Source organism: Malus domestica, chromosome 17, assembly GCF_042453785.1.
Source record: "Malus domestica chromosome 17, GDT2T_hap1".
Taxonomy (NCBI): domain Eukaryota; kingdom Viridiplantae; phylum Streptophyta; class Magnoliopsida; order Rosales; family Rosaceae; genus Malus; species Malus domestica.
The window spans coordinates 11,829,516-11,901,604 of record NC_091677.1 but is presented as its reverse complement, the minus strand read 5'-3'; the positions used below and the strand labels follow the sequence as shown (position 1 = coordinate 11,901,604).

Genomic DNA, 72,089 nt, shown 5'->3' with positions numbered 1-72,089 from the left:
GAACCTATTTCTTGGGATCTCCAGTCTATAAGTTGGGTATCACAAATGACTCAATTTTCTAAAGGCTTTAGTCCCATCCCTTTCGAGGTTTTCCAAACCTTTTCTCGTGCTAGTCTTTTTCGTCAAAGGATCAACCAAGTTTTCCTCTGACCGTATATGATCCACTCTTATAGCTCCATTAGAGAGATAATCTCTTACAGTGCTATGCTTACGACGTATTTGTTGCATTTTCCCATTATAATAACGGTTTTGCACTTTAGCTATTGCCGCTATGCTATCACAATGGATCAAAACTGCTGGAATCGGTTTCTCCCATAAAGGGGTATCTGACAGTAGGTTTCTCAACCATCCTGTTTCTTCTCCCATAAAGGGGTATCTGACAGTAGGTTCATAAATTTTAGAAGAATTAGAACCCCCACTATTTTGAAGATTAAAAAGAAATTTATTCTCATAAAAATCAGCATCAAATGACTCAATTATGACATGGTTTTTCAAATCATAAAATCTATATGCTTTGCTATTACATGGATAACCAATAAAAACACATTCATATGCTCTACTAGCCAATTTCGATGTTTTTGGATCAGGTTTACGAACATAAGCTAAACAACCCCAAGTTCTGAAATACAACACATTTGGTTTCTTATTTTTTCAAATTTCATAAGGACAAATATTCGTTTTGAGTTAGGAATTCTATTTAACACATTACATACAGTCAACACAATTTCATGGCAGATTGATGTGTCTTAAAATTGTTGAAAACTGAAATAGAAATGAACGAAGTTACCTGAAAATGTAGAAGTCTTGAGTGGTGAATGATTCTTGGGATGAGTCGCAGACTAAGTCGCTCTCTTTAAGACGTTTTGCGGCTCTGCCCAAAGTGTGCAAGCAGTTCATAAACACCACGTCGTCCCCAGGATAAAACAGCCCAAAACCTTCTTCTGATAAGGTTCTTCCTTGCACAACGGAAAAACCTTCGAACTCACACCCTTTCGATATGTTGCTATTAACTCAATATTTGTAAAACTTATCTTTTTTTTCTTGTTCTCCTTTTTTTGATCCTACGGACTTATATATATATATATACATCTATAATAAAAGAGACGTTGGGAGATGTAAATGATTTAAGGGAAAGAAAACTGCAAGTAATCAATGCAGAAGAAAACAAAACGGACTAAATCAAAACCTCCAAATCACAACGGAATAAAAAATTATGTAAAAATAGATTTGATCTTTTTTTCTATTCAGAGAAAGAATCCCATCTTTAAGGTGAGAAGTTTTCACACTGAACACTGAGAGCCAGAGAATTCTTAACAGCCAACTCATCAGACCGTTTGGAAAGTAGTCTGTTATCTTTGGGAGTAAGAATGTTCAATGTTCCTGGCCACCACCTCAGCGATCATATCATTTTTCATCACAGAGTCCCCAACAGTAAGAGGACCAGTATGAGATAAGAAGGATGGGCGCCATATGTTGTCTTGAGGAGGCATGGCTGCCTCTTCACCAAAGTTCAAGTCAAAACGACGGTCGGATGGGCTAGACATTTTTAGAAATGATGAAGGAGAAATGAGGTCCAATAAATCTCTGAAGTACGAAAATAAGGGGAAAATTCTTACAAGCAATAACTTTCTGAATGTACTTCTTGCACACAATTGGTGCCCCTATAAAAGAAAAGGCAGCATGGCCGTTTGTTCAAAAATTGAAGAGGCACCACTCTCCGGATTTCGAGAAGCAGATTTTCCTAAGTAAAATATGTCGATAATCCCCACACGCAACATCAGCTCCTCGGGTACCACGGATAAATTTTGAAGGTCCAGCTACCTTACTATTACCCACAAGGGTAAAGGAACAACACCACTGCTTGATAACTGGAAAGTCCATATTTGTGTCAACCTCTGTGCTTCGTGGCAAGGCAAACTAGCAAAAATGCCCAACCTTTACTCACCTTCGAGAAAACACTCCCAACAAGATTGCTTGCTCAAAAATCGAAGAGGCACCGCTCTTCGAATCTCGAGAGCCAGACTCCCAACATGATTACTTGCTCAAAAATCGAAAAGGCACCGCCCTTCGAATCTCGAGAGCCAGACTCCCAACAGGATTAGTTCCTCAAAAATTGAAGAGGCACCACTCTCCGAATCTTAAGAGCCAGACTCCCACCAGGATTGTTTTCTCAAAAATCGAAGAGGCACCGTTATCTGAATCTCGAGAGCCAGATCCCTGACAGGATTGCTTGTTTGAAAACTGAAAAGGCACCGCTCTCTGAACTTCGAGAGCCAGATTTCCTTGGATAAATCTTGTCTGCAAGCTTCACACACAACATTAGCTTTCCAGATACCACAGACCACTTTTTCAAAGTGCTCTGACAAAGTTAAAACACGTGAATCTTGCAGCTCCCATTACATTTCTATGACCGAGAAGGGTAAAGGAACAGCGTTACCACTCGCTGTTGGGACAATTCCTATATATGTCGACATTCAATCTCTACAGCCAGGCAGACCTACAAATAAAAAAAATGCTAAACTTTTCTTCACATCCGAGAGGGCACTCTCAGCAAAGTCTCTCAAAATACTCAGCTTCTTTTCCCCCCGATAATACCTCTGCAAACAAGCCACACCAGAACAAGAGTATCTCATATCATCAGGGTTAAAAGCAAAAGTATCCTATATCATGTTTTTTCCCTGTCTTTTCCTTTGACCTTGTTCTTACCTGCAAGACAATGAGAAAGAGAGCAATCAATCAGCACTTGGAATCAAGCTTCCAGTCCGGAACTGACTGCCTGAAACTCCTTGCCTGATTACTTACTTAGCATTGCTCTCGAGTACTCATCTTCAACATCTTATGCTTCCAGAAAAGATATCACATCTGCCTGGGGAACATATAGGGCAAGTGAGAAGGATACAAGGAAGCATGTGGAGACAAGCGCAACAGAACATGTGTCGATTCATCTATTACTTTGTCAACATCAAAAGTATCCCATATCATCAAGGTCGAGTGCACTCTTGATTTGATAGACTTGTTTTGACCTTCAAATTCTTGAGTCGGCTTTATACTCTGGAGGAAACCAGAAAACCCTCTAGCCTAGTTCAAGAATAAGCCTGTGGAAAGTTACTTTTTCAAAAGCAAAAGTATCTCATATCATATCTTCTCATTTTTCTTCTCGTTATCATTCCTGCTGCCTGCAATATAGGAAGAATGAGAACAATCAGCCGGAACTCGAAATCAAACTTCTGATCTGGGACTGATTGCTAGGAGCTCTGATTGCTTACCTTGTATGTCACCTCTTTTGGCAGATCTCTTAGCTCGGCAACTTAGGGGACTCCTACTACATGGTTTGTATCGCGCTTGACCAAGCCTGAAACTACAAGTAAGCTTCAAGTGAAATTGATACATTACCTTGTGCATCTCCACTGGTTAAAGATACCACCCTTGGATGGAGGAAAAGTGTTTTCAGAGAAGATGCCACATCTACCTATGAGACAAATAAGGCAAGTGAAAACGATACAACACTTCAGTACTTAGAATTTTCGTGATTACTCAGCGGCTTGGATCTTGCAAGTCCCTAACCGAGGAGGTTCCCTCACTCGGGAACTTAGGGGAGCACTGTTTGTACCATACTTGACCAATCCCGAAACTACTGAGCACCGGTCAACGTTATACCGTCAAGGACCCAGAAGAGTTTCCTTCTAACCAGGAGGCCAATCACAGCGCAACACGTGTTGACATCAGAAGCCAATCATAGCGCGACACATGTCAACATCAGAAGCCAATCACAACACGACACGTGTCAATGTCAGAACAAAGCTAGAAACTCTCTTCTATAAAAGGAGATCATTCTCCCACAATATTTCCTAATGTCATTTATACTAAATCATTCACTTGTACTCACTAAAGGAGAGCTTGAACTTATATACTTGTGTAAACCCTTCACAATTAATGAGAACTTCTCTACTCCGTGGACGTAGCCAATTTGGGTGAACCACGTACATCTTGTGTTTGCTTCCTTGTTTCTATCCATTTACATGCTTATCCACACTAGTGACTGGAGGAATCTAGCGAAGGTCACAAACTTAACACTTTCTGTTGTACCAAAGTCCTCACTGATTTTTTGCATCAACAAAAAATATGAATAAAGATGAATAAATCAAGAAATCTAATTTAAAAAAATTAATTAAGGTAGAAAAATTGGACACTGGACTAAATCCAATAACAACTTAAATTTTTTAGACCTAAATAAAAGTACCCCTGAAATTAAAGTCTCCTTTTACATGCACAACATAAAGACTAAGTCACATAAAAATATGCATGACCCAGTTTTTTTAACAAACGGTATTATCTACACCAATGATGAGGGGGATGACTTAGCCTTCTAATGGGATAACATTAAGGTGGTTCAAGTTCGCCTTTGGCGACAATCGAACCTAAGACCTCTCACTTACAAGTAAAGAGAAATACCACTAGACCATTGTACTAAGTGGCCATGACTCAGGTTTTTAGAAGAAGAAAAAACATCAATTAACCAACACTAACACCTGGTTTCATTATCCACAACAACGAAACTGGGCCGCTTCTTTTATACTTTCAATTATTCCAAAAAAAAAATCTATATGCACGACAAACTTATTTGAGTGAGTGTCTCTGAGATGCTTGATAGTTTTTGTGACCGTGAGACAATAAGAGACAAACTTAAACTAAAATAATGCAACCAAAAATATGTACTATTCTAAGACATACTTAAACGTTTTGTTAAAAATTTCCAATTTTACTCTAACACATATTTGTGGATGCAAATTTCCGCCGTCTTGAGTCTTGATGAAAATGCACCTGCAAGACAATCAAGACCCTTGCTGCACCTCCTGTAGCCCGTGGCCTCCCTGCCACGCCATTCATGCATCCTTGGCATCTTCCAAGCCAATCTTTCAAGCCCCCAAGGCTCCCAAAAATTCAAGAAGAAAAAATTCAAATTTTTCTTACCTTGGTGCAGCATGGAGAAGAAGGACAACGAGAAACGACTCTTCGCAAGGGCAAGAAAAGAAGAACGCTAGGGGAGGGGGAAGAAAAAATATCCTCCGGCTTCTCTTTCTTGTTGGAATAATGATTGTTCTCGAAATTTATTTAATCCCCTGCTTAAGGCATAATTAAATAGGTATTGGGGGCAATTATTTTCCTTTTCCTAGAAGAAGTCTATCTCCCAATCAAGGAAGAAGATCAAGTTCAAATTGGGCAACAACTCTACAAACCCAAGCAGCTTGAGATTTCTACACCTACTTCCCTATCCATGCGTGCAACACAATAGGTGTGGGGGCATTTGTGGAGCAAAAAATAATCCCAAAAAATTCTAGTGGCAACACGTGAACTTTTATTCAAGAAGGACAAGATTGCCCTTAATAAATGGGCAGACTTCTTAGATTCTCCCACGCGCAACTCACATCCCTGGAGGACTCAGTAGCTGAACACAACTGCCCACAGCTCACCTGCCCATGGCAAGGAATTAAAGATAAGGATTAATTACCCAAATCCTATCTTTAATACATTCCAAATTGAAGATTGACTCCAATCAAGTAAGTAATCCTAATTTAAACCAATTAAGGATTATTACCCTATTATCACAAGATATTATCTCCTATTAAATATCTTGGGAATATTTAGAGAATATTTTCTCCATTAAAACCCTAAATGGCCGGCCCTAGCCCTATAAATGCTCCATATTCTACCAATTTCTTAGAGCTTTTGACAACCCTAAAAAACCTCAAAACACTTTACTCTCTGAGAGAAACTAACTTAGGCATCAGAGATCCGTTGACCTAACCCCCCCCCTTCGCACCTCGTGGGCGCGAGGCTTAGGTCTTTGATCAAAAGCGTTAATTGTTTTGTAGATGCATTTTCGTCAAGACTGAAGACGACGGAAATTTGCATCCACAATATTCTTCAAACTATCCTTAGTCCTTGGAGGCTACGTAAAACTTTATCATTAAGGTTTTTTTTTTCTCCCATTTTTTTTTTTTTATAAAGGGGGATAACTGGTGGCAAGCCACGGTTATCCACTCCTTTCAGGGCCCGAGAAGACTAACAGAGGCATTTCAGCCTCCTCCTGGCAACAAGTCTGGCTTCCACACTAGCAACGGGTTTCAAATTCGAGACCTCCAGTTTTTAGTTTGAAGGAAGTCTCGCTATCCGCCCTTACCATTGGACCACCTGCTCGTGATTTATCATTAAGGTTTCTAGTAGCAATCCTTTTTTATTTTTGTGGACACACCAATACTAAAAATAAAAACTATATATTACTCAAATTCTAGCAGCCATATTTGACAAATTAAAAATATTTCAGTGACTTGGTAATGAAAGGCTGAGTTATTGTTAGGATGATTTTATAAGGTAGCAATCAATCATGTTATAGTAAAAAATTGAAATAAAGTGCTACAACATAAATCAATAAATGACTCACAAAAAGAAATTTCATCAGGACTTGCAGAAGGGAGCAAGCTAGCTAGGTGAGAGGTGAATGTCTTTCCGTTTTAGAAGCATTTTGTAGTTTTATTTAGGAAACCTGAAAAAAAAATGGACTGGAATGACTTCTCCATTGTCATAACAAAAGAAATGATTTCCACACAACCTAATTCTCCTTTTCTACACGGCAATTTTATTTGTTTCAATCGATTTGAAGGTCAGAAGTGTTCATGAGAAGTAAAATGCATGGTATGCAGAAATCATTTTCCTAATGAAAAAAATTGTCAAACTTAGACACCATATTTCGTCATCCTCTGCTATGACTTCTCAATTTTGTCGATGAATATGCCAAAAAACACTGCTCTTCGCTATTTGATTACATCATGAAGAATAGGCAGCTTTAGAGGGGAATCAAAAGATGCAATTGCACAATACCCTTGATATATTAAAAAATTGCTTTATTAGCACTTTAAAATCACAATCTGCAATTCTTATAAGTGTTTTTGTTTTTTGTTTTTTTTTTTTCTAAATATAAAAATTTGGAGTACACAATAATATATTTGGAGTGCCAATATATAATAATGCTATATATTCAAGTGCAAAATTAAAATTAGAGTTTGAAGTTTTTTTTTTCTTGTTTGGTTGTTTAAGATTGAATTTGTTTTGATTATTTATGTTTGTAACTCTTTTACTTATTTAATGACATTTGTAAACTTAGAATTAGTGAGTCCTAAACTTTGTTTTGATTTAAGTTATTGAAACTTTGTTTTGATTTAAGTTATTGCTTTATAGCATTAATACATTGTCCTACTTTTTTTTGGAAAACTATTTAAGTTATTGCTTTTGAGCATTAATACATTGTCCTACTTTATTTGGAAAACTATCTTGAGAAGGGGCCCATTTATATATTTTGCACAGGACGTCCAAAATCTAAGAGACGGCCCTGTCATGAAGGTTGAGAATATTTGTAAGACCTTGATCATACAGGTGAGTTTGGATAAAGCTGTAGTTTTAAAATAAAATCAAACTCGGGAAATCCAATGCGAAAATGATTGTCTGTGCATTTTAACCCAATTTGAAGGATATCAGGCCTTCATTAATGCCTTATGCTATTAGTGGAATGACGAGACTTCATCACAGTTGTTTAATGTGAACCAATGAGCCACCTCCAAGTCGCCTTCTTTGAACGATTCAGACGAAGGTCCTTCACCGGATGGGCATGCAGGTTGAGCAAGGACATATAGTTTTCCACCCATGGGGTGATATGCATGAGATGGGATAAGAACAGAAAACCATTTTAGGATTAAATTTAGGGAACTTTAACGAAAAGCACCCGGTACTGTTCACTTTAACGAAAAACCACATTTTTACACTAAAAAGTCAATCCTGATACTATTCACTTTACCCTTTATTTTGTCCTTATCATTAAAACTCAAAGTTTTCAAACCCTTTTCATTAGTTTTCCTTTAAATTTAAGAATTAAATGTTGTTTCTCCTGCTCCCAATCTATATTCCAATTATTTCTTCTGCCTCCATCACAAGTTAATTGTGTTAACTAATCTATGTTGCAGTTATTACACACACACACTAATATGAATTTTTAAATTATGAAGATTAAATTTCTTTGAATTATTTTCATAGATGATAGGTAGATTAAGCTTTATTTATTTTCTTATATTCTACATCCTCTGTCACAGGTTGAAAGTTGTTTGTACCATACTTGACCAATCCCGAAACTACCGAGCACCGGCCAACGCTATACTGTCAAGGACCCAGAAGAGTTCCCCTCCGACCAGGAGGCCAATCACTACTCGACACGTGTCAAGATTAGAAGCCAATCAGAGCGCAGCACGTGTCAACATCAAGAACCAATCATAACATGACACATGTCAATGTGACAAAGCTACAAGTTTTTCTATAAATAGGGGTCATCCCCCCACAATATTGCCTAATGCCATTTGTGTTAAATCATTCACAAGAACTCACTAAATTGAGAGCTTGATCCTTTGTACTTGTGTAAGCCCTTCACTACTAATAAGAACTCCTCTACTCCGTGGACGTAGCCAATCTGGGTGAACCACGTACATCCTGTGTTTGCTTCTCTGTCTCTATTCATTTACGTACTTATCCTCACTAGTGACCGAAGCAACCAAGCGAAGGTCACAAAACCTGACACTTTCTGTTGTACCAAAGTCTTCGCTGATTTTGTGCATCAACATTTGGCGCCGTCTGTGGGAAACGACACTTATTCCTACTCTCTTCAGCTGTGTCAAGCTGGTTTCTATCATTCGTACACTTTCTTTTGACCAGGCATCCCTCTCCAACATGGGAAGCGAAGGAAGCCATAGCACACAGAATGACACCCCCCTTGCACATAGTGCGAAACAACGAAAGAAGGAAGGAAAACGAGTTCTTCTTCAAGCTAAAGTCGATGAGTTGGAAGCTCAGAACAACAAGATAGCAATGAGGAATGAGGTCCTCCAGGAGCAATATGAGAAGCTCTTCGAGACACTCCACGAAGCTAGGCAAGCTCAGACACGCGAGCTTGTTGCCCCCGTGGAAGTCAACCATCAACTGGGTGCCCTCCAACATGGAGGGTCACATGCATTCGACATAGATATCCCTGATAGGGAACAGATTACCCCTCGACTTGATAATCAACATGAGGCTTCTCTTAACCTAGTTGCTTCGACCCGAACCATGAGAAGTGGAGGGAGACACCTCTTTGCTGAAGGGGCAGAAGGATCGAAAGCCGTCTTTCGCGATTGTCGGGATTTCCTGAAGCAACGTCGAGAGAATTCCATCCATATAAGCTCAAAGATTAATGACCCAAGGATTTCTGAGAGACTCGGTCCCCTACCACGGCCCAAACCGGCCACCAATTTGGGGAAGGGGCAACAAGTCCTAGAGAGACATGAGGGTACAGGGGACTCAGAGGTGTTCCGACAGACATACCCTGGAAGCCAGTACAGCGAGTCCAGGGAAAAATCACATGCCCTTGATCAAACCTTCCTAATTCCAAGAGGAGATGGAGATTTACGAAAGAAAGCTCCAGTGACACATAACTCCGCTCAGGACCCCCTTGTCCTACAACTTCTTGAGGAAGTAAACAAGTTGAAGGCTGAACGTCAGGCTGAAATACCTGACTGGAACCAACCCAGGCCTGGCCCTCTTACAAGGAGGATCCTCAACACCCCCCTTCAAGCAAAGACAAAGCAAAAGCTTGGCTTGCAACTTTATACTGGAAAAGAGGACCCGATTGAGCACCTTAACCTCTTTGAGTCCACCATGGCATACCGGATGCACACCGACGAAGAGCGATGTCTTCTCTTCCCCTCCACCCTCTCTGGTGGAGCTCTAAATTGGTATTGTCGTCTTACACCTGAGACGGTAGACTCATTTGAGGAATTGAGGAAACTATTTGTTTCCCAACACATTTTCCAAACCGATCGCTTGCACTCTGCAGATGACTTGTACACTATCCGCCAGAAGCCAGACGAGTCATTACGTATGTATGCTGGCCGCTTCAGCCATGAATACTCCCGGTGTGCCGAGGCAGACGACAAGACTGCCCTCAAAGCCTTCACGGCAGGCCTACGTGATTGTTTCTTTAAATACATGATCAATGCCAATACTTGGAAGACTTACTCTGAGGTGATGGCACAGGCTTATAACCATGCCTCCGCCGAGGCAAAGACATATCAGGAGAAACCCCCTACAACCATCCTTTATCAACAAGTGGGAGGTGGAAGCCAGACTCACCTAAATGAGAAGACCTCGACTTTCCAAACAGCAGTGGCACCTCCCCATGCCTTGCATAATGCTTCACCGAATCAACAGACATATCAATTTCAAGGCAAGAGGAAGGATTTCCATCCTCACCACTCTCCTTTCAGTAAAAAGAGTAAGGGACACTATCCCGATAACCAAGGGTATCGCCACAATAACGCTCGCCCCCAGGCAGTCAATGCAGTGGGTCAAACCAGCGTCAAGATACCCCCTACCCCAAGGTATAAGACATACACGCCCTTGAATGCCACATGCGCGGCCATTTACCCCAACATAGCTCACCTGATACCAAAGCCAAAGCCGAGGCACCCAGATTACACGCCCCCGAATAACGCGGGCATGTTTTGTTGCTACCATGAGTATAACGGCCATGATAGCGAGAAATGTATCATCTTCCGTGATCGTATTGAAGCTTTGGCACGAGAAGGAAAAATTGATCAATTCCTTCTTCACCCTCAAAGGGATAACCGTAACCAACGCCAGGTGAATGTCATATATTCCATAAGCGGCGGCACACCCATATCTGAATCTTCCAATAGGGCCATGAAAAACAGTGAACGAAGTCTGAGGCCTGGTCACCAAGTGTTTCACGTGGAAGACATCAGGGGAGGGAAGTATCAAAAACCTAACTGGGATCCGATATGTTTCTACCCTGAGGAAGAAAGAGGCATCATCTACCCTCATAACGACCCATTGATCGTGGAGGCTCACATAGCCAACTTTGATGTTCGACGAATCCTCGTAGACACAGGGGCTTCGGTCAATATCATGTTTGCCGAAGCTTTCAGGGCACTCAGTGTAGCTGAACACTTGCTCGATCGCTCGATTTCTCCTCTGATAAGCTTCTCCGGTGATATCGTGCAACCCTTAGGGAGCATACATTTACCCTTTACTATTGGTACAGGCCCTTACACGGCTACCATTACCACTAACTTCCTAGTGGTTGACTGCCCAACGGCATACAATGTCATCTTTGGGCGCACAGGCATCAATGATCTCAAGGCTATGGTATCCACGCATATGCTGTTGATGAAATTTCCAACCCCCCATGGCAACGGCTACATCAGAGGAGATCAGCTTAGTGCACGATCATGTTACAACACTTCAGTTAAGCAACAACACTTGCCCGGACCCAAGGAAACCCTGTCTGTACATGACCAAGTCACAAAGACCAGCCTAGATGAAGCGAACTTGGATCTTCCTGATAGCAACAATCAACCCGATGATCCTCGAGATGACTCTTTCACCCAGCAAGCCCAACCTGCTGAAGAGTTGGAGAAGGTACCTATCTCAAGAGATTATCCAGATCGCATGGTGAAGATTGGCACCACATTGTCACCACCCCTTCGGTTAGCATTGATATCTTTTTTGAAAGAGAACACTGAAGTCTTCGCCTGGTCATACGAGGACATGCCAGGCATCTCTCCCGATGTCATCTGTCATCGTTTGAGTATTGACCCCAAGATCAAGCCGGTGAGACAGAAGCGAAGATCTTATGACGCTGAACGATACGAGGCAATGAAAGCAGAAGTTGAAAAACTCAAAGGCATAGGCTTTGTCCGCGAAGTCAATTACCCGACATGGGTAGCAAATGTGGTCCTTGTTAAGAAAAATCCGACCAAAGAAAGTCTTTTGCTTCAAAAGGTCTTGTGGAGAATGTGTGTTGACTACACCGACCTAAACAAAGGGTGTCCGAAAGATAGCTTCCCTCTTCCTCTTATTGACAGACTTATAGACTCTACGGCCGGGTGTGAACTCCTGAGCTTCATGGATGCTTACTCAGGATACAACCAAATCCTCATGAACCCTTCGGATCAAGAACACACAGCCTTCACTACCGACAGAGGACTATACTGCTATAAAGTCATGCCTTTCGGCCTAAAGAATGCAGGAGCGACTTATCAGAGACTAGTCAACTCAATGTTCGCCGAGCAGATTGGGAAGAGCATGGAAGTTTACGTTGATGATATGTTAGTCAAGAGCAAACATGCTGACCAACACATCACCAACCTATCTGAAACTTTCACTATTTTGAAGAGGTATCGAATAAGGTTAAACCCCAACAAATGTGCCTTCGGCGTAGGCTCTGGCAAATTCTTAGGTTTCATGATTAGCCAACGAGGCATTGAAGCTAATCCCGAGAAGATCAAAGCAATCCTCGACATGAAGGAACCGGTAACTTCAAAGGACATCCAGAGCCTTACTGGCAAGGTGGCAGCCTTAACCAGGTTCATTTCTAAGGCCACAGACAAATGTGCTCCCTTTTTTAAAGCACTTAAGGGAAGTAGGAAGTACATTACATGGACTGATGAATGTGCCGAGGCATTCAAAAACCTCAAGGAGTACATGAGTAAAGCCCCTCTACTCTCCAAGCCCGAGGTAGGAGACATTCTCATTATCTACCTATCGGTATCAGCTTCAGCCATAAGTTCCGTTCTCATTCGAAAGGATGGGAATATTGAGCGACCTGTCTACTACGCTAGCAAAGCCTTACAAGATGCGGAGACACGGTACTCTAACATTGAGAAATTGGCTCTGGCATTGGTCATGTCTGCTCGAAAACTCCGCCCTTACTTCCAAGCGCACTCCATCATCGTGCTTACCAATTATCCTCTTCGACAGATACTCCAAAGTCCTGACACTTCAGGGCGAATGATCAAATGGGCAATAGCATTGGGTGAGTTTGACATCTCCTACTAACCAAAGCCAGCTGAGAAGGGCCAAGCAGTGGCAGACTTCATTGCCGACTTCACATATCCGGTTGACATTGCTTCTACACCTGAAGCAGTGGCTTCATTACCCCCGGAAGCTCAGAAGATAGAACCAACAACCCCAGCATGGAGTCTCTATGTTGATGGCTCATCCAACCAACAGGGCTGTGGAGCGGGACTAGTCTTGACTACACCCGACAAAGTCGCAATGGAGTATGCTCTTCGTTTCAAATTCAAGGCATCAAACAATGAGGCCGAGTATGAAGCCCTTCTAGCAGGATTACGTTTGGCCAAACACCTCGGGGTTAAACAAATTGATATTTTTAGTGACTCCCAATTGGTGGTCAACCAGGTTACCATCAACTTTGATGCTAAGGACAGCTCCATGGCAGCATATCTTGCGCAAACACAACTTTTGCTCAAGCACTTCCACTACCAGATCACCCAAGTTCCTCGAGCGGCAAACAGTCATGCAGACGCCCTGGCTCGCCTCGCCTCGGCTGTGGAAGACAAGATTGGAAGAAAAATTCATGTCGAACTGTTGGCAACACCAAGCACCATGGCCGCAGAAGTATGCAACTTACAACAGGGGGATAGTTGGATCACCCCGATCTATAATTTCCTTGCTCATGGCACCCTCCCAAATGATAAAGTCCAGGCTAAGCAAATTCGATACAAGTCTACCCGCTACCTGATCATCAATGATCAACTCTATAAGCGAGGTTTTAGCCTGCCATACTTAAGGTGTCTTACGCCTGCCGAGGCGGAAATCGTCCTTCGGGAAATACATGAGGGAGTCTGTGGAGATCATGCTGGATCTCGGTCCTTAGCCCACAAGACTTTTCGCCAAGGATATTACTGGCCAACACTCCACCAGGATGCCATCAAAGTATCCCGCTCATGTGACAAATGTCAACGATATGCGGCTATTCCTCATTCCTCTCCAGAGCCTCTTACTCCTATGATCAGCCCTTGGCCCTTCGCCCAGTGGGGACTTGATTTGATCGGCCCAATGCCGGCAGGGAAGGGCAAAGTCTGTTACGCAGTCGTTGCAGTGGACTACTTCATAAAGTGGGCCGAAGTAGAACCCTTGGCAACCATTACTGAGGCAAAGATAGAAGACTTCGTGTGGAAGAACATCCTTTGTAGATTCGGCATTCCCAATGCGATAGTCACTGACAATGGGCGACAGTTCGACAACAAGAAGTTCAGGTTGTTCTGCTCTAAGTTCAACATCAACTTATGCTTTGCCTCTCCAGCTCATCCCCAGTCTAATGGACAAGTTGAGGCCATCAACAAAATAATCAAGCGCACTTTGAAAACCAGCTTGGACAAAGCTAAAGGCTGTTGGCCAGAATTTGTACCCCAAGTTCTTTGGTCATATCGCACTTCATATCGGACTTCAACAGGAGAAACTCCATTCTCACTTGCCTTTGGCACAGAGGCGGTTGTCCCTGTTGAGCTCAAGCAAGCAACATTCCGAGTCCAGAACTACATTCAAAGTGAAAATGACAAACAACTCACCCTCAACTTGGATTTAGTCGAGGAACACAGAAACCAAGCTCACTTGAGGAATGTCGCCTACAAGCAGCGCATCTCCAACTATTATGACTCTAGGGTCAAGCCTCGTTCTTTCAAAATAGGAGACTGGGTCTTAAAGAAAAGATTACTCTGCGACAGAGTCCCGAGTGAAGGCACACTTAGTCCAAACTGGGATGGACCGTATGAAGTCATTGGCATCAGTCGCCCTGGCTCTTACACACTTAGAAGCTCCGATGGCAAGACCCTTAGCCATCCATGGAACGCTGATCACTTGAAGTACTACTACAAATAGACTCACGATGTACAAGTGTTGAGCTATAGCCGTTCGGCATCCTATGTAATGAAGGCCATTTGGCAATGAATTCAATAAGGAGGTAATTTAGCCAACTCAGCCCTCACTCTTTTACATTCATAGCAAGCGATGCCGGAACCCTTCTCAATCAGAAAGCAATCCGTCTTCCACAGTCACTACAAAACAAGCAAATGAAGACCGTGTCAAGCGCCAAAAAAAAAAAAAAAAAAAAAAAAAAACAGCTTCATCCAAAAAGCTTCACCCGAAAAGCTTCACCTCCAAAGCTTCACCCACAAAGCTTCACCTAAAAAGCTTCACCCAAAAAGCTTCACCCGAAAAGCTTCACCTCCAAAGCTTCACCCACAAAGCTTCACCTAAAAAGCTTCACCCACAAAGCTTCACCCAAAAAAAAACTTCACCCGAAAAGCTTCACTTAAAAAAGCTTCACCTACAAAGCTTCACCTAAAAAAGCTTCACCTAGAAAGCTCCCTCTACATACTTTCACCATCAAAGCTTCACCATCAAAGCTTCACCTAGAAAGCTTCATCTACAAAGCTTCATCTACAAAGCTTCACCATCAAAACTTCACCTAGAAAGCTTCAACACCAAAGCTTCATCTACAAAGCTTCACCATCAAAGCTTCACCTAGAAAGCTTCAACACCAAAGCTTCACCTACAAAGCTTCAACACAAAACCTTGCTCCAAATAAACAAATTTTGTTCACAAAACCCAAGATGCCCTTGAACTTGTACAAAAACACTTGGGTAAACATAAACATTTTTTGTTTTACACCCACAAGGGCCCAAAATTTTCCTTCTTATTTATTCACTTATATATGTTCCCAAACATATTATAATAGATCCAACAACAAGCCAAAGTCCCAAGTTTCATAATGGACAAAAGTACAAGCAATTCATCAATAATGAAGGTGCTACAAAAATTGGAATCTGCCCCAAAATAGAAATCCAACCCAAGAGACTTTTTCTCTCTCTCCCTCTTCCGCCTCCTTTCATCTATCAAATTTCTGCAACCTCTGCTCTTCTCCAATGGAGCTGAATTTTAGACACCCTATAGTTCTTGAGCATATGAACAACTTTCAAGAAGGAACCATTTCTGTTTGAGCGACGGAAATTACAGTGTTGAAGCTCCAAACATGATAGTCGGCTTCTTGCAGATTTCGAAGCTGTTGTGATGTTTCGAAGATCTGGAAATATTTAACCGTTAGTTCATCCTGAATTGTTGATATGTTATGAAAGAGTCGATGACGAACAACTTCAATGAAGAAAGCATACCGATCTGAACAAGAGAAAATGGAGTTTCGAAGCTCACAACAAATCTGACGGGTTGACAGAAAAATAATAACCAGTCATTCATCATACCTGGATTTCTGGAGTTATACTGCTCCGAGGGATCTCAAATTTGGATATGTTGTAGTTCACAAGCTGAGGAACAATTTCAATGAAGAAAGCATGCTGATCTGAGCAAGAGAAAATAGAGTTTCAAAGCTCACAACAAATCTGACGGGTTGACAGACAAATGATAAACAGTCACTCATCATACCTGGATTTCTGGAGTTATACTGCTCCGAGGGACCTCAAATTTGGATATGTTGTAGTTCACAAGTTAAGGAACAACTTCGATGAAGAAAGTATGTTGATCTGAACAAGAGAAAATGGAGTTTCGAAGCTCACAACAAGTCTGACGGATTAACAGAACATTGATGAACAGTTACTCATCATACTTGAATTTCTGAAGTTGTACTACTCCGATGGATCTCAAATTTGGATATGTTGTAGTTCACAAGATAAGGAAAAACTTTCATGAAGATGACTTTGCAATCTGAGCTATAGAGAAAGGTGTTATCTTGCATCCACTCAGGCTGATTAGTGGAAACGAAAAGCAATTCCACCAAAGAAAAGATGAAAAAGAGAGAAAAGCTACTAATTGCACTTGATCTTGTCTAGTCAATAGCATGCAGCATCAAACACACAAAAGTTGGAAATATTTTTAGATAAAGCATATACGAATGTGTGACATCGAAACAAGGATTCGTTACTTTGACAAATTAGTAACACGCGAGACACCTCATTCGGCAACTCTCTTCGCCTGAAGACTTGGGGGACTCCCACCATATGCTACTGCACCTTGATACTCGGCAGTCTCACAACCACTCAGTGACTTGGATTTTTCAAGTCTCCAACCGAGAAGTTTTCCTCACTCGGGAAATTAAGGGAACACTACCTCAAACTACATGCTTCACTCACAAAGCTCCAACAATACAGGTTTCAACAAAAGCAAAAATTCAAAGAACTTTATGAAGAAGGCTTTGGTGTATTTAACACAATATGTTGAAATGAAGCAAAGCTTATTTATTAATATTTTCGATAAGCCACAAATATGTACATATACATGAGTCAAAATAAACAAACAAAAGGGAGCCTTCACAAAGGTTGCTTAGGGGAAGTCTTAGCAGTCGGTAAAGCCCCAGAAAGAGAAAGCACCGGAGGGTGGTTATCCGGAGCCTCAGTACTTGACAAAACCCCAGAAGGAGGAGGCATTGGAGGTTCATCATTTGAAGCTTCATTACCAGGTACAACCCTAGAGGACGAAGGCAATAAATGCCTTTGGAACAAACCCACAAACCGCTGATGATCAAGTAAAACCTTACCATCAGATTCCTTCATCTGGTCAAGCTTCCTCTTCATGTTTGTAGCATAGTCATGGGCGAGCCGGTGCAACTGCTTATTCTCATGCTTGAGCCCTCTAATCTCCTGTTTGAGACTCATCACTTCAGCAGCCAATGATTCAACTTGGCGGGTTCTAGCAAATAGGCGTTGGGCCATATTAGACACAGAACCTGCACACTGAACACTAAGAGCCAGAGAGTCCTTAACAGCCAACTCATCAGACCGTTTGGAAAGTAGTCTGTTATCTTTGGGAGTGAGAAGGTTCCTGGCCACCACTGCAGCGGTCATATCATTCTTCATCACAGAATCCCCAACGGTAAGAGGACCAGTAGGGGATATGAAGGATGGGCGCCATATGTTGTCTGGAGAAGGCGTGGCTGTCTCTTCTCCAAGGTTCAAGTCAAAACGACGGTCGGAGGGTCCAGACATTTTCAAATGTGTTGAAGAAGGAAGAGGTCAGACAAATCAAGATCTTAGAAGTGCAAGAAATGAGCTTCTACTGGTAGAGATTCAAGTGTGCTGTGGAACTTAATGCCAGCCTCTATAAAAATCTGCACTCGACGGAGCTTCAGAAATCGAAGAGGCGTTTGCTTTCTCAAAAGCTGGGCTGCTCAGAGACCACGAGGGCCGATCTCAGAAATCGAAGAGGCGTTTGCTTTCTCAAAAGCTGGGCTGCTCAGAGACCACGAGGGCCGATCTCAGAAATCGAAGAAGCACATGCTTTTTCAGCCTCGTCAGCACCTGTCACATGCACACTCAGCTTTGCGGAAATTACGGGCAATCTGTCGAAGATTTCTGGTGAAGTAGAAAGCACGTGAATCTTACTTTTCAATCACCGCTCTCCATATGCACCATCAACTCCTCGGGTACCACATATAACTTTGTCAAAGATCTCTGACAAAGTTTAGGCACGAGAATTTCAAAGTTCCAGCTACCCTACTATTACCCATAAGGGTAAAGGAACAGCACCACTGCTTGACAACTGGAAAGTCCCTATGTGTGTCGACCTCCGTGTTTTGCGGCAAGACAGGTTGGCAAGAACGTCCAACCTTTACTCACATTCGAGAAAAGACTCCCAACATAATTACTTTCTCAAAAACCGGAGTAGCACCGCTTTCCGAATCTCGAGAGTCAGATCCTCGACGGGATTGCTTGTTCGAAAACCGAAGAGGCACAACTCTCAGAACTTCGAGAGCCAGATTTCCTTAGATAAAGCTTGTCTGTAATCTTCACACGTAATATCAGCTTTCCAGATACCACATACCACTTTTTCAAAGTGCTCTGACAAAATTAAAACACGTGAAGCTGGCAGCTCCCACTACATTGCTGTGACCAAGAAGGGTAAAGGAATAACATTACTACTTGTTATTGGGAAATCCCTATATACATTGACCTCCCTCCTCAACGGACAGGCAAACCTGCAAAAATGCTCAACCCTTTCTCGCATTCGAAAAGGCACCCTCAACATAACCTCTCGAAATACTCAGCTTTATTTCCCCCCGATAATACCTCAGCAAATAAGCCACACCAAGAACAAGAGTATCTCATATCATCAGGGTCGAAAGCAAGAGTATCCCATATCATGCTTTCTCCCTGTCTTTGTCTTTGTCCTTGTCCACACCTGCAGGACAAGGAGAAAGAGAGCAGTCAGTCGGAACCTGAAATCAAACCTCCAATTTGGAACTGACTGCCTGGAGCCTTTGCCTGGTTGCTTACTTAGCATTGCTCTCGAGTACTCATCCTCAACTGCTGTCAAGGTCACGAATTCCACCGGCAAATACCTCATGACAGTTGATCAGATATTGGCTCTTTACACTGAAGCTGCCAAGTGTGGATGAGTCACTATGAAGGAATGTTCTGAAGGACCATTTAAATGCAAAGGTTGCACACCACTTCTGCCATGCAAAAGATTGAAGCAGAAGGTTCAACGGTGAGCTGAAACAGATCACTACAGCACGACACCTTTCCATACCACATTCATTATTCCGTCAACAGCAAAAGTATCCCATATCATCAAGGTCGAACGTACTCTAGATTTGATGGACTTGTTTTGACCCTCAAATTTTTGAGTCGGCCTTATACTCTGAAGGGCACCAGAAAACCCTCCAGCACAGTTCAAGAATAAGCCTGTGGAAAGTTACTTCTTCAAAAGCAAAAGTATCTCATATCATCTCTTATCCATTTGCTTCTCCTTATCCTGGCAGTTGAATGAGAGACAAGGAGAAGGAGAACAATCAACCGGAAGCCGAAGTCAAACCTCTGATCCTGGGTTGCTTACTTGGAAGTTTGACTGCTTACCTTGTCTGTCACCTCTTTCGGCAGATCTCCTAGCTCGGCGACTTGGGGGACTCCTACTATAGGGTTTGTATCACACTTGACTAAGCCCGAAACTACAACTAAGCTTCAAGTGAAATTGATACATTACCTTGTGCGTCAACATCAGCTAAATACACCATTCCCGGATGGAGGAAAGGTACTTCCAGAGAAGGGCAGATGAAGATCAGACCACACTTCGGTACTTAGAAGTTTCGTGATTACTCAAGGGATTGGATCTTGCAAGTCCCCAACCGAGGAGTTTCCCTCACTCGGGAACTTAGGGGAGCACTGTTTGTACCATACTTGACCAATCCCGAAACTACCGAGCACCGGCCAACGCTATACTGTCAAGGACCCAGAAGAGTTCCCCTCCGACCAGGAGGCCAATCACTACTCGACACGTGTCAAGATTAGAAGCCAATCAGAGCGCAGCACGTGTCAACATCAAGAACCAATCATAACATGACACATGTCAATGTGACAAAGCTACAAGTTTTTCTATAAATAGGGGTCATCCCCCCACAATATTGCCTAATGCCATTTGTGTTAAATCATTCACAAGAACTCACTAAATTGAGAGCTTGATCCTTTGTACTTGTGTAAGCCCTTCACTACTAATAAGAACTCCTCTACTCCGTGGACGTAGCCAATCTGGGTGAACCACGTACATCCTGTGTTTGCTTCTCTGTCTCTATTCATTTACGTACTTATCCTCACTAGTGCCCGAAGCAACCAAGCGAAGGTCACAAAACCTGACACTTTCTGTTGTACCAAAGTCTTCGCTGATTTTGTGCATCAACAAAAGTATCTAATCAACCTATGGTGGTTAGATAATCATACTTTAATATTCAAATTAAAAATGTGAATAAAGGTGACTAAATCAAGAAGTTTGATTAGAAAAAAATTAATTAAAGTAGAAAAATCAGACACTGGACTAAATTCAATAACTACCCAAATTTGTAGACCTAAATCAAAGTACCCCTGAAATTAAGGTCTGATTTTACATGCACAGCATAAAGACTATGTCACATACAAATATGCATGACCTGGGTATTATGGCTGACAAGGCTTAAGAAAAAACATTAATTAACCAACATTAACACCTGATTTCATTAAGCCACGGAGACAAAAATGGGCTGCTTCTTTTATGCTTTCAATTAGTCCAAAGAACAATCCATATAACAAATTAAAGTGAATACTACCTGCATAAATGCATATGCACGATAAACTTATTTGAGTGGGTGTTTCTGATATGCTTGATATTTTTGACACATCCCGATCGAGATCGAGGCATGCTGGCCATCACATGAGGGTGACGTAGCTATGTGCACAGTGCGGAAGCAATTAAGATAAGAAATATACGAGTAAATAAAAAAAACCGAAGCTACTAATGTTCACTAATAAACGGGAAATGCTAAGAGTGAGATACAAGTGTAAATACTCCTAATCAGAGCATAGTAAGTCTAGGTGCAGTTCAGTAGGACAAGTACTAATTATACAATACCAGAAGATGTCCTACTAAATATATAATTTGTCAGAACAGCCGAAATCCTCAAACGCCACCAACAACAAGTCAACCTAAAACTTGGAGGGGCGCAAAACAGAAAATGTGAGTGGGCAAAAACAAATGTTTTTCAAAACCATTTCATCATTAAAATGCTCTAACCCCTCGCCATAAAACATGTATAAACTTTCCTAGAAATAGATTATAAACATATGAATATATATATATATATATATATATATATATAATTATCTCAATTCAATTCACGCATCACATAACCATATTCATAAGTATGTCATGCCAAGATATAAACATAATAAGTAATTCAGGTGAGAATAAATTCATGGAAAATAACATATTAGCCGGAACTCCTGCATAAGTCTATATGGCTGAATTCATAGCTCATTAGTCAACCTAGCCGGAGTCACTACAATGACCTATACGGCACTACATTGCACACGAGTCAGAACCACTAAAAGGGTCTGTATGACAAGACTGAGTGTAATATAATTATGCTCAATACTACGCTCTCATGATAGTTGAGTGATAAATCGCTAGTCACCTACGAGTTAGAACCACCTATGATGGTCTGTATGACAAGACTGTGCACCTAAATTAAATCCAATATGAGCATATGGTGAGGGAGGTGACATTATAAACATGCATGTGCCATATATCTGGCTAAATCACAATCACCATAGGTGTAGGTTTATGAGCTCAACGTTTCTCAATCACAACTTTAATCACAATCACAATTCATAACTCACCTGGGCTTACCTGAGCGTCCACAGCACCACAATTATATATTATGCATCATATACTAATTCATATACAAAATATAAATTTATACGCATGGCATTCAAGGCATACTTTCATTTAAATGCATTTTCTGGGAAAATATTAAGCATATAAATATATACTGAAAACCAAAAGCCCACTCACTGGTATGTCGAAGGGTCGAAGCCCCCGAGTCGCCCTTGACTGCGCTCGTCCTTGGGATAAGTCTCCCCTATATGCAAAACAACTATAAAAACGTTATTTAAAGCACATAGACAAAACTAGCTAATAACTTCTCATGCATTGCTCAAATGGGATGTTTGAATAAACCAACGTGATCTACACAACCTTACGAACATCTCCATATTTTTAGAAAAATTCTCCGACATCCTACGCGCCGCCACGCGCCGGCAAAGGCACGGCAACACGCGCAGGGACCCTAACGGAATCCCCTAACCCCGTTAGGAATATTTCATTAAATAGTAATGGAATCCGTTAAACTAACTAACGTCGCTAGGAATATTCTGTCAAAGTTGACGGAATATTCCGTCATCCTCTACCTCAGAACTCCGGCGACTATCGCCGTCGCCCTAAAACTGAAAATTTTTCAAACCTTCATTTCTCTTCCATTTCTTAGTCAAATTTCATGAAACTTAAACCGATTTGAAGCTTGACACGAATAGAACACAACCATACCTTTCAAGAGCCCTAAAATCCACGGAACTCGCCGGAAAATCCCTCAATAATTCGGCTAAACCTGCAACTCGTCGAAACTCAACTTTCTGACGTCCAAATCACTTAATTTTTCTTCTTCGAGCTTCGTGAGGATGATTCAAAGCTTCCTATGCCCTTAAAAACTCCTAAAAACCTCACAATAAGTAGTGCATGAACAGTACCTAAATCGGAGTTCATGAGAAACTAGGGTTTTCGAAGGTTTCAAGTTCTAAAAATAGTACGAATTGACTCAGGAGCTTGTAGGGAACAAGAACATTACCTTTTGAACGTCGATCCGTGCGTGAAAGCTTGGGTTCAAAGTTTGTCCGTACAGGGTTGATGGAAACATAAGAAAATTGAGAAGGAGGAGAGAGAGAGTGCACGGGAAGGAGAGAGAAAGAGTTTGTGTGTGTGTGTGAGTGGTCCACATGGGTCATCAACCAAAACCACAAAAACTAAGTTCCAATTTGGTCCAAAAATTAAGGAAAAATACAAGTTTGGACCACCACTAACATGCTTAATACACACCACAACACTCACGTCCAGGGGTAAAATGGTCAACTCACGTCATCGATAATGTATTTCGGGACATGCTGTGACAATTTTTGTGACTGAGAGTATGAGACAAATTTAGACTAAAATAAATTACAACTTAAAACATGTACTAATTTAAGGCATACAGACTAAGACATTTTGCTAAAAAATCTCAATTTTACTCTAATACATGTATTCTTCAAACTTCCTTAGTCCTTGGAGGCTAAGTCAAACTTTATCATTCAGGTTCCTAGTAGCAACCCTTTTTTTTTTTTGGTGAACACCATACCTTTTTAAAAATATAAACCACTAATCAAATTCTAGGAGCCACATTTGACAAATTGAAAATATTTCGGTGACTTGGTAATAAAGGCTGAATTATTGTTATCCACAGGATGATTTTGTAAGGCAGCAAATCATTCATGATATAGTCAAAAGTGAAATAGAGTGCTACAACATATCAATAAATGACTCACAAGAAGAAAATTCATAGTGGAGCAAGCTAGGTGAGGGGTGAATTTCTCTGTTTTACTTTTAGAAGCATTTTGTAGTTTTGTTTAGGAAACCTGAAAAAAAAAATGGAATGGAATGGAATGACTTCTCCAATGTTATAACAAGGGAAATAATTTATGCACACCCTAATTCTCCTTTTATACACCCTAATTTTATATGTTTCAATTGATTTGAAGGTCAGCAGTGTGCATGAAAAGTAAAGCGCATGGTATGCAGAAATCAATATTTTCCTAATGAAAAAAATTGTCGAAGTTAAGACACCAAATTCATCATCCTCTGCTATGACTTCTCAATTTTGTCGATGAATATGCTAAAAACAATGCTTTTTGTTGTTTGATTACATCAGGAAGCTGAGGCGGTTTTATGAGAAGCGAAAGGTGCAATCACACATGATCCTAAATATATTTAAAAAAATATTTTTATTTGCACCCTAAATCTCATCATGCAGTTTTTATAAGTGTAATTTTTCTTTTCTTTTGAAATATAAAAATTTGGAGTGCACAATGAGATATTTGGAGTAGCAATAATAACACCCTAAAAACGATTTTTTTTTTTCAATTTCAAGTGCAACTTTAAAATTAGAGCTTTGAAGTTTTTTTTTTTCTTTTTTAGTTGTTTAAGATTGAACCATTTTTTATTATTTATGCTTGTAGTTCTTTTGCTTATTATTTAATAGCATTTGTAAACTTAGAATCAGTGAGTTCTAAACTTTGTTTTGAAAAACTATCTTAAGGAGAAGCCGTTTCATAAATTTTGAAAATCTCATAAACGACCCTGTCATGTAGGATGAGGATACTTGTATGACCTTGATCATTTAGGTGAGTCTGGATAACTGTAGTTTTAAAATCAAATCAAACTCGGGGAAACAAATTCAAAATTAAGGATTTATTTTTATGTATATAACCAAGAAAAGCTAAAAAACATTACAGATGAGGTAACAAATTACAACTGTAAGAACATATACAACAAAGTATTTTAAGTAGAAAAATTGTGGTTGGACATCAAATGAAGACCGGTACACCATTGCATACAAAATCCTGTTGATGCACAAGCAACATCCCACCTCCCATCTCTAGCTTTTGCCTTCACAAATCACAGTGTCGAAAGGCTAGACAGTAATTGACATGGTTACTGTTTCACTACAACTTTTTCCCTTTAGAATTGCATTCCAATTCACTAAACGAAAACCTGCTTAAATGAGGTTTGAACACTTTCATGGCCTTGGGCTTACGCGGAGACCAAGTCTGAGTTTCCTTCATTTGCAGATTTGTCCAAGCGATCAGCAGCCTTTAGAACCTACAGAAAACCATGATAAAATCCATTGGTAACGTGGCCAAATGCGATTCATGCCTACTATATAAGTTCACGAGTTACTTTCATCAAAGTTAATTCACCTCGGCATCCCAATTTGTTCTAGCGGTGAGAACAATTAGAACTACTGTTTGTAAAAAAACTCCGATAAGCATCCCCCACCAAATCCCCTGAAAAAAGTCCAAAACGCATCATTTTCTATCGGTATTCCTCACGAAGAAACAACTGTACGGAATGAGAGTGGGAGCGAGTTAACTTACCGCGACTCCCATACTAGCTTTGAAGCCAAGAAGACATCCAACTGGAAAACCAATTATATAGTAACAAACGAGGTTGACATAAGCCACGACATCTTGCCATCCACTACCAATTGCCACACCTGAAAGTCCACGCATATTTGAAATTAGAAATGGTTGTAAACATTGGTATGACGACCTGGTTTGCTCGTCTGCACTGCAGCTTCTATCATATATCAATACCTGAAAGTATGGGTTGAATCCCATTCAAGAAAACGGAAACAACTAGCAATGGAGTTAAATCCAACACCGCCTCAACAACATCAGTATCACTTGTAAATAGCTTGCTAAGTCCAACTCGGAATATTAATATAATCGCACTGAAGATTATACTAATCAGGATGCTCGTTCCGTTGACTACAAACACTGAAAATTTTGCCACCCTTGGATTACCAGCCCCTAACTCATTACTGACTCGGACACTGCATAAGCCAAGTCATCTTATTATGATTAGATCACTTCCAATAATAGAACATGTAAAGGAATAATTTGATTTCTTATAAGCTTCTTTTTTTTTTTGTCACAAACCTGGCCACTGCGCTTAGGCCTAACATAAATTGCAAACTGAAGTTCCAGTAGTTCATGCTGGAATTGTTCATCACATACGGACATGTAAAAGTTAGATATAATAATAGCAATCATGGTTAAATAACTCATGGAGTAAACTGGTAATGAAAAGTTTAAATGGATTAACAAATCCATACTTACCAAATAGAAATGGAGTCTAGTGAGATTGTAGGATTGGGGAGGAGCCCTGATATTAGTGTTAGCCCTTGGTTGTACCATATCTCCAAACTACATTCATTCACAAAAGGAAAAAGATATTAGCATGTGATAGTTTTAGAAAAGATGGGGGACTAAGGGTTTAATTTGTTGGTAATGCTATTTTAGACACACTCTCTAGTAGAGGTAGGTTGTACTGTTATATCAAGGACCAACCTATGTTAGAGAGTGTGTGTTAACAAAGTAGTTAACTTTGTGTCTAAATAGCTTTAATCAAAATTTACACACGAGTAATGATATAGATACTACATTTTTTTAAACCACATTAGCAAACCGCCTTATTTGCTGAGTAATTGACACATAAGCTCTACGTAAGGTTGTTGACTAACGAGGTCTAAGAAAGCCAAAGTGGTCGCTTTTGCAATTTTGAATTATTTTTCACCTACCAGAGCATGGTAGCAGAGGCAACAGTCAACTTAAAATAAGGCCACATTCCTTTGAAGGCTTTCCAAGAGAAGCCAGTCCAAGTCTTTTTGCACTTGGGACTCAGAAGAATGTAAAGCCCATATATAATGACAAGAAGCCACCAAGAGAAGCTCAGTGTAAGAGCAGCCCCAATTAGGCCATAATCCACAACAAAAACCACCACCCAATTGAGAAGAATGTGAAGGATGAAAACTCCAACAGACATGTAAGCCAAAGGGTTGACTATGTTTTGAGCTTGAAGGAACCTCTGCTGGGGGCAGTTTATGGCAAATGCAAAAAGCTGAGGAATAATTCCTCTTGCAAAGATTTGGCCTTGCTCGGCTATTTCTTCTGATTGGCCGATCGCTACGAGGATAGGACCTGACCACCAATACACAAATGAGAGGAGGATTGCTGCTCCCAAGTGCAAGATGATTGCTCTTTGGCATATGATTCCCATTGCTGGCAATTGTTTGGCTCCATATGCTTGCCCACACACAGTTTGCACAGCACTTGCCATCCCCAACTTTGAATCCGAACCGGGAATAAGAAACAAGATCAAAAAAGTATTAGCTCAACCAACAAAATAGAAAAATGGAAGAAAACATAAAGATGACATTGCGTACATGAATAATTTAGGGAGGAGTGACAATTCAGAATAGTTATCATGAACCCTTACGTGAAAAAAACGAAGAAGGAATGCATGATAACTATTTTGGAGTAATGGTTCACATTTTTTATTATAGGCACATTAGTTGGGGTACAAACCATAATCCCATAAGCAAGACCCTGAATTCCCACACTAGCGATAGAGGCTCCGGCAAGCTCCAACGCACTCAAATGCCCACAAAACATAAGGGTGACAAAGCTGAGCATGTAGTTGAATATGGAAACAATGATGGATGAACCAGATAAAATCCATAGGAGTCTTGACTCCCAAGCCACCAGCCTAGGCCACCATCGGAGTGCCACTGGCGGGTGCTCTAGAAACTCTTCAATTGCGCGGGATGACAAGTCAGTAAGCCTAGAATGCGTGTCAAGTCCAACTAACAGCGGCTGCTGGTTCTCCTCCACCGTTCTCATGGTTGGTTTTCCGTGACACCACTACTTGAGGATTTCAAAAGTGTGTGTTACTTGGAAGAGGCTAGGGCGGACGTATTTGTACTATGATGTCTGACCAAACAAAGTGAATAAAAAATACTTGAAACCGTTAGGTTTAACTACCATTCACGGAGGTTAGATAATTTACAGCTAGTCTATTTCAAAAAAAAATAAATTATATATATATAATATTATTAAAAGAAAGAAAAAGAGAATTTCATTCTTGAAATACATAAATAGAAATTCAGCACTCCCTCTACTAAAATATTAAATCACACTAGTCTATTCACAATGCATAAATCACACTAGTCTCTTTACAGGAGGCTGATTATCTGATCTCCTATTTCTCGTGTCTTTTTGTATCTTCCTGTTTTATGTGGCGACGGTTAAATCACGTCAATTTATTATATTATTTTTTTGTACAAAGATAATAAAACAAAAAGAAATAGTGATATAAAATGTTGACGTGACTTAACCATAACTACACAAATAAAAAAGCACGGGAAGTAGGAGCGCAGAGAATCTGCCTCCCTCTTCACAATGCATGGCCAGTCTATTCATATGAAACTCTGCAGTTGTACTTTTTAATATTTATTCAGACGTACCTTAGTGGCGGCTCTCTCTTTTCTAAGCGAAAGCATTCCAACAGGTTTAACGAATCTGCTTCTGTTTGTGGTTGGTTTGAAAAACACGTGGGTATCTATAGGTCAGCTGAATATAAAAAAATTAAAATAAAAAATAAAAAAACGTTTAACCAAAATGCTCTCTAATATTGATATAACTTTTTATTTTAATTCTTAAGATTTGAAATCGATAGAAGTAGTTCTTGAATTTGTTAATCTTCAATTATTTTAGTTCTTGTGTAAAAGATTTTGTTAAATAAGAATCAAAATAATAAAAATACCCTCAATAAAATAACAACCAACAGTGACTTGACAAAAATTTAGGGTACTTTTGTTATTTATCTTTATTTTAGTGGATTTTTTTTATAAAATGACCAAAATAATTGATGGTGAACAAATTCAGAATCACTTTTATTGATTTCAAATCTTTAATCTAGTATTATTCATCTTCATTTGTAAGTGAGAAGTCTTAGGTTTGATTCTCGTCAAATGTGAATTTGAACCACATTATTATGCTAACTCAGTGTAAGGCTTAGCCTACACCCCCATTCCTTAGTGTAGATAATATCGATTGTTCACAAACAAACAAACAAAAAACTCAGGTACCAAGTGAGAAGTTATGTCAATTTCAAAGACTATTTTGGCTAAAAAATAGAAAAAATAGAAGTTAGCTTAATTACTTTTAGGTAAAATTTTGGTGTATTAATTAAAAATTGTGATCGGTTTATGATGTAATATGATATTCTGTATAGTTCTTCAAAGGACGGCTACTGGTTTACCCGAAAAACATAAAAAAAAGGACGGCTACTGTTTTGAAGAATTATATTGCTAATTATTTGTCTTTAGTGCTTTAAATTGTGGTCCATTGTTTGGCCTAACTTGGCTCTCATTTTCTTTGGCCTAACGTGAGCAAGGTTTATTTTGTTAGTTAGAAGGTCCGAAGGTGAGTTTAAGAATTATTATGATTTTGTTAGTTAGAAGAAGGCCCATTTGTTTCCAAACAAGAAATCTCAGCCCTACAATGAAAATTATTATGATGAATGAGAGACATGTTACGGCTTATTAGTAGAAGAACGTTGTTTGATTTTGATGATGTATTATTCATCTAACATTGAGGTATATATACATGATTTACAAATATAATCCCACAATTACAGGACTAGTTATAGGTTACAACTTATCAGGACTATACTAGGAAACCCAATAATACAAGTAATTACACAAACGTCAACACCCCTATTCAAATTGGTGCATAAATATCACATATACCTAACTTGTCCAAGAACCTAGAATGCACTTGGTCTGATATTGCCTTTGTAAGCATATCGGCTAACTGTTCCTCTGTCCTAATTGTTGGTACCTCAATAATTTTATCTTCAAGCTTCTTCTTTATGAAGAACCGATCAATCTCAACATGTTTCGTTTTATCTTGTTTGTATCAAATTTTGAGCAATATTATGCGCAACTTGATCATCACGAAATAGTTTCATTGGCTGATTTGGCCCAAAATTCAAATCCCTTAATAATCACTGAATCCATAAAATATCGCAAATTCCCAAAGCCATTCCTCTAACCTATATTCTGCATTAAAACGAGCAACTACATTCTGCTTTTTGCTTCTCCACATGACAAGGTTTCCCCTTACAAAGGTAAAATAACCCGATGTCGAACGCCTATCATCAACTGATCATGCCCAACTTGCATCAGTATAGTCTTCAACTCTGAGATGTCTGTTTTTTGCAAACAATATACTTTTTCTTGGACTCCCTTTTAAATCCCACAATACCCTCATAACAACATTCATATATTGTTCTCCAAGATTATGCATAACCTGACTAACCATACTTAGGGGTATACAAGATCATGCCTAGTGTGTGCCAGATTCATTAACCTCTCAACAACTCTCTAATATAGGCCTTTATCAACCAGTATTTAATTCAGACCAATTCCAAGTTTCAGTGCTTCCTCTAATGGTGTAGTGGCAGGCTACAGAAGGACATGCCAGTTTCTTTTAGCAAGTCTATCATATGCTTCCTTTGTGACAAAAAGATTCCAAAACTTGGATCGAGATACTTCGATACCAAGAAAGTATTTCAAAGGACCAAGGTCCTTCTTCAGGAATCCGTCCTTCATCAAGAATTCTTCAAGACAAATAATGATGTAATGCTTTTAATTCATCTGGATCATTTCTTGTTACAACCATATCATCGACATACACAATAAGCAATGTGATCTGAATTTCTTTGCTTGTAACTGAAATCTCTTATGGGTTTTGAAATTCGGTGATTGCTTCAATCTATACAAAAACTTCTTAAGTTGAAAATCTCGAAACCCACCCAACCCTAACCAATATCGGGTAAATTTATCTTGGAATCAATTTGATTACATTCTAGGTTCTGTTTTTATCTTGAACCAACTGGTTCGAAAGTTGATGCCTAGGAGACTCGAACCCCTTATATATCATTTAAGGGATCAAAAAGTCTTAACCAGTGAACCAACTTTCAATTTGTGATACTGTAATGCAACAAATATATTTATTTTATCTAATATCTATTTGTTACTCAACTTAACATCTTCCTAAACCTTAGCCACAAGTGATAGGAACTTAAAATAAGTGATTATTCTTGATCACTAAGAATTAGTTATTTAGCTAATTTTGCTTATTTTGTCTTTTCTGTAAGGGGTTGTTAGTGGATTGTTGAGTTGGCTCTCTTGGACGGTCTAGGCCTTTAAAGGGAACAATAGTCTCCTTTCTTTTGTAACGGTTATTTGATAAAAAAAATATTAAAAAATGCAAGCACGCTCCTGTGTTTCGTCTTCCTCCATCCTCCATCCATTGTTATACTTGTTGAGGTCGAATTCTCAGTGCAAGAAATTGGTAACTAACATTGGTATAGTCCTTCCGATCCTGGAATTATCCTTCCTTGTATGACATGCCACAACCATAACACAAGACTCAACATTATTCTACCTTGGAAGTTTCCTTTGCTGCTTTCGTTGAATCCATGGATGCTCGATTCGCCTCCTCTTTTGAGCAATTCCAACGCAAACAAGCCTTTGTGAGTGGAGGAAACGGTTCTTCTTCTTTTGAAGATCCAATTCCACCTCTGATCCTCGCCGATCACCTAGATCCTCATGAAAACGAGCTCAATCGTACCCCCTGGCGCGATTTGCTCGACGATGGTGGTGTACATCATGCTCAGTGGCATCATCGCATTGATTTTCCACGATTTGTGCTTGGCGATGACCCTTTTGCTTGGATTTACAATTTGAGCAATTTTTCAACTACTACTGAATTCCTAAGCACTAGAAAGTCGTCATGGTTTCTTTCCACCTCGATGGCGAAGCTCTTCAATAGTTCAGATGGATGGACTGTTTACAAACAACTCCTCGATGAGAGGATTTCACTCGTGCTTTTTGCTGGGACTTTGGTCCCAGCGAATTTAAGGATAGCACTAAAGCTCTCTTCATGTTGCACCAAACAGGTACTCTTAAAGATTATGTGCTTAAATTTCAAAGGTTGGCTAATCGTACTTCTGATTTGGGTCCAATTCTTCTCAAGAGTTGTTTCTTAGGTGATCTTAAGAGAGAATTGAAATATGATGTCAAATTACTGTGTCTTAATATTGTACATGAAGCCATTTCTTTAGATGCTCAATTGGATGCTAAGTTTGCTAATCTCAAGATCGGTTATACCAAACCCACCCTTACTTTTAGATCTCCTACAAACCAATTCAGTGCAACCTCTCAGCCTGCTAGGACCTCTGATTTTCCTGTTAAGAGGTTTATACCTGAAGAGATTCAGAAAAAAAAAAGAAAAAAAAGGAGATGATAAATGGCCTCGGGGCCACAAGTGTGCTAACAAACAGTTACTCATGGTTGATTTGTTAACTTCTGAGGAGGAATTCAATGTTGATTCTGTAGAAGAGTCACTATTACTCTCCAACACATGGAGCTCAGTGAGTGCGCCTTTTATGGCACCATTGTAAGGCAAACTGTTCATACCATGAAAGTTAATGGCAACCTGAATAGACAGCATGTCATTATTCTCTTAGACTCGGGAAGTACGCACAATTTTTTAGATTCCAGGCTTCTCAAACACTTTGGGTGGCAATCTTAGGCTACCAAACCTTTTGAGGTTATGATTGCAAATAAGGGCACAATTAGGAGTTCTGGATGTTGTACTAGCACACCTTTAGCTTTAGGAGGTATAATTATGCGGTGGATCTTTATGCACTTCCTTTAGGTGGTTGTGATGCTGTGTTAGGGGTACAATGGTTGTCATCCATCGGTCATGTCTTATGGAATTTTCAACTCATGACTTTGGAGTTCTCCAAAGGAAATTCTCAATATAAGCTCACTCATTGTCATTCTAGTTTACCTCTCATGACTTTGCAATAGCTTGATAAGGAGATTTATAGCTCTAATTTGGAATTTTCAACTCATTGTCATCCATCAGACATGACTTTGCAACTCACTATCATCCATCAGTCATGTCTTATGGAATTTTCAACTCATGACTTTGCAACAGCTTGATAAGGAGATTTATAGCTCTAATCTGAGGCTTTTCCTATACTACATAGAGAATAAGAAACTGGAGGCTTGTGATTAACTTTAATTAGCTCAATGAATTACAAGTTCTATTAGGCAGTTTTGAGTCATTACTTGTCTTTCTTACCCAACAGCCTCCTTCCAGGTCTCATGATCATCACATTCCTCTCATACCAGGTGCTAAGCCTTCTAACATTTGGCTTTACCACTATGGGCCACTTCAAAAAGCTGAAATTGAACATGCTGTGAAAGAACTTATGGATGCAGGTTTCATAAGAATTGTTCTAAGCATCTTGCAGTGACATGTTATGTATACGTCCATGATTCTGCTGTCGTCCACCATGACCTCTGTTAGCATGAACACCACGTCATTGTCTTGGCTTACTAGACTGCCTCGAAGATCCTGCACTGCTAGCAGCAATCTCTACCTGCTGGGGCTCTCCCATTGATACCACTAGGATCCACCGGCTGAATGTGGCTGATAAGGCATAGAACCTCCCTGATAATGAGGGTAACCACCCTGATAATGAGGATCCTGAGAGTACTAATACTGTCTTGAAGTATAAGGAGTGGTGTCGCCCTTATAATGATAAGCACCCCCTCGTCCAGTCTGGGCATAACCACTAGATCCTGAAGCTTGCTGGGTCGGCACAGGTGGTGGTAAAGAAGGTTGTTGGGGCCTCTGCTGATTCTGAGGGCAATGAGTAGCCTTATGCCCCATCTGTCCACAAGTATAGCATGCACTACTGCCTTTCCTACACTTCCCAAAATGCCTATTATTACACCTGCGGCATAAAGGAGCACCTGATCCACCTGAACCACCAAAATCCCTTTGCCTCTGAAATCTCTGGCCTCTAGAAAATCTACCACCTCTCCTCTGCATATTAGAGCTCAAACCTCCACCAAAAAAACTGGAACTGCCACTGCTTCTCTTAAAACTCTGTGTCTTACGAGGTCCCTGAGATGATTGACCTTTACCTTTATCATCTCGCCTCTAGTTCCCATTATTTTCTTCTTCATCTTCACTTTCACTGGGCATGTTCTTTAAGTCCTCAATCCTCAGTAAAACTTCATAAAACTCCTGGTAAGTGGCATAGGGAGTCGATGTCACTATAGAACGCCATTTCTTCTTAGTACCCAACCTGAAGCGACGGAGCCTCTCGACCGGATTAGCAGCAACCTTTGGATCATATCGAGACAAATCAGTGAACTTCTTGTAATACTCATTGGCTGACATTTTTCCTTGCTTCAAATGGGCAAACTCTTGTTTCTTGTGATCAATGTACTTAGGAGGAATGAACCTCTTCCGAAACAGCTGTTTAAACACTTCCCAATCCGCCACAACATCTGGTGTCATCTGATATGACTCATGTCTCCACCATGATGCAGGCTTCTGACCCAAAAACCAGGTAGTCGTCTCAACCCACTTATCAGGAGGAAGATTCCCTTGACTCTGAATCACAAGGAAAGTCTTCTCGACATAATTAAGCCACTTATCCGCTCCCTCATGTCTTTCATTTCCTATGAAGTGATTCAGCTTCAAATTATACACAGTCTCAAGAGGTGTCCATTGAGGAGGATGAAGCGAAGACTAAATGACATCAGCTATAGCTTCACCTAATTGAGCAATATCAGGGAAACTAGGCTCAACTGAGTGACGGGGCTCTCTACGAGGCGGCATAGTTCTGACAGAAGACATCAAACGGATTAGAATATTCATGAACTATATATGACTGCTAAACTTAGGCTTTGATACCAAACTGACACACCCTAACCGAGATCGAGGCATGCTGGCCATCATGTGAGGGTGACGTAGCCATGTGCACAGTACGGAAGCAATAAGGATAAGAAATATACGAATAAATAAAAACCGAAAGCTACTAAAGTGCACTAATAAACAAGAAGTGTTAGGAGTGAGATACAAAAGTAAATACTCCTAATCAAAGCATAGAAAGTCTAGGTGCAGTCCAGTAGGACAAGTACTAATTATACAGTACGAGATGATGTCCTACTAAATATAAAATTTGTCAGAACAACCGAATTCCTCAAACGCCACCAACAGCAAGCCAACCTAAAACCTGGAGGGGTGCAAAACAGAAAACGTGAGTGGGCAAAAAAAACTGTTTTACAAAACCATTTCATTTCTCAACAGTTTTAACTCCTAGCCGTAAAACATGTATAATTTTCCCAGTAATAGAATATAAACATATGCATAAATGTATATAAATATCTCAATTCAAATCATGCTTCACATAATCATATTCATAAGTATGCCATGCCAAGATATAAACAGAATAAGTAATTCAGGTGAGAATAAATTCATGGAAAATAACATATTAGCCGGAATCCCTGCATAAGTCTATACAGCTGAATTCATAGCTCATTAGTCAATCTAGCTGGAGTCACTACAATGACCTATATGGCACTACACTACACACGAGTCGGAACCACTAAAAGGGTCTGTACGACAATACTGGGTGTAATATAATTATGCTCAATATTACGCTCTCATGATAGCTAGGCGATAACTCGCTAGTCACCTACGAGTCGGAACCACCTATGATGGTCTGTACGACAGGATTGTGCACCTAAATTGGATCCAATATGAGCATATGGTGCGGGAGGTGACATTATAGATAGGCCTGTGTCATATCTTTGGCTAAATCACAATCACCCTAGGTACATGTTTATGAGCTCAATGCTTCTCAAATAATCACAACTGTTATTCACATTCACAATTCATAACTCACATGTGCTTACCTGGGCATCCACAACACCACAATTATATATATGCATCAAATACTAATTCATATGTTGAATATAAATTTATATGCATGGCATTTCAAAGCATACTTTCATTTAAACGCATTTTCTGGGAAAATATCAAGTATATAAGTATATACTGAAAACCAAAAGCCTACTCACTGGTATGTCGAAGGGTCGTAACCCCCGAGTCACCCTTGACCGCGCTCGTCCTCGGGATAAGTCTCCCTTATATGCGAAATAACTTTAAAAACGTTAATTTAAAGTACATAGACAAAACTAGTTAATAACTTATCATACAATGCTCAAATGGGGTGTTTGAATATACCAACGTGATCTACACAACTCCACGAACATCCCCATATTTTTAGAATAATTTTCTGACCACCCACGCGCCAGCCAAGGCACGGCAACATGTGCGGCCACGTGCAGGGAACCCTAACAGAAACCCTAACTGCCGTTAGGAATATTTCGTGGAATATTTCGTTAAATAGTAACAGAATCCGTTAAACTAACCAAGGCCGTTAGGAATATTCCGTCAAAGTTGACAGAATATTCTATCATCCCCTACCTCAGAACTCCAGCGACCGTCGCCGTCCCCGGAAAACTAGGAATTTTTCAAACTTCCATTTCTCAGTCAAATTTCATGAAACTTAAACCAATTTGAAGCTTGACACGAATATAACACAACCATACCTTTTAAAAGCCCTAAAACCCAGGGGATTCGCCGGAAAACTCCTCGACACTCCGACCAAACCTGCAACTTGTCTAATCTCACTATTCCGACGTCTAAAATCTTCCAACGAACCACTCCTAGCCTCGTGAGGACCTCTTTAAGCTACCTATAAGCTTGAAATCCCCAAAACATGAGATTTTACGTTAAACTAGGGTTTTCGAATGAGTTCTTACCTAAATATGGTACTATTCAACTCGTATGAATCTCAGGGACACAATGGTGTGTACTTTAAACCCTCGATCTGCAACTTTCCATTCGTGTTGTTGTTGGTCCGTACGTGAGAGAAGGAGAGAGAGTGAGTCCGAGGGAGAGAGAGCACGGGAGAGAAGAGAGAAGAAGGGTTTGTGTGTGTGTGTGAGTGGTCCACGTGGTCACCAACCAAAACCACAAAAACTAAGTGCTACTTTGGTCCAAAAATTAAGGAAAAACATAAGTTTGGATCACCCCTAACATGCATAACACACACCATGACACTCACGTCCAAGGATAAAATAGTCAATTCACGTCATCAATAATTTATTTCGAGACAGGCTGTGATAGATGCCACTTTCCAATTTTCTCTCAAAAGACACTTATCATCATAATCAGAATTGATGACCAAACAAAACATTGGTTTAAGCAAAACAAACCAATACATCTTTAAATCAAAATTTAATCAATGTTGTCTAATAAGAGTCATTAGCATTAAGAATTTGCATTAAATAAGGCCATATTGGAACCATAAACTTGTATAATAATCGGTACCATATATGTGCACAACTAAGTGAAAACAATATCACATAACAAAATTAGTTTTGAAGTACCAAACTTCAGCAATACTACTTTAGTTTGCAAATTCACTAAAAACTCAATTCTCTTTAGATTGTCATGAAATTTTTTAGTATGTACTAGATATATATGGCTACTATTTCACAAAATTTCATGATTTTTAACATTTTTAAGCTAGCAAAAAATGAATTCGAAAAGAGAGGTGCTTCAGAAACTGCAGAAAATGTTCAGTACAGACCTGAGATTACAAATTCACCAAATATTCATTGTTCCTCCGATATGCATGAAAATTTTCAGACATAAAGTAAACTTACAAATCTGCTAATTCCAAGAATTTCATAATTTTTGAGACTTTACAAATCTGTAAACTTAGAAATGGGATGTGCTGCAGAAACGGTAAAAAAATTCTGCAGTACATACTGGAGACTAATTCACCAAAAATTCAATTTTTCTCCAATATGCAAAAATATTTTCCGAAATGAAGTAGACATATAAATTTACTGTCATCCAAAGTTCCATAATTTTTGCAATCTTAAAAGTGGGCTAAAAATAAAATCGAAATGAAGGTGCTGTAGAAACCGCATAAATTCTGCAGTATTGTCCAGAGATTAAAAATTCACCAATAATTCACTCTCAAACCAATGCTAGTGAAAACTTTGAGATTTGACATAAACATCTCAATGTATATCATACTAAAATTTCTTGAATTTATGAGTTGCATAAATATATCAAAATAATATCACAAACAGACTATTCTGCAGAAGTCTGTAGAATTCCAGCAACATGGTATCACTCTTAAAAATTTACCACAAATCCATTTCTTGTCCAAAAAACGTGAAAAAATTTAGCATGATTAATTTTGACAATGAATGATTTTCTTATTAAAATTACATCAGTTACATAAAACACTTAAGTAGTATTTATTCTTTACCATACCATAATAGAAACCAACTGTCAATTTCATAGAGAAATAACCAAGAACCAGAACTTATTCTTTCCCCCTTTTTTTTAATTCCTTTTAATGAGACTTTAATGGAGACACGACTTTGGCTTTTGGTGACAAGATTATAATCACACCCCATAATAATTATAGTTTGAAAAGACTATAATTTAGCATGATTAATTTTGACAAAATTTTAGACAAAAATAATTCACATCACAATTGAATCAATTTATCTATTTCTTAAAAATTGAAAAAACCCCCAAACGAACCGACTACGAACCACTGCAAGCAATCCTTCATAATACAATAATTTGTTTATATATACATAAGTTGGCAAATAGTTTCACCAGTATCGGTTCATCGAAAACAAACAGATTGGGATTGCCTTTTATAACATATTAATTAACAGTAGTAACTCAAAATTTTCAAGCATGAAAGCCGATAAAATCATGTATGATGGCTCACCCAGGAAACCAGTATCCATAAGACTATGTTTGGATGAAGAAATTTAAAATTACTAAGAAATTTTAAAATAATGGAAATTGAAACGACGAAATTTTATTTTCTAGAATTTGCGAATTTCCTTGTTTGGTAAACCTAAAATAACAATAGAATTGAATACGGAATTTTTTATTTTTAAACTCTTATTTATAGAAATTGGGAATGACACCTATTTACATGGAATTTAAACTTGGGAATTGGAGGTCCCAAATTCCAAGTTTTTTTTCCACGCTGAAATTCTAAATTTCTATGTTTATTATGAATCCAAACAAGGGAATTGGTGCATATCAATTTATAAATTCTGATTTTTACCCAAATTCCAAGTTTATTTCTCTCATCCAAACATAGTGTAAGGTTAATTTGATCCATCAACTCAAAATAATATGAATACAAGCAAACTTACCAAATTTAAAAATTTCAAGGCTAATTTATATGGCAATAAGCGGAAACAAGAAAAAACACGAGGATCATATCAACTAGTCGAACGAATAAATAAAAAAATAAATAAATATATATATATATATATATATATATATATATATAATTTTAGGGTTTATAGGAGACAAAGAAACCTGTGAAAACTCACTTCTTTATGCCTTATCCATGAAAGCAAAACAAACCCATCCCTAATAATTAAGCAAGAGCCAAAAGGAAAAATAAAATTTCATGAATACTACTTAGCGGCAGCAATATCCATAGTCACCACCCAGACCAGTCCATATATTATAGTCAATAGGAATCATACCAAATAGAATTATATCACGGCTCTCTTTCATCCAAAACCTAAGCTTGTTGTGTGGCTCTGATACCGCATGTAAGATATATTCTGAAATCATAAGAGCAACAACAAGACATTAGGATCATAGGATCATGAATACAATAACGAAATCGACATGAAAAGGAAATAAACTTATCTGTAGAATTCGGAGACATGGTTATGAAGATGAAGCCATTGATGAACTCTAGGTTGTCTTCTCCTTCCAATACTCCAAAATATCCCACTACTATATGCATAGGTTTTTAGTATTCTGAGGAATTCTACGTATGGAAGCAGGGACTTAACCTAGTATTTATATACCATTAGGGTTCCTTATTAGCCGGCCTATTAACAGCTAAAAAGGTCAACCCTATCAACTTGATTGAGTTCTATCATGATGCAATATCTTTGTATTTGAACCTCTAGATGATTCTCCTAGATTAGCTGCAATGATTTAAGACTCCACAATTCTTACCTAACTAGGACTCTTAATTTACTCGAATTGCACATCACTGAATAATCAAGTGATTTGTTCCTTAAGTAAACCAATTGTCACACATTACCATTCATAGAACTTTACAATACGGTGCCCTCCCCAAGAACAGGGACGACATTACCTTTGCAATGGAGACATCTGACTAGGTGAAGGGTTTTAAGGTTTGTACTTGACTAGAATAAAAAAGTCATATGTTATGTAGCACTAGAGGCAACTATTCATGTACTATTGGAAATAGATATAGAAACTTTTAAGACCATCTTCAAAGGAAATGTAAAAAATGTCACATAAACATATAATGGTAAAAAATGACGTATCATTTACTTCAACTGAGATGTCAAAGATTACATGGAAAAGAAGGCTAAGCTGATATGAACAAAGAGAGTCAATTATGAAGCTGTCTTCAAATTTGATTTTTGTTATTTCCAAAGGTATTCCACTTGCCTTACCTTAAATGGTAGCATATTTAAGTATTATTTTATTATTTTTAAACCAACAACAACCCAACTTTTTTTTTGTTTAAAAAAATATTAATGAAGCAGTAAATTTTGACATACCAAGTGAAAGAAAAATATTAACAATGTGTCAAATTACCAAATTAACCATCAAATTTAAATTTAATGTTTCGAATTTGACGTTTCCTTTGAAAATATTCTAATACCTTACCATGGTTACTTCTGGCGCTAACGAAGGCAGACGCAGTTTCGGCCATAGTGTGGAATCATCCTTGGTTACAGCAATTGAGGTACGAGACTTGTTAAACCTAGGATCTCGAGTCTTGCCCCACCTATCAGGCCATAGCCAACAATTAATTAATAGCATCGATTCTTGGAATGCCTAATCTATGAGAACGACCAACCATTCGGTTGGAGCGACCAAAGCTTCCTGCGCTATTTTTTGGTAGCACGAGTGGTCAAAGTTTCCTACGCCATTCCCTGACTGGATAGATGCTGGGTCGCAAGTACTTGTGGGTTGTCGAGGTTTAATGCTACAGATTCAGCGGTACGAGTTTGTTGCGTTTGGTTTACACACACATACACACATACATCCATACATACACATACAAACATAGTCTCACAATCACGACTAGGACACCCAATATTACAAGTAATTACTCAAAAGTCAACAATTAGAGGGGACTTAAATTTTAAATCTCTGAACCCTAAACAAAACCTAAACCCTTGAAGGGTTTGAACTTTCAAAGGCAGCACATTGTTTTGCTCGGGTCGATTTATTTTGGCGTGACGAGAAGGAAAAGATCATTTTTTAGTGTACCTAAAATACAAGTCATACATTACGTGTCACATTATCAGTGGAAGGATATTGAAAATAGATTTTCGCTCCAAATTCCATTTATATTATGTCATATAGGGTATCAACATGTGTTTCAGTTGTATGAAAAAAATCTCTCTTGAATTTAAGGAAGTCACCAGGGATGCATGCATGCAACCTCTTCTTCCAGTTGATTATTAAGAGCCGGCTGCAATAATTCTATTGTATAGGTAAAGAACAATAAAATCAAGAAATAATATATTGGAGGATTTTACTTAAAGAGTTATGCTGAATATTTATAGAAGGGCAGTTGGGCACAAATAGAGGACTCACCTAACAAAGCTGTTCTCTCCCTAAATTTCCTTTATTCCTTGCTACTAAATGTCAATCCTTTTTAACACTTTAGCATTTAATATTGTTAATTGCTTCAGTATATGCTTTGTGAACATGACTGCTAAAGACTCTAGCTAGATTTCTTGTTGAAAAATTTACTTGATGTCATTGTCTCAAAAGCCACTACTTCATTAATTAATGTAACGTTGGCTATACATGATGCCATAAGCTTTTTCATTACTTTCAACTTTCCTAGAACATTAAAAAAATAAGGGGATTCTGAAAAGAGATATATACATATAGTTTGTTAGTTTTAAGGAAGGGTTGTCTCCTAGGGGAAGAGATCCCATCCGGATCTCTCCCACCATATCTCACCAATCAATTAATTCAAGCCTTTAAATTTTGTTCCAACGGCTAAAATTATGATGATTTTTTAAGGAGCTTCCTATTTGTAGCCGTTTTATCAAATTTTAAGGACCCGGATTAATTGATTAGTGAGCTTTAGTGGGAGAGATCCGGAGGGGATCTCTTCGCGTCTCCTATATAGGTTGGAGTTCGGTGTCTCTCTCTTTCTCTGATCGAGACCATTCCTACAAGATTAATTATATTATTTGTGCATAGATTTTCAAAGGGCGCCTACTGTTTTGAAGAATTGTATTGCTAATTATTTGTGATTATTAGTGCTCCAAAGGTGGTCCATTGTTAGGCCTAAATTGGCTATATTTCTTTGGCCAATGATAGGATTTTTGTTTCCTGTTCACATAGGGTTAAAATTACACAAAACACTTGCAAGAGCATAAAATAGTCGTAGTATAAATGCTCATTCAAGATTATTCTCTACAAAAATTGAATAAATAATTTGTACTTAATTAATCCTTAATTAACTATTTAAAAACTTATTTTAGAAAAGGATTTGAATTGTGAATTAAACTAATGAATATAGAAAATTAAATCAAATAATTAAAATTGGTTTTGTAAATTAAATCGGCAGCAGGAAAAAAACAATTTGAGAAAGTTCGTTCTAAAATGCACTAAGGTTTAGTCGTCACCGTTAACAATTCTATGTAATTTTACTATTTACGTATGAATTACATATGCAACTTTGAAGGTTAGGTTTTTCTAATGCATGTTGTACTTGTGACATTTATGTTAATGCTTGTGGGCTCGCCCTAATAAAAAGAATGAATTACACACAATTAAAATAAAAAAGAAAAATATTATTAAGAAGAAAAGATAGAAAACACCCTCGAAACAAATCATCAAAAGCGCTCTAAACCAAGGTCTAATCCCCCAAAAATGTTATTGCCGTAAAAAAGTCCAATTAAGCCTGAAACATCACTCTGCTAGCTTTGCGTGTTGGTCTTTTATTTATTTGTCATACATTAACGACTTGGCACAAAAATCTGAAACTTTGACACTAATAAGTTGAAAAACTTGCAAACGTCCTCCTATTGATATCATTCCAAAATTCATCTATTTGATCATTTTTTACTCAAGAGAAAATCGCATGTCCTACACAGTTGTGCTAATTAATTTGTAGAAGGACAGTTGGGCACACAAAGAGGACTCACCTTAAAAAGTTGTTCTCTCCCTAAATTTCCTTTTTTGCTACTAAATATTTAATCCTTTTTAACACTTTAGCATTTAATATTATTAATTGCTTCGGTATATGCTTTGTGCAAATGACTGCTAAGGATTCTTGTTGAAAAAGTTACTATTAGGCAGTGTCTCATAAGCCACCACTTGACTAATAATATTGGATATACATCGTCATAAGTTTCTTCATTACTTTCAACTTTCTTAGAACATTAAAAAATTAAGGGGTGAATGAAAAGAGATATGTACATGTAAATAATCTCTACATTATTTTCTATTAGTAAGTTTTGAGGAAGGATTGTCTCCATGAAGGATACTAAACATTGTAATCTTGAAACTCTCCTGGAAAGGTTAGTAAAAATCTATCATTCACATTTCTACACACACGTAAAGAAAGTTAAGATTCTATCATAAAATTAATTGCGGTATAAGGAGTAGCTTAACTGCTTAAAAACACATATAAAATCATTTTTTACTTGATGTGAGATTCATACCCTAAAAATAAGTACATTTTAGCAGCCCTCATACTCAACAAATATTAGGTGACTTTTATGTCTATTTTCGTCTTTATACAAAATTATAGTACTTTAACATTAAAATACATTTTTTTTCCACTGATTTGTTACTCACAACACTTTTCAAAATAAAGTTTATCAAATCGTCAATTGTTTTATTTTACAAATGATTATTCTCAACGCACACCAGAAGTCTCTTTTTTCTAAGTAGCACAACAATCTCAAACTAATCCTACATCTAATACATAGAGAATATTACAATGAAAACAACATTTTTTTTTCACTCTGTCCTGATAAACAAAACCGGATCTACGTCAAATGGAGAAGAAAATAATGTGCTAGGTTCATGTGTTGATGCCGAACCAACATCCCAAACCTCGTTTACTCGAGTTTGGACATAATCAACGTTAAAATTTTGTTGGACATCAAATCTTTCACTGACAATTGATTTCCCTGCAGCTCCGCTTCTATTTCTTTCATAGTAGGACGCTTTTTTCCATTCAGATTCAAGCAACGTCTTGCAAGATTAGCAACTTCCATAATCTCTTCCTTCCTGGCATCTTTCACAACTCGGGCATCAAGAATATCGAACAAACGATACTCGTCCATGGAAAGAAGAAAATAATGTGATAGGCTCATGGGTTCTTGTGACTCTGTCTTAAAAATTGGTTTTTTTTCCTGTCAATAGCTCAACAAACGTCACTCTTGTCCGTAAATTGGCTAGTCTGAAAGTACTCCGGGTCCAAATAACCGAATGTTCCATTTACCTGTGTCATGGTAAGGTGTGTTTTGTCAATGGCGACAGATGTTGATGTCCCAAAGTCTGCCACTTTGGCTCTGTATTTATCATCCAACAGTATGTTCGAAGACTTGATGTCTCGGTGGTAAATAGGACAGGAAACTGCCGAGTGTAAGTATGATAGTGCTCCTGCAACTTCGGTTGCAACTTGTAACCGCATTTCCCATGTAAGAGGAAACTCCTCGTTCGGGTGCTGAATATAATGAGAGAGCGTTCCATTGTTTATAAACTCGTAAACCAAAAGGGGTACTTCAGTCTCCAAACAGCAACCCAGTAATTTAACCCCATTCCTGTCAATAACTTGTGACAGAATACAATTTCATTGATGAATTGTCTCACTTCGTCTCCAATAACTACACTTTTCGACTTATTTACAGCAACAGTTCTCCCATTTGCTAACATTCCTTTGTATACGGTACCCTGGCCTCCCTGACCAAGAATTCTCTCTACGCTGAAATGGTCCCTGGTGTTTTCTAGCTCCTCCTTACTGAACAATTTATTTTTATCAACGTTAGCTTCAGCGGAAGATAATTGCTGCCCCAACAAGAAAACGCCATTTCGTTTAGAAAACTTCTGCTTGCGGTTGGTGTCTTTCCTTTTCATCTTGACTTTGTGAGACCATCATGCGCCAGTGTGTATAAACAGTAGGCCAACAATGCAGCTGGTAACTGAATAGCTCAATTGGAAGAAAAAAATTCAGTTGGTCAGATATTATTGTTCCTTCTTATATATAATCTAAGTAATGCAGGGATGGTTTGAAACAAAAAAAGTTTTGTGTAATGGAGGAGCAACACTAGAAATGCTAATACCAGCTGCCATAATCACGGGTTATCTTTTCTTTTTTTTTTTTGGATTTGAAGAGAGCAACACAGTGACGGCCACATTAACCCGTGATGGTCATGCAGGTGAAGGGGTTCAAACGACACAATCGTATATTGTTACAGATGTTGCCGAAACCGCATCTATTTGGATCTTTGCATTCATCAATATCTGCATTTCAATGACAGAGGAACATAAAACATCGATTGTCACTAACTTTTTTTGGCATGATGTAGAATTTAGGTTGACAATGATCATTTTGGAGATAGTGTCTATGAATTGATTCGCGATAATTAGGTGGTTAATTAAGCATTCAACATCTATGCCTAGGGTCTGCAGAAAGACTAGTCAATATTTCATTCAATCTCATTTTGTTGTGAACTACGTACCCCGAATATTCGAAGAAGGACTACCTTGAATATTCAAAGGATCACTACCCAGAATATTTGAAGGAAGATTTAAGAATTGTTTCTCATAGTATCGTTTCATTAAATAACTGTATAATGAGAAGAAAAAGTTTTAGACTCTTAATCCTAGAGTAGAGTATACTATATGACTAATAACAAATTAAACCAACAATTTAATTAATCAATACCAATAATTATATAAGTTATCCAATAAACAAAAATTCAATTAATCAATATAACTAATTATATAAATAATTCAATAATCAAGAATCAAGAATTCAATTCATCAATAATCAACAATTCTATTCATCAATTCATATCAATAAAATTATGTTTTTTTCATAAAAATTTAATTTCTTTTGTTCTTTTTATTAAAATTTAAGAGTTTTTCATTAAAATTTAAATCTTTTCATTAAAAAAAATTATAGCATGATTTTTTGTTAAAATACACTTAGCACAAACCATTTTTATAAAAATTCCCTTAAGAGAATTAATTATGTTTTAAAAATCATGGATCAAAAACCTTAGAAAACAGGTGAGATCACGCTTTTAAAACGAGCGCTTTTTTTGGGAGGTGACGGAGTGAATAGTGCGCATTAATGAAACTTTCTAAACGACAACTCTACCCTCCTTTTTCTTCCTATTGTCTTTGTTCTTTGTCCTCGCGAAACGAATCAGCCCTAATTTTGCACCATTCACAACTCGCACTCTTGTATCCAGCTAGCTCTCTCCCTTCCAGCTCGTAGACAAGGCAGCAGAAATCTCCTGTATTATACCAAATGGCTGCATAGGTCGAATATGATTTTCTCGACTCAGACTATGCATTTATTAGCCTTCAAATCTCCAATACTCTTTGTAACAGATTGGATTGATTTCAGTCATTTGTTTAATTTAAATTGGAATGATGGATGTAAGGTGATGGGGGCAAGGCAGAGATCGGTGTTGGGATAGAATGGTCAACACTTTTTCCTGGGCATGGGATTGGTCTGGATTTTATGAAATTTAATGGTGGTGTTGTGTGAGTGTGGGGGACGAGAGGCCATCATTGTTGCAGAAGGAATCAGGGATGAGCAAACAGTTTCTCCTTTTTTTTTTTTTTTAATATTAAAGGAAAAAAAACTCGTAAGAAAGTATAAATTAGCACCAGAGACTAGCTGGGAATTGAAAAAAGAAATTAACTGGTAAATGTAAACACCCTAATGCATACTTGGGTGATGTTTGTGCAAATTTCTCTAATAATTATTTATAATTTGAGTTATCTCTACAATTATTTTGTCAAATTATAAAATCAACAGCATACCTAACATCGTTGTCCTTTTCAGTCATTTTACGTAGTCAAAGTACTTGTAATAAAAGTTTACCAAACACTCACACTGTTTTTTTTGGAAATTTATCAATAATAGCAAAAAATTAGCTTTTAATTTCTAAAATATCATTTTTTTTATATTAAAAAAATATTCAATTATATCCAAAATCTCACTTAAATAGTCAGAAATACCCTCAATTTATACAAATAACCAGTTGTTGATTAAAATATTCTTTGTACTATAAGCTATGGTGGACGATACCTGCGTATTCGCATATATATATATTACTAGAACAAAAGAAGAACTGAAAAATAATAAACCCCCCCCCCCCCCGCAAAATAAAAAATAAAATAAAACTACAAAGCAATTTGCAAATAATGATTTGTAGGAGAAGTGGACACTGATTCAGTTAGAACTACTACAACTGCGGCATAATTACAAGGGCAAACTACATAAGCAATTATGTCAAGCTACAGAAGCAAAATATTTGATTTAATATTGCACAGATTATTAATACAATTAATTGACAATTCCCACCTTGATCGTTCAGGCGAGTCTGGATAAAACTGTGTAGTTTTAAACTAAAATCAAACTAGGGAAAAAAAATTAAAAATTATGGATTTATTATTACGTATATAACCAAGAAAAACTAAGAAATTCAAAAGTTGTCGTTGAACATCAAATGAAGCAACATCCCACTGCCCATCTCCAGCTTTTGCCTTCACAATGTCGAAAGGTTAGACTGTAATAGAGATGGTTGCTATTTGATGACACCTTTTTTTTCCTTTAGAGTTGCATTCCAATTCACCACTTGAAAACCTGCTTAATTAAATGAGTTTGACACACTTTCATGGCCTTGGGCTTACGCGCTCGGAGACCACCATGTCTGTGTTTTCTTCATTTGCAGACTTGTCCAAGCGATCAGCGGCTTTTAGAACCTACAAAAAACCATGATAAAATTCATTGATAACGACCTGACCAAATGCGATTCATGCCTGCTATGTATAGTTACTTTCATCAAAGTTAAATCACCTCGGCATCCCAATTTGTTCTGGCAGTTAGAACAATTAGAACTACTGTTTGTAAAAAAACTCCGATAAGCATCCCCCACCAAATCCCCTGAAAAAAAGGCCAAAATGCATCAGGTTCCATCAGCATTCCTCACAAAGTAACAACTGTACGGAATGAGTGGGGGAGCAAGTGAACTTACCGCGACTCCCATACTAGCTTTGAAGCCAAGAAGACATCCAACTGGAAAACCAATTATATAGTAACAAACGAGGTTGACATAAGCCACGACATCTTGCCATCCGCTTCCAATTGCCACACCTAAATTCCACACATATGAAATTAGAAATGATTGTAAACATTTGTATGAGAGGACCTGGTTTGTTCATCTGCACTGCTCTTCTATCATATATCAATACCTGAGAGTATTGGTTGAATGCCATTCAAGAAAACGGAAACAACTAGTAATGGAGTTAAATCCAACACCGCCTCAACAACATCAGCATCACTTGTAAATAGCTTGCTAAGTCCAACTCGGAATATTAATATAATCGCACTGAAGATTATACTAATCAGGATGCTTGTTCCGTTCACTACAAACACTGAAAATTTCGCCACCCTTGGATGACCAGCCCCTAACTCGTTACTGACTCGGACACTGCATAAGCCAAGTCATCTTATTATGATTAGATCACTTCCAATTATTGGACCTGTAAAGGAAAATTTTGAATTCTTATGAGCTGCTTTTTTTTTTGTCACAAACCTGGCCGCTGCGCTTAGGCCTAACATAAATTGCAAACTGAAGTTCCAGTAGTTCATGCTGGAATTGTTCATCATATAAGAACATGTAAAAGTTAGATATAATAATAGCAATCATGGTTAAATAACTCATGAAATAATTAAACTGGTAATGAAGTTCTCAGTTAACCAAAAAAAAAAAAAAAAAAAAAAAAAAGAAAATCCATACTAACCAAATAGAAATGGAGTCTAGTGAGATTGTAGGGTTGGGGAGGAGCCCTGATATTAGTGTTAGCCCTTGGTTGTACCATATCTCCAAACTACATTCATTCACAAAAGGAAAAAGATATTAGCATGTGAAGGTTTCAGAAAAGATAGGGGACTAAGGTTTTAAACATTTAGTAATGCTATTTTATACACATTCTCCAATAGAGATAGGCCGAACTGTTATATATAGGACTACATTAGAGAGTGTGTTAACAACGTAGTCAACTTTGTGTGTCTAAATAGTTTTTGTTAAAATTTACACACGAGTAATTATATAGACACCACATTTTTTAGACCACATTAGCAAACCGCCTTATTTGCTGAGCAACTGATACATCAGCTTCTACATAATTAAGATCGTTAACTAATGTGGTCTAAAAAACCCAATGTGGTCGCATTTGTAATTTTGCATTATTGTTTCACCTACCAGAGCATGGTAGCAGAGGCAACAGTCAACTTGAAATAAGGCCACATCCCTTTGAAGGCTTTCCAAGAGAAGCCAGTCCAAGTCTCCTTGCACTTGGGACTCAAAAGAATGTAAAGCCCATATATAATGACAAGAAGCCACCAAGAGAAGCTTAGTGTAAGAGCAGCCCCAGTTAGGCCATAATCCACAACAAAAACCACCACCCAATTGAGAAGAATGTGAAGGATGAAAACTCCAACCGACATGTAAGCCAAAGGGTTGACTATGTTTTGAGCTTGAAGGAACCTCTGCTGGGGGCAGTTTATGGCAAATGCAAAAAGCTGAGGAATAATTCCTCTTGCAAAGATTTGGCCTTGCTCTGCTATTTCTTCTGATTGCCCGATGGCTACGAGGATAGGACCTGACCACCAATACACAAATGAGAGGAGGATTGCTGCTCCCAAGTGCAAGATGATTGCTCTTTGGCATATGATTCCCATTGCTGGCAATTGTTTGGCCCCATACGCTTGCCCACACACAGTTTGCACAGCACTTGCCATTCCCAACTTTGATTCCGAACCGAGAATTAAGAAACAAGAACCAGAATGTATTAACTCAACCACCAAAAAGAAAAATAGATATGAAATTGCACAACATGAATTATTGAGAGAGTTATTGACACTTCAAAATAATCATCATGCACCCCTTAAGGTAAAAAAAAAACAAAGGAGGAATTCATTATGACTATTTTGGAATGTTAATACGGTTCCCATTTTTTATTAAGTAGGTATATTATTTAGCTACAAACCATAATCCCATAAGCAAGACCCTGAATTCCCACACTAGCGATAGAGGCTCCGGCAAGCTCCAAGGCACTCAAATGCCCACAAAACATGAGGGTGACAAAGCTTAGCATATAGTTGAATACGGAAACAATAATAGATGAACCAGATAAAATCCATAGGAGTCTTGACTCCCAAACCACCAGCCTAGGCCACCACCAGAGTGCCACTGGCCGGTGCCCTAGAAACTCTTCAACAGCAGGGGATGACAAATCAGCAAGCCGAGAATGCGTGTCAAATCCGAGCAGCAGCGGCTGCTGGATCTCCTCCACCGATCCCATGGTTGATTCGCTGTGCCACCACTGCTTGGGGATTCTAGAAGTGTGTGTTACTTGGAAGAGGCAAGGGCCGACTTTCTTGTACTAAGTCTGGCCAGACAAATTGGATATATAATAGTACATGAAACTGTGAGGTTTAACTACCATTCACAGAAATTAGGTACTTTACAGACTTTCTATTCATGTGCTACCTTGCAAGAGAATAACCACAATCGCAAGAGAATGAGAACAACTTTCCTTGATTACAAATTCCAAAGTCGGTGTCTCTCCTTGTCAGATCGAAATCATACCAACAAGATTATGTGTCTCCTCTTCTCAAACACGTTTGTAGCTACAGGTCAACAGAATTTTGGTATATTAATTACTTTTAGGTAGAATTTTGGTGTAGTAATTAAAAATTGGGATCGGATTATGATATCATATTGTATTATTTGTGTATAGTCTTTCAACGGACGGCTACTCTTTTGAAAAATTGTATTGCTAATTATTTGGGACTAGTGCTCCAAACGTGGTCCATTATTTGGTTGACCTGACGTGATCAGCAAGTTTTTTTTTTTTTTTTTTTGTTAGTTTTTTTTATTAAAACAATAAAATTTCACTTTCACTCTAGCGTTGTTATCATGAGAAAGAAATTATTGTGAATATATTGAAAAAGAAGAAATAAAGATACAATAACCTTGAAAGGAATTGTTTTGTTAGTTAGAAGAAGGTCCGAAGGTGAGTTTAAGAATTGTATTGCGAATCATTTGTAATTATTATTTCAAAGGAGCCCCATTTGCTTTCTAACAAAGATATCTCGATGGAGATTTTATTGATGAATGAGAAAAAGAAGTTACCACTGATTAGAGGGAATATAAATTTAAAATCCATGAATCCTAAACCCTAAACAAAACCTAAACTCCCGAAGGGTTTGAACTTTCAAAAGAAGCACAATGTTTGGGTCGGGTTGTTGAGATTGAATTCCACATTTATGAGATGGGGGACTTTGTATGTGCTTATAAGTAAGTTGGGTTACTCCCCATATTGCCAATTGGTTTTATGATAGAACCTCAACTTTCTTCATGGTATCAGAGTAGGTTGTCCCACGTGTGAAGCCCAACGGCCACACGTGCTCCACGCTATCCCGTTGTGTTGTCCACAAGTTTGGCTTGAAAATCCGTCACACGTGAAGGGTCATGTTAAAAATGAATCTCACATTGATGAGAGAAGAGACCTTGCATGTGCTTATAAGTAAGTTGGGTTACTCTCTATATTATCAATAGATTTTATGGTGGAACCTTAACTTTATTTGGCGTGACGAGAGGGAGGTTTGTTTTGTTGTTCAGAGGGAAGAGAGATTTTCATTTTTCAATTTACTTGGAACACAAGCCAGTACATACGTTACTTGTCATATTACAAGTTAAGGGCACTTAATAATATAATCTTATCTCTATTTATATTATAACATGCGATGTACTAGTTTATATTTTAGGTACATGAAAAATAATCTCTATAGAAGGAGGTCACCAGGGATGCATGCAAACCTCTTCTTCCGGTTGATTATTTAAGAGGCGGCTGCAATAATTCTATATTATATAGGTAAACAGTTATGCTGATTAATTTGTAGAAGGACGGTTGGGCACACAGAGAGAGGAATCACCTAAAAATGCTTCAGTATATTTAATCCTAAACATTTAATCCTTTTTAACACTTTAGAATTTAATATTGTTAACTGCTTCAGTATATGCTTGGTGAACATGACTGCTAAAGATTCTAGCTAGAATTCTTGTTGAAAAATTTACTTGATGTCATTGTCTTAAAAGCCACTACTTGATTAATTAATATTGGCTATACATGATGCCACAAGCTTTTTCATTACTTTTAACTTTCTTGGAACATTAAAAAAATAAGGGGATACTGAACCGAGATATATACATGTAGTTTGTAAGTTTTAAGGAAGGGTTGTCTCCTAGATAGGTTGGAGTTCGGTGTCTCTCTCTTTTTCTGATCGAGACCATGCCAACAAGATTAATTATATTATTTGTGCATAGTTTTTCAAGGGGCGCCTACTCTTTAGAAGAATTGTATTGCTAATTATTTGTGATTATTAGTGCTCCAAAGGTGGTCCATTGTTAGGCCTAAATTGGCTCTATTTGTTTGGCCAATGATGAATTTTTATTGCTAGTTCAAATAGGGTTAAAATTACCGAAAATACTTGCAAGAGCATAAAATAGTCGTAGTATAAATGCTCATGCAAAATTGTTTTCCATAAAAATTGAATAAATAATTTGTACTTTGTTGTAGCCCTATTTGGCTGAACTATTCTAAGGGAATAAAGAGGGGAAGGCCGGCGACAATAAGAGAGAGGAGAAAAATTTAATTGTGAGGTGTGTGTTGTATCACCCTATTGTGCCTTATTTATAGTATTAGGATAGGTTAAATCCTTACCCTCTTAGGATTACAACTCTAATAGAATATTAGCTACTAAAGGGAATATTCAAAGATATCCCTAGATACACTAAGATTTACACAATGACATTCATATTCTAAATATGACAGCAACACTCCCCCTGAGTATGTAAATACTTTAACAAATTAGGGTGGTGAACCCTTAGCTTAATAATTTGTGCTAGGAGTTTCACAAATGCAGCGTTGCATGTGGACAATAGGCAAACATGTGACCATCATGTCGATGCATCAATCAACACCATAAAGTATCTAAATGGTCCGCATGTTGGTTGGATAGGTCCACAAATATCCCCTTGAATCCTGTGAAGAAACTTAGGAGGGTTATGAATAATCTTTGTAATTGAGGGTTGAGTATTCAACTTCCCCAAAGAACACACTTTGCATGGCAAGAATCTAACGTAGGGAGGTAAATAATACCCATGTGATGATTTGAGGATACGGCGCATCATGTCACATCCGGGATGTCCCATACGGTCATGCTAAAGCATCAAAGTGCTCTGGAACTCAGGCACATGGCCGACCACATGGTAGGGTTTTATGCCACGAATGGTTGTTACGTACAACTCACTCGGGAGACGTTCCAACTTCTCATGAATATGGTTCTGGCCATACTCGTAAGAAGTGATACAAAGAAATTCAAAATCATTCTCTTCAGTGATTTCAATATGATATTGATTATCTCGAATATCTCTAAAACTCAGCAATGTTCTTCCGAAACATGGAGAATAGAGGGCCTCTTTAATGGTTAAGACAGTACCATTGGACAACATGATACGGGCCTTTCCATATCTTTCAATTAGGTTGGATGAAACTGAGAGAGTTGTCAGAGGTGCGTTCTTACGTACGAAGTTAGTAAAATAGTATCGCTCACACAATATGGTGTGTGTGGTAACACTATCAGTCAGACAACTAATTTCCCCGCTAGACATACCTAGAAATAAATTGATTGAATTGGTCACATGCATAAATATAATTCCCTTCATTCAATTAATCAATTCAAGAAATAATATCCATAAAATAATAGTCCATAATTCAAAACAAACCAAAACCAAACAAATTATTCCAAATACTTAGAAAAATTGTCCAAAAATTAAACCATAAACCTACAAATTTAAAGGGGTGGTCTAGCCACTCCTAGTGGGTTTGGCAACTAGGGGTAAAAACACCCTAAAAACATGTCTAGAAGAATAAAACTTATTTGTCCATAGGAGCTAATGCCTCTTGAAAATATGATATCTCCATGGATGTAGTAGCATCTTCGAGATGTTACACATGGGCAAAATTAGACTCACGACGAGAATGATACTTGGTAATGGCCTCAGGGGTAGCTCAACATACGTGTGACCAATGATCCATTGATCCATAGTGGTAGCACATGTCAATTTTAGTGGAAGCTGATTGAACGGTAGCTTTTCCCTTGTTCTTGAAGCCTGGGGCCTTAGGGGTAAGGGGTTGGTGCTTTTGGGTCAAATTTCCTCCCTTAGGTGGGCCTTGATTCTATTGACCTTGGACCCGTGGTTAGGCTTGCTGCCCATTACCATGGCGACAATGATTTTTTCGTCGTTTATGGCTACTAAAATTGGTCGCATGCACTTCAGACGCGACGTTCGAGCTAGTGGGTCGAGCTTGATGATTTTTTTATCAAAAGATGGTTCTTCTTTTCAGGGAGAAGTAAAACAAAGATCAAATCCGAAAATTTGGTGAACTTATGTGCCCTATATTGTTACTACAGAACAATATTGGTGGCATGAAAGGTCGAATAGGTCTTTTCTAGGAAATCTGATTCGGTTAAGTTCACTTTACAGAACTTAAGTAGTGATCGAATTCTACAAACTTCATAGTTGTATTCATTTACGGACTTGAAGTCTTAGAAGTGTAGATGCTGCCAATCGTGTCTTGCTTCAAGCAAGTAAATGTCTTTATGGTGATCAAAATTGTCGGCCAGAGTAAGCTAGAGGGTGCGTAGGTCCTCCTCATCGAGATACTCAGTCTGCAAAGCATCATGGATATGTATTCAAATGAAGATCATTGCAGTAGTTTTCTGAGCTTCATCGACCTGTTTGTCGTTGGTAAATGCCTCGATAGTGGCTCTAATACCCTTTGTTGTAAGATGGAGTTTCACGTCTTGAACCCACTTCACGTAGTTTCTTCCAGATACTTTCAGAGTGGTGAAATCAAGCTTGTTCAAGTTCAACATGTCCCTAAAATGGAGGGTACAACAAAACGTGGTTAGTCATATGGTAATCCATAAACATACATCGTAGAACATTCGAGTTCTATAGACATGTATTGGTTTAATTTAAGCATGAAAGCTACAGGTTTCATGTGATAAGTTTTGAATGAAAACTTCGGGTTCCAAAGGCACTAAATATGAAACTACAGATTCATTTTAGATTTATGAATGCTTAGTTCATAAATGAGAGATTCCTGCAAGAACACAGAATGCAATATACTGATTTAAGTGTAGTGGATTTGAGTTGCATCGGGAACTCAAATGTGAGAACTTCGGGACTACGAAAGGATGTCAACGGTTCAAAGTATTTAAATAAATTATTGAATCGTTAATGTCCAAAAGTGATCTTTAGGTCAATAATTTTGGATTAATTATCAGATTAATGGACTACAGGTCACTTTTAATTAATTCAATAGATCGAGACCAAACGGGGTCGATCATGGAAGCAAAATAATGACAAACAGGTCATATTAGCTTCAGTTGGTGAAAAACCAAGTGATAATTAAATTAGAATTAATTAGCGTAAATCAAAGTGCCCAAAAAATGATTTTGGGCATGATTTATAACGCAAAGATGCCAAAAATTGGCATTGGGTCGAAAAAGTATCACGAGAATAGGCCCTGTAGTTCGGCTACAAGCTTATTGGGTCACAGGAGGGCTGCAGGCCTCTGGGCTGTGTGGTCTGAGGAGCCCAACAGCAAAAAGAAGCTAGTTTGGGCCTAAAAACCATGTATGGGTCAAGTTCAGCCCAAGGTTGGCTTGCGGGTTAATGCGAGGAAGCCCAGCCGAAGTTGGGTTTAGGATTTTTGGGTCAGGGCAGGTCAAGCCCAACAGTAAAAGGCTGCTAGCCAGTGGGCTGAGACTTGGGCAAAGCCCAACTAGCAACACAGGCTTGTTGCAGGCAGGCCAAGAATGCAGGACCAGGCCCAGCAACACACGAGTTGATGGTGATGAGCCATGAGTGTGAGGGCTGAGCCCAGCAAACGACAATAAGTTGTGTTGGTTGATGGGCTGGGGCTGCATGCCCAATCCAAACCAAACCCAGGCCAAGGAGGCCGGGTAATCTTTGCTCGCTGCACGCCCAACGGGCTGCAACCATGGGTCAAACGTCAAAATGACATCGTCTTAGTGACGTGCTCGACGCAGTTAGGTTGCAAGCTAGCGCAGAGGTCAACGGCGGTGCCATGGTGGTGGTGCGGCGGGAAGTGGCCTTGGACGACCATTTTCGAGCCGTTTTCCACCCAAACCACGGTGATTTAGCCATAAAAAAAGATACCATTCTCTTCGTCTCGACGAGAAGTATGATTTTTTTTTAATCACTTGATTTTGTTGAGTATTGAAGAAGTTATGAACGTTTAACGTTTACCCAGTTTCAGGCGAATTTTCCAGTTTTCCCTCATACCAGTCAACTTTGAGGCTATTTTCCGGTCATTTCCGGCAACCATTAGGCTTCCAAGTAGGTATAATCTTATTCTACACTTTCCTATCTTCATTTTCATATATTATGGGTTGAATTTGGTTTAGAAACGATTGAGTTACAAAGTTTTGAAAATTGCCCAAACTTCCGGCCAAAAGCTCCAGGACACTTAACAGAGTTTTTTAACAGAAATACCAAAATGATGGATGGTGGACAATTTCAGGGACCACTTTTATTGATTTGAAATGTTAGGGACCAAAGTGATGAGTTATGCAAATCTCAGGGACCATTTTGGCTATTTAGCCTAAGAATAAAGGATAGAAAACACCCTTGAAACAAATCGTCAAAATCACTCTAAACCAAGGTCTAATCTCCCAAAAGCGTTGTTACCGCCAAAAAGCCCAATTAAGCCTAAAATATCACTTTGCTAGCTTTGCGCTCTGGTCTTTTATTTATTTACCATACATTAACGACTTGGCACAAAAATCTAAAACTTTGACACTAACAAGTTGAAAAACTTGTGAATGCCCTCCTATTAATATCATTCCAAAATTCGTATGTTTGATATTTTTTTACTCAAGAAGAAGTGGCATATCCTACACAATTGTGCTGATTAATTTGTAGGACAGTTGGGCACACAAAGAGAGGACTCACCTTAAAAAGTTGTTCTCTCCCAGCTTAAAAAGTTGTTCTCTCCCTAAATTTCCTTTTTTGCTACTAAATTTTTAATCCTTTTTAACACTTTACCATTTAATATTATTAATTGCCTTGGTATATGCTTTGCGCAAATGTCTGCTCAAGATTCTTGTTGAAAAAGTTACTTGTAGGTAGTGTCTCATTCCATGTGACTGGAACACACACCTCAACAAGATAGGTGGTGTTCCTCATCAATAACCTATGGACACCTGTATTCTTATAACATAACAATTTAATACATTTAAATTTTATTAAAAAACAATCAAAATAAACAAACATGCACTGTTCCTAATAGTCCCATCTCCCCAAAGGCCCCCATCTCCTCCCGACTCTTCACCTCCCCTCATTGTAACCGGAAAAATCTTAAACGGAGGTTGGTGACGGCAAAATCTTAAACCACCCACCTCCATCGTCTCCTGTGATTTCACCTGGGATGCTATTTTTCACAAAGGTTTCCGATTCCATGCCTAATGCCTTGGCTTTTTGCTTCTTTGGGGTTGTATTGTTGCAAGAAAAATTAAGTCCCGAGTTTTCCAACCTGAGTGAGAAACTGCAGTCACTATGATTCAAACCAATTTGAAGCTAAAAATTTGAGGAAGTAAGACGATTCCCCCAAAAAAAAAAATCATTATAACAAATGATTCTAAGCAATCCAACTAAATTTTTAGATGTTTGATAATAAAAGTTTAGATCCAAACAAAAATTTGAAAATTGTTGTTACTGATGCAAACATCATCCGGACACCTCATGTTGACGATGCACGTATCGATACCACCCAGTTCAATATACATACAGTATCAAAAGAAAGGAATCTCATTTTTTTGTCTTATGACAAACAATTTCGTTGTTGATGGCCTTGAGTAATTACGAATTAACCTCAGTCGTCTGTCTGTGAGTCCAAAACCACATTTATAGACACCCGTTTTTTCCCAATTACAATTAAAGAGAAAGTTCCAAGTCATCAATTAGTTTGATGCTTCCACAGAAAAATATTACTACTTGATATAAACAATCTTCACCACAGGACATGGTAAGTATCCTACTCATCCATAAACTTTTACTGACTAGAATGCAGTACAAAACAATGCCATCATACCACTCTAACTTGAAATTTCGAACAATACCAGAGGCACCATTTGGTTTTACAATTTCAAAAAGGTATTGCAATTTTGAAAAGGGAGGGAGGGGTGGGAGCGCAACAATACAACCCCAAAGCAGCAAAAAGCCAAGGCATTAGGCATGGAATCGGAAACCTTTGTGAAAAATGGTGTCCCGAGTGAAATCACAGGAGACGATGGAGGTGGGTGGTTTAAGATTTTGCCGTCATTGACCTCCGTTTAAGATTTTTCCGGTAACAATGGGGGGGAGGAGAAGAGTCAGGCTAAGATGGGGGCCTTTTAGGAGATTGGGACTATTAAGAACAGTGCAGGTTTGTTTATTTTGATTTTTTTTAATAAAATTTAAATGTATTAAATTATTATGCTATAAGAATACAGGTGTCCATAGATTATTGGTGAGGAACACTACCTGTCGTGCTGAGATGTGTGTTCCAGTCACATGAAAAAATTTCTCCACTACTTAACTAATAATATTGGCTATACATCATGTCATAAGCTTCTTCATTACTTTCAACTTTCTTGGAACATTAATAAAAATAAGGGGTGAAATCGAGTGTATCCCTTTGGGGGACCTATCATCATGTGGTCGCCTTATTTGGCCTTGGTCAGAAAGCGAAGAATATGTGGTTAAGTTTGACACTCTTTGGGGGAGGGTCTTCTATCCTCTATGGGTAAACCTCATCAATCTCACTACATCAACCCAATTTTTTGGAAACAATTTGGGGCCTCCATGTCTTGCCTAAGATCAAGTTCTTCTTGTGGAGAATTGCTAATAATTGCCTACCAACAATGTCGGGCTTGTTTCAATGCGGTGCTCATGCCAATCTAATGTGCCCGTTATGTTCAAACATGCCAGAGACTGTCGAACATTGCATCCTCCTCTGTCCGTAGACGAAAGCAGTTTGGTTTGCATCTCATCTTTCAACTGTTTGTTAATGGCACTGTCATCTTGTTCTGTTGGCGTCAATGTTGATTGTGCCAGTTTTTATTCCCTTGTTGCTTTCACCTGCTAGGAAATCTGAAAAACTAGATGTCATGCCAACTTCAACGGCTCTACCCCATCCCCCGTTTTCACCGTCTAGAGGGCAACTTCGGCCATGGAGAACTTTTGGTCAGCTAACCCTTATCTAATGCCTACGAACCCTTATGTTTCGTCTCCGTCTCCTACTTGGACTCCTCACACTGACCCCTTGGTGAAAATTAGCTGTGTGATGCGATGAAAGTTAAGCACTCAAATTAAACCATCTTGTTGTCAAATTGTAGTATAAATGCAAGTAGGGATCGTTCTAAACCGGGGATTAGGAGGGCTTGCTAAAACCTCTAAAATAACTCAAAAACATAAAAACAAAGTTAAACGTTTGAATAGACTCAAAGGACTCAAAACAGGTTCACAAGACTCAAAACAACTTAAAAACACTCAAAACTGCCTAAAAACACAAACTAGGCAGTTTCTGACTCTAACACAACTTTGGACGAAATTTGGGTTTTGACTTGACTCAAAACATTCTAAAACACAAACAAAATAGATTTTAAACACTTGGAAACAAGAAAGTAAAAGGGGGATTTTAGTTTTGATGAATTTGAAACAAACAAATAAGTTATAAAACTAGGCAGATTGTAAAACGAATTTAAGAAATAAGATGATGGATGGATTAGTTAGAAGTCCATTCTTCACACATGACACACTTGTATATGAATCGATTTCCAATTGCTTTTCAATGAACTATGATGCTTAACACCCCAGATTAACCGTGATGCACAAATTAACCCTTAGATTTTCCTTTACTCATTGAATTTGATGAATGCATGCGACAACCCAAATCATTCTCTAAAAGTCCCCTATATGAATGTATAATAGAGATACAATCAGAGATCATTACGTTCAATGAAAATCATAAGTGTTGACGAGGCAATTATAACTATGAATGCATGATATAATTGCTAAGAATTCAATTAACACGATTGTGATAAACAACCTTCACTACTCATTAATATAAACTTGTAACAATTAGGTGAAACTCATTTATATTCTAGCATCTAATTCATGCATGAAAACTAAGTATGCATCCTTAATAAACATACAAGAATCAGTTATGAATAAAATAGATAATTGAATTGCAATCACAACTTATCAAATCACAATTGGAAGAAATCAATTCAAATCTCAAGCATGTTCATGGCTTCAAACTTCCCCCTAACTAAATAGGGGTTTAGCCACTCATAATTGCAACAAAATTAGAAAATAACAAAGTAGACATTGAAAGCAAGAACGAAGTACACCTAAAACGCTCCAAAGTTCCAAGCTTGAAACGCCAAGAACCTTTGTTTTCACCACCTTGTTGTAGCACAAGTGTCTAGGATGTGTATGGATATATGGATGGAATGGATTTGCACGACATGGAAAATGGAAATGTATGGAGATGTGTTTGAATGTATGGATGAAATGGAATGGAGCTCAAGGCAAGGTACTTGTGTTTGTGAATGAAGCTCTTTTGATGGATCAAGATTTTTTTTAGGAAGGGGAATGGTGGATGTATTTATAGGCTAAGGAGAGGACCACTTCAATTCCTTGCATGTGCAGTTTGTATGGGTGTGTGATGTCCATGTTTCCCTTTACATTTGCACACACATGACCTCCATTATTTCAGCCACAAAACAAACACATTTTCTGCCCATGTATGTGTATTTCCTTTGCCCATGTGTGTGTGTTTTTCCTTTGCATTTGCACACACATGTTCTTCATTATTTCAGCCAACAATCCACCCATTTTCTGCCCATGCCAAGCCCTCCAAGCTGTGCAGTTTGCATGTGTGTAGCTGTCCATGTTTCTCTTTTGCATATGTCATGCCTTCTCTTTCTAGTTGTGCATTTCCACTTTCTCCAAAGCCAAATGAGTGCAATCATAACCCCATTTTCTGCTGAGTGTTGATGACAAAGAAAAACACAAAACAAGTGCCTTTACTTTCTCATTTTATTAGCCAAATCTGCTTAGCCCTTTTCTGAACCTTTCAGTGTTACAATGTTCGTAACTTCTTCTAGAAAGATGATATTAACAATCCGTGAATTGCTCCAGAAAATAGACATCCGTAGCTTTCCAAGCATATAAGGTTCATTTTCTCATTCATTTTGAGTTGTTCGTAACATGCTTCCAAAGGCAGCTAATCTGCACAAGCAGTTTTGACGAATTTGTTACATAATATCTCACTTGTGCTACTTTTCTTTTCTTTGCTTGATAAATCACACAAAACACAAAAACATAGTAAATAGCTCAAAAATATAAGGAACTAACTAAGAAAAGACAAGTGAATTTTATGTAAAATATATATAAATATGAGCTTATCAAATACCCTCACACTTAGCTTTTGCTAGTCCTCGAGCAAAATAAAGAAAACAAAACACAACCTAAACCTTCCAACGTTTGCCTCAGGGATTTCCAACGCACATGACAAGTTAAAAATCATCATTCCCACAGATTTTATTCAACTTAACACTTGAGCACATACTTAATCACAGTCACCACTTACTAGTTCACATTTAACCAATTAAAACGATGTTTTGAATGTAGTAACATGCCTTAGAGAATTTACTCAATTCCTTACAAGATATTCTCTATTTTCACACACATTTTCTGACTACACACCCTACACTAGTTATATGTGAGAAGATTGATGTAAACATGAAAACGAACACTCACATATATGTATAACAAAGAGGGCACTTTTCTGGAGTTATTCAGCATGTTTAGATATGATCTCATGAATGGAACGCTACTACTTAGATGCGAGAATCAGTGACACCATATGCTCATACCAATTTCAAACTCCACAAATTGAAACACATAACACTCAAGAAAGAAGTCAAGGGTTGTAACGGGGCTTGGGGTATTGGCTAATAAAGAAAGGATAGGAATAACAAATGTTAGGAATAACAAATGTTCTTAAAGCGATAGCAAGCAAAGCAATGAAATAGACACTTTGGAATTCACTTTAGAATGCAGAATCAACTTTTAAATACAAAGGAAAGATTCATGCAACACTTAAGGCTCTTTTTCACAACTTTTCTTCTTTTCATTCTATTTTCCACGAATGTTTTTTTTTTCTTTTTCTTTTCTACCCGTGCCTTATTAAGGACTTTGGTACACACACACACACAAGAATCACTTCCCCCACACTTGTTTTTCTGCAAAAGTTCAACAAAAGGAATTCCTTCTAAATTACGTTTTACTATGCTTCAAGAACAAGGGTATGGATGGTCCTAATCTAGGCGAGGTGAGGATATTGTGGGTTAACAAAGAACATAGGCTACACAAGGCTCAACGGGGTTAAACTTAAACACATAATGAAATAGGGCACGGCAATTTGGCTGTGGTGGTCACTACACAACTTCATCTTGAATATGTATTATGCAAATCAATAACATGCTTTGAATGAAATAGGCATGAGTTCTAGCATTTGGAACTAACTAATGAAACACCTTCTAAGTAGCAACCAAGCAAAGAATAATGAGATCATGCAACGACTTTAGAAAACAATGATGCACAGATTATTAACTCTCCAAATAAATGTTTAGGCTCAAGTCTCACAAGGTTGTAGCGTACATTTGAGTTCCTTCTTTCAAGCATGTTACAAAACTGATTTTTCCTTTATGATTGCATGTGAATTCATAAATTATAACCACAACCAAGCATACACCAAAGAGTAAATCAAATTTTCATCCATGTTTATAACTCTCTTTAACAGTCAAGCAATTAAAAACCAAATCCTCATCATTGTGTTGGAAGGTACCCTAAGACACAAATAAACATACAAAAACAACTCTTTTGGGTTTTTCAAAACAATTTTTCAAATTTTTATGAGATTTTCGGATTTTTATGTCAAAACACACAGAAACACTACAAAACAGCTTAAAAACACTTAAAACAGCAAGGAATAACATTAAAAGTAATGGGTGATAAACTCCTACGAATTTCATGCAAAACAATGGTTACCCCCCCCCCACACTTAAATCAAACATTGTCCTCAATGTTTCAAGCATAAACTCACACAAACAAACATGACAAGTATGACAAAGTAAAAATTAGACAGAGTAGAGTTTAAGAACGCAAATCTGGTTTTGGAGATAGATGATCTTGTTATCTTTCCACAGCTTTGATCTCGAACTGGTTTGGAATTCTGAGCGAGGAATATGAGAGTTCCTTGGTTTCAAATCAGACTCCTTCTACTGGGTTGATTTTATTGTGCAGTCTCATTCTTCTCTGCTTGTTTCTTCTGCATGGCGGGTAGGCACGAGGTAGAGATGTTGGTCTGTTTCTTTCTTCAATCTTTCTAAGTGCCCACCTCTTGCTTTTTTTCTCCTTGTCCCTAGCTGAGGATGAATTGGTAAATTGTCTCCACATGTTTCGAGGTATCATTTTCACTTCCCTTATCTGTTCCCCAAGCAAATGTGGTAAACGAAGAGGAAGCATAAAATGATGAAGATGAGTACTCGAGAGCAAGGCTAGGTAAGCAATCAGGAAGGGGTTCCAGGCAGTCGGTTTCAGATCGGAAGATTGATACCAAGTGCTGGCTGATTGCTCTCTTTCTCCTTATCCCAAAACAACGACAAGGAGAAAGACAGGGAGAAAGCATGATATGAGATACTCTTGCTTTCAACCTTCATGATATGAAATACTTTTGCTTTGGATGAGTTGTTTGCAGAGGTACCCCAAGGAATAAGGAACACTGGGTAACTCGAAAGGGTTTGTTGGAAAGGCATTCTCAGATAAGAAGAAGGGTTATGTATGTTTGCCTTGCAATGGAGGGTGAAAGGTGTCATTTATAGGAATTAATAACCGGTACTATTCTTTCACTCTTGTCAGCAACCGTTGGATGATTTAATAGTGAACTTCACGTGTTTTCTACTTCACAAGAGATCTTCGATAGATTGCCCGTAATTTCCGCAAGGCTGAATGTGCATGTGACAAGCGCTGACACGTCTAGAAAAGAAAGTGCCTCTTCAATATCTGGAATCGGCGCTTCGACAAACTGCCCGTGATTTCTGCAAAGTTAACTCTGCATGTGACAGATGCTGACACGTTTGGAAAAGCATATAACTCTCCGATTTCTGAGCTTGCCTCTTCGATCTCTGAAATCCCGTCGAGTGCAGAGGTTGCATGTGACAAGTGCGGACAAATCTGGAAAAGAAGATTGGTCGTGGTTTCTGAGCAAACCCAGCTTTTGAGAAAGCTAACGCCTCTTTGATTTTTGAGTTAGCCTCTTCGATTTCTAAGCTCGCCTCTTCGACCTCTGAAATCCCATCGTGTGCTAATTTTTATAGAGGTACGCAGGACGTTTAAAGAACACTTGAATTTCTGCCTGTAAAAACTCCTTTCTTGCACTTCTACGATCTTGACTTGTCCGACCTCTTCTTTCTTTAACACCTCTGAAAATGTCTGGCCCCTCCGACTGTCGTTTTGACTTGAACCTTGGTGAAGAGGCAGTCCCGCCTTCTCCAGACAACTTATGGCGCCCATCCTTTATATCCCCTATTGGTCCCCTTACCGTTGGGGATTCGGTGATGAAGAATGATATGACAGCTGCGGTGGTGGCCAAGAACCTTGTCACTCCCAAAGATAACAGACTACTTGCCAAACGGTCTGATGAGTTGGCTGTTAAGGATTCTCTGGCTCTCAGTGTGCAGTGCGCAGGTTCCGTGTCTAATATGGCCCAACGCCTATTTGCCCGAACCCGTCAAGTTGAATCATTAGCGGCTGAAGTGATGAGTCTCAAGCAGGAGATTAGAGGGCTTAAGCATGAGAATAAACAGTTGCACAGGCTCGCACATAACTATGCTACAAACATGAAGAGGAAGATTGACCAAATGCAAGAATCTGATGGTCAGATTTTACTTGATCATCAGAGGTTTGTGGGTTTGTTCCAATAGCATTTGCCTTCGTCTTCTGGGGCTGTACCGCGTAATGAAGTTCCAAATGATCAACCTCCGATGCCTCTTCCTTCTGGGGCTCCGCCGACTGCTGAGGCTCCGCCGACTACTGAGACTTCTCCTAAGCAGCCTTTGTGAAGGCTCCCTCTTGTATTTATCTGCTTAATGTTCCTTTCTTTTTTATGAATGTAAAAATACCTTGCATAACTGTCAGTGTTTGAAAAAAAAAAAAAAAAAAAAACCCACACCAAAAACAATTAAACAATCAACAAATAAAAATGACAATCATGGCAAAATAAAACTACAGAAAAAGGGAAGGTTTTTAGAAATGCAAAACTGATTGTGGAGCAATTCAAAAATCTTCCTTATTTGAATACATGGGTTGCCTCCCAAGAAGCGCTTGCTTTAACGTCTTCCAGCCAGATGAAACTTCCTTCTAAACTTGGATAGGGCCCATAGCATGGAATTGATCCTTGAATGGACGGTGATACTTGACGTGATCCGGCAATGGTTTAAATTCTAGTGTAGGTGCCTGAATCATCAAAACCAGCAAGTTAGTATATAATAAAATCGAAGTTGGAGAAGATGGCTTACTTGCTTGCTCCAACACAACCTCAGTTACGAACACCACATCTTTGAAGGTTGCAAGGATATGGGACTTGGCCAGATTTGGTGTTTTAAGAGTTATGACTTGTCCCGTGTCATAAAATCCAACTTCTTTGGGAATTTTCGTCTCAAGTGTATCTTCTTTGATGAATTCTAGACATTCCCCATCCACTTCTTGCTTTTGATTCTTTGGAAAGGTTTCGAAGATGCCTTTCTCACCCTCTTCTTCCTTGGATTGCATGATCCTGCAAGGAATAAGGACATTTGGTGAAACGGGGTCAGGACAAATTGAATTTAGGCTTACCTTGGTTGAAGTGGACGGCATAAATGGCATATGGGGTTGCGGCAAAGGTGGTTCTTCCCTTGCCATGGCCTTGTTATTCTCCTCTTCTTCGAGCAGTAGCTGTTCATCCATGTTTTGGCTTGGTTTGGATGTCTTGGGTTCACCTTCAACCTCCATAGCACTTCCCAAAGTGATAGCATCATGGATTTCAAAATCTTCCTTCAAATTTTCAATAGTTGAGTTGGAGAGTTCACTTTGCTCTTGAATTTGTACCATGAACTCCATAATCTGCCCAATTTGCTTCTCCAATTCTCCCGTCTTCTTGGCTTGATTTTTCATTTCTTTGTTTCCATTTTCTACTTCCTGGTTCAAAGAGGTGAGTAACTTATTAAACATATCATTATCCAAAGACGTACCTGAATTGAATTGGGTAGATTGTTGTGGTGGCTGCATAAGTCTTGAATAGAATTCCTCTTCTTGCTGCTAATACCCATCTTTTTAGAATTGTTGAGGTTCTCCCCACATGTAATCTGAATAATCTCTCCAATCCGAATTGTAAGCGTTGGAAAACATGTTGTCCCATGATTGGCTATGGCCTTGATAACCCCAAGCATCTTCATTCGCAGCGAATTGAGAACATTGATGAGTTGGATATCCTTCCCCATAGGACATACCTTCTGTAGGGACACTTTGTATTGTGGTCCTTTTGGCATCTTGTGAGAATTGAGAAGTAAGTTTCGCCAATTGAGCTTGAATGGTAGCAAAATCCATGTCTTACTTCTCTAGTACCTGAAATCAAGGAAACAAAACTAAATCAAATATCATAAGTAAAAATAAAAGACACAAATAGAAACAAAGTCAGTAACTAAAACAAAAGACATGAAAAAGAAACAATGGGGGATTAGCAAAGTTGCTAATCCCCAGCAACAGCGCCAAAATTTGATGCGATGAAAGTTAAGCACTCAAATTAAACCCTCTTGTTGTCAAATTGTATTATAAATGTAAGTATGGATCGTTCTAAACCGGGGATTATGAGGGCTTGCTAAAACCTCTAAACTAACTCAAAAACATAAAAACAAAGTTAAACGTTTGAATAGACTCAAAGGACTCAAAACAGGTTCACAAGACTCAAAACAACTTAAAAACACTCAAAACTGCCTAAAATCACAAATTAGGCAGTTTTTGACTCTAACACAACTTTGGACGAAATTTGGGTTTTGACTTGACTCAAAACCTTCTAAAACACAAACAAAATAGATTTTAAACACTTTGAAACAAGAAAGTAAAGGAGGGATTTTAGTTTTGATGAATTTGAAACAAACAAATAAGTTATAAAACTAGGCAGATTGTAAAACGAATTTAAGAAATAAGATGATGGATGGATTAGTTAGAGGTCCGTTCTTCACACATGACACACTTGTATATGAATCGATTTCCAATTGCTTTTCAATGAACTATGATGCTCAACACCCCGGATTAACCGTGATGCACAAATTAACCCTCAGATTTTCCTTTACTCATTGAATTGGATGAATGCATGCGACAACCCAAATCATTCTCTAAAAGTCCCCTATATGAATGTATAATAGAGATACAATCAAAAATCATTACGTTCAATGAAAATCATAAGTGTTGACGAGGCAATTATAACTATGAATGCATGATACAATTTCCAAGAATTCAATTAACGCGATTGTGATAAACAACCTTCACTACTCATGAATATAAACTTGTAACGATTAGGTGAAACTCATTTATATTCTAGCATCTAATTCATGCATGAAAACTAAGCATGCATCCTTAATAAACATACAAGAATTAGTTATGAATAAAATAGATAATTGAATTGCAATCACAACTTATCAAATCACAATTGGAAGAAATCAATTCAAATCTCAAGCATGTTCATGGCTTCAAATTTCCCCCTAACTAAATAGGGGTTTAGCCACTCATAATTGCAACAAAATTAGAAAATAACAAAGTAGACATTGAAAGCAAGAACGAAGTACACCTAAAACGCTCCAAAGTTCCAAGCTTGAAACGCCAAGGACCTTTGTTTTCACCACCTTGTTGTAGCACAAGTGTCTAGGATGTGTATGGATATATGGATGGAATGGATTTGCACAACATGGAAAATGGAAATGTATGGAGATGTGTTTGAATGTATGGATGAAATGGAATGGAGCTTAAGGCAAAGGACTTGTGTTTGTGAATGAAGCTCTTTTGATGGATCAAGATTTTTTTTAGGAAGGGGAATGGTGGATGTATTTATAGGCTAAGGAGAGGACCACTTCAATTCCTTGCATGTGCAGTTTGTATGGGTGTGTGATGTCCATGTTTCCTTTTACATTTGCACACACATGACCTCCATCATTTCAGCCACAAAACAAACACATTTTCTGCCCATGTATGTGTATTTCCTTTGCCCATGTGTGTGTGTTTTTCCTTTGCATTTGCACACACATGTTATTTATTATTTCAGCCAACAACCCACCCATTTTCTGCCCATGCCAAGCCCTCCATGTTGTGCAGTTTGCATGTGTGTAGCTATCTATGTAGCTCTTTTGCATGTGCCATGCCTTCTCTTTCTAGCTGTGCATTTCCACTTGCTCCAAAGCCAAATGAGTGCAATCATAACCCCATTTGCTACTGAGTGTTGAGGACAAAGCAAAACACAAAACAAGTGCCTTTACTTTCTCATTTTATTAGCCAAATCTGCTTAGCCCTTTTCTGAACCTTTCAGTGTTACAATGCCCGTAACTTCTTCTAGAAAGATGATATTAACAATCTGTGAATTTCTCCAGAAAATAGACATCCATAGTTTTCCAAGCATATAACGCTCATTTTCTCATTCATTCTGATCTATTCGTAACATGCTTCCAAAGGCAGCTAATCTGCACAGGCAGTTTTGACAAATTTGTTACATAATATCTCACTTGTGCTACTTTTCTTTTCTTTGCTTGATAAATCACACAAAACACAAAAACATAGTAAATAGCTCAAAAATATAAGGAACTAACTAAGAAAAGACAAGTGAATTTTATGTAAAATATATATAAATATGAGCTTATCACTGTGATGCATCCAGGATCAAGGAAACGGGCTTTGCGGGTCTTGAAGTCATCATTCGTGACGCCACAGGTTCGTTGGTGGCTGGGAACTATGGAAATGGATTATCCTCCTTAGCGCTCCAGGCGGAGGCCATGGCCGTTGTTTTGGCAGTGTAGACGACCATATGAAATAATATGATGAATGCAATTTTTTAGTCTAACTCTGCTACTCTGGTAGCTTGTATAAAGGGTGATAAACAAAAGGCAAACAGATCTATCTTTCTCCTCCTACAAGAAATTTGGAATCTTCGTCACCACTTTCGCTCTTTCAAGTGGCGTTGGGTTTCTAGACAAGTGAATTCTGTTGAATTATAAGTTATGAGCTAATAGAATAAGTTTTTATGTTTTCAAATGGTGTATCCACTTGTACTTAGAATGCCAAGTGTAAAGGTTTTGTTTTGTAAAAGGCCATGAGAGCCATGTGAATTTCTTATGTTTTGATTACTTGTTAGATGTATGGCTGTGATATAATCTGAGAGTGAGAATAGATCCAACAGTCCCTAATAGTTTCTTTTTTTCTTATCTCACGACTTATATGAGAAATAAGATAAGAGAGATCATAAATCAAAAGGAGTATCTCTACAACTTGTAGAGAGTGAGTAGAAACCATTTTCCAATACAAGAATAATCATTGTTTTGATTCAATCTAACATGGCCTCAGAGCCAGGTTGCGATTAGAACTGGGCATGCACAGTGAATTCGAACATCAACGGCGCTGAGTTTTATGGGTTCGCACAAGCTCGCAATGGTTGGATCTGGAAGTGCTGAAGTGATGACTTCGATTTTCTCCAATGAGAACTATGAGTTCTGGAGAATCAAAATGGTCACCATTTTCAAGTCAAGTGGACTATGGAATCTGTTGGAAAAAGGGATTACGACTCCCGATTCGAAGAAGACGAATGCGAAGACTGATGAAGATACAGACGCTGATGGTGACGATGATGAGAAAATGGCTGCAATCTTCATGAAAGATGCAAAAGCCCTCGACATCATTCAAAGCGTAGTCTCCAATCAGATCTTCCCTCGAATAGCAAACACAGACTCAGCAAAAGTGGTGTGGGATTTGTTAAATGGTGAATATCATGGTGGAGATCAGGTAAGGTCTGTGAAACTCCAAAATCTTAGATGAGAATTTGAATACACTAGAATGCGTGATGATGAATCCTTGTCTGGGTATCTTACTCGTTTAAATGATCTAATTAATCAAATGAAGATGTTTGGTGAAACTTTCTCAAATTAAAGATTAGTACAGAAGTTGTTAATTAGTCTCACTAAGATGTATGATTCTTTATGTTTAGTGATAGAAAACACCAAATGTTTGGAATATGTTGAGCTGCAAGAGGTACTAGCTATATTGAAGAGTCAAGAGCAGAGGTTTGATTTGCACTCATCTGATGCTACTAAGAAAGCATTTTCTTGTTTTACTATTAATCCAAAAGGACAGAATCGAGGGTATGCTCAGTCTAGTACATTTAAGCCACAGAGAAATTATAATCAGAAGGGTAAGAAGTGGGACTTAAAACCCAAGTTTCAACAAAAGCCATTTGTTAATGCTACACAAAATGTTACTTCTGCTCAAATCATGAGTCAAGAAGGTACAAAACCTCAGTGCAAGGTGTGCTCCAAATTTCATTATGGTGAATGTAGGTATAAAGGGAAATCTAAGTGTTATAATTATGATAGATTTGGGCACTGGGCCAAAGAATGTACTGTTGGAAAAGCTGTTCAGAAAGCAAACTGTGCAAATCAAATGGAAGTGACGAGAAACCTATTCTATGCAAATTGTGCAAATCAAATGGAAGTGACGAGAAACCTATTCTATGCAAATTGTGTTGTGGCTGAATCAAAAATTAATGGAGAATGGTATATTAACAGTGGATACAGCAACCATATGACAGGAAATATTGATCTTCTTATTGATGTGAAGACCAATGTTGCAGGGAAAGTTCAAATGCCAACAGGAGTGTTAGTGAATGTGGTAGGAATGGGATCACTAGTATTGAAACTAATAGAGGGAGGAAATACATCAGAGAAGTCATGTACTTACTTGGTTTAAAGGAGAATCTACTAAGTGTGGGACAAATGGATGAGCACGGATATTATCTTGTGTTTGGTGGAAGTATTGTACTGTTTTTTATGGTCCTTATTTGGAATGTCAAATTATCAGTGTGAAAATGAAAGGAAATAGGTGCTATCCTCTATCTCTTAGGTCCGAGAACTAACTTATGTTGAAGAGTAGTTTTGCTCACTGTACTTGGACTTGGCACAGAAGATTAGGCCATTTAAGTTTTGGTGGAATTAAACAGTTGAAGGATAAAGACATGGTTCATGGTCTACCATATCTAGAAGAGTATGATAGAGTCTGTGAAGGTTGTCAATATGGTGAACAACACAGAGAAAGCTTTCCTAGTGGTCAAGCACAAAGAGCAGGTGCTCTACTCGAATTAGTTCATGTTGATCTATGTGGGCCAATGAGAAATGAATCCACTAGAGGAAACAAGTATTTTATGCTACTTGTGGATGATGCAACAAGAATGATTTAGGTATACTTTCTTAAATATAAATCTGATGCTTTCTCTTACTTCAAGAAGTTCAGAGCAATGACTGAGTTGTAAACTGGTTTAAAGGTGAAATGTCTGAGGAGTGACAGAGGAAGGGAGTTCATATATGCTGAATTCAATCAGTTCTGTGATACAGAAGGCATTCAAAGGTAACTCTATCTTGCATACACTCCACAGAAAAATGGAGTGGTGGAGAGGAAAAATAGAAATGTGGTTGAAATGGCCAAGTCTATGCTACATGATAAAAGGATG

The 72,089-nt window shown here is 38.3% G+C and overlaps 2 protein-coding genes, 1 long non-coding RNA gene and 1 pseudogene across 3 annotated transcripts; all 4 read right to left on the bottom strand.

The window, feature by feature from the left end:
• Window positions 1–15,577: 15,577 nt before the first annotated feature.
• LOC139193284 (uncharacterized) lies at window positions 15,578–16,609 on the bottom strand. Its single transcript, XR_011577678.1, has 2 exons — window positions 16,158–16,609; window positions 15,578–15,982 (listed from the first exon to the last, which is right to left on the bottom strand). It is a non-coding gene; the product is annotated as an uncharacterized lncRNA (long non-coding RNA).
• An 8,084-nt stretch (window positions 16,610–24,693) lies between these two features.
• On the bottom strand, window positions 24,694–27,753 carry LOC139193807 (protein DETOXIFICATION 41-like). The gene is made up of 8 exons (XM_070817498.1): window positions 27,387–27,753; window positions 26,600–27,144; window positions 26,139–26,225; window positions 25,959–26,015; window positions 25,614–25,852; window positions 25,395–25,513; window positions 25,218–25,304; window positions 24,694–25,119 (listed from the first exon to the last, which is right to left on the bottom strand). The coding sequence occupies exons 1-8, from the start codon at window positions 27,699–27,701 to the stop codon at window positions 25,051–25,053; spliced, it is 1,518 nt and encodes a 505-aa protein (XP_070673599.1). The 5' UTR covers window positions 27,702–27,753; the 3' UTR covers window positions 24,694–25,050.
• A 16,201-nt stretch (window positions 27,754–43,954) lies between these two features.
• Window positions 43,955–44,975, bottom strand: LOC103405278 (putative wall-associated receptor kinase-like 11; annotated as a pseudogene).
• Window positions 44,976–47,340: 2,365 nt separating this feature from the next.
• Window positions 47,341–50,719, bottom strand: LOC103426020 (protein DETOXIFICATION 41-like). The gene is made up of 8 exons (XM_008364111.4): window positions 50,133–50,719; window positions 49,346–49,890; window positions 48,885–48,971; window positions 48,677–48,733; window positions 48,333–48,571; window positions 48,116–48,234; window positions 47,938–48,024; window positions 47,341–47,843 (listed from the first exon to the last, which is right to left on the bottom strand). Exons 1-8 carry the CDS (start codon window positions 50,445–50,447, stop codon window positions 47,754–47,756), a joined length of 1,539 nt encoding a protein of 512 aa, XP_008362333.3. The 5' UTR covers window positions 50,448–50,719; the 3' UTR covers window positions 47,341–47,753.
• Between the last annotated feature and the right edge of the window lie 21,370 nt (window positions 50,720–72,089).

Excerpts from the sequence above, each read along its gene's own strand:
- LOC139193807 (XM_070817498.1), bottom strand. The coding sequence starts at position 27,701 with ATGAGAACGGTGGAGGAGAACCAGCAGCCGCTGTTAGTTGGACTTGAC. Across the intron at positions 26,016-26,138 it reads CTAGACTCCATTTCTATTTG|CATGAACTACTGGAACTTCA; the intron begins GTAAGTATGGAT and ends GAACAATTCCAG. Across the intron at positions 25,853-25,958 it reads GGCCTAAGCGCAGTGGCCAG|TGTCCGAGTCAGTAATGAGT; the intron begins GTTTGTGACAAA and ends TGGCTTATGCAG.
- LOC103426020 (XM_008364111.4), bottom strand. The coding sequence starts at position 50,447 with ATGGGATCGGTGGAGGAGATCCAGCAGCCGCTGCTGCTCGGATTTGAC. Across the intron at positions 49,891-50,132 it reads GTCTTGCTTATGGGATTATG|TTGGGAATGGCAAGTGCTGT; the intron begins GTTTGTAGCTAA and ends TCGGAATCAAAG. Across the intron at positions 48,235-48,332 it reads CATTCAACCAATACTCTCAG|GTGTGGCAATTGGAAGCGGA; the intron begins GTATTGATATAT and ends TGTGGAATTTAG.